The sequence below is a fragment of the Tasmannia lanceolata genome, unplaced genomic scaffold (assembly GCF_043159265.1).
Source record: "Tasmannia lanceolata isolate RefF3 unplaced genomic scaffold, GAP_Taslan_0.1 ptg000012l, whole genome shotgun sequence".
Classification (NCBI taxonomy): Eukaryota; Viridiplantae; Streptophyta; class Magnoliopsida; order Canellales; family Winteraceae; genus Tasmannia; species Tasmannia lanceolata.
The window spans coordinates 32,224,384-32,296,472 of NW_027518689.1; the positions used below are offsets into that span (position 1 = coordinate 32,224,384).

General features: G+C 41.0%; 3 protein-coding genes and 2 pseudogenes across 15 annotated transcripts in view; all 5 read right to left on the minus strand.

Moving 5' to 3' along the window:
• Positions 1-1,870: 1,870 nt before the first annotated feature.
• Positions 1,871-4,291, minus strand: LOC143888734 (cytochrome P450 89A2 pseudogene; annotated as a pseudogene).
• A 335-nt stretch (positions 4,292-4,626) lies between these two features.
• Positions 4,627-24,873, minus strand: LOC143887865 (replication protein A 70 kDa DNA-binding subunit D-like). 11 transcript variants are annotated; one of them, XM_077392095.1, is made up of 13 exons: positions 23,352-23,991; positions 23,018-23,089; positions 7,058-7,244; positions 6,674-6,941; positions 6,491-6,593; positions 6,302-6,429; positions 6,083-6,161; positions 5,866-5,995; positions 5,610-5,767; positions 5,425-5,539; positions 5,148-5,348; positions 4,965-5,025; positions 4,627-4,878 (listed from the first exon to the last, which is right to left on the minus strand). In XM_077392095.1, the coding sequence occupies exons 3-11, from the start codon at positions 7,229-7,231 to the stop codon at positions 5,151-5,153; spliced, it is 1,353 nt and encodes a 450-aa protein (XP_077248210.1). In that variant the 5' UTR covers positions 7,232-7,244; positions 23,018-23,089; positions 23,352-23,991; the 3' UTR covers positions 4,627-4,878; positions 4,965-5,025; positions 5,148-5,150. The 11 variants fall into 11 exon arrangements, with proteins under 11 accessions (XP_077248210.1, XP_077248207.1, XP_077248206.1 ...); XM_077392092.1 differs by lacking the exons at positions 7,058-7,244; positions 23,352-23,991 and adding an exon at positions 24,018-24,873 and having other exon boundaries at positions 5,142-5,348; XM_077392091.1 differs by lacking the exons at positions 7,058-7,244; positions 23,352-23,991 and adding an exon at positions 24,018-24,869.
• Positions 24,874-27,037: 2,164 nt separating this feature from the next.
• Positions 27,038-38,789, minus strand: LOC143887863 (uncharacterized). Of its 2 annotated transcripts, XM_077392090.1 has the most exons (3): positions 38,190-38,789; positions 37,457-38,102; positions 27,038-37,381 (listed from the first exon to the last, which is right to left on the minus strand). In XM_077392090.1, the coding sequence occupies exons 2-3, from the start codon at positions 38,077-38,079 to the stop codon at positions 35,035-35,037; spliced, it is 2,970 nt and encodes a 989-aa protein (XP_077248205.1). In that variant the 5' UTR covers positions 38,080-38,102; positions 38,190-38,789; the 3' UTR covers positions 27,038-35,034. The 2 variants fall into 2 exon arrangements, with proteins under 2 accessions (XP_077248205.1, XP_077248204.1); XM_077392089.1 differs by having other exon boundaries at positions 37,457-38,766.
• Positions 38,790-45,565: 6,776 nt separating this feature from the next.
• LOC143887867 (cytochrome P450 89A2-like) lies at positions 45,566-48,595 on the minus strand (annotated as a pseudogene). Its single transcript, XR_013254406.1, has 2 exons — positions 47,499-48,595; positions 45,566-46,444 (listed from the first exon to the last, which is right to left on the minus strand). The product of XR_013254406.1 is annotated as a cytochrome P450 89A2-like (transcript).
• A 9,633-nt stretch (positions 48,596-58,228) lies between these two features.
• The window catches only part of LOC143887868 (cytochrome P450 89A2-like), a 20,035-nt gene continuing 6,174 nt past the window's right edge, over positions 58,229-72,089 (minus strand). Inside the window, exon 2 of the mRNA XM_077392104.1 lies at positions 58,229-58,914. Within this exon, the coding sequence (XP_077248219.1) occupies positions 58,366-58,914 (549 nt within the window). The 3' untranslated portion in view covers positions 58,229-58,365. The remainder of the gene's footprint in view (positions 58,915-72,089) is intronic.

Genomic DNA, 72,089 nt, shown 5'->3' on the forward strand with positions numbered 1-72,089 from the left:
CCATTGATACTGTTGGAGCTTAAAAATGAAAGGTATTCAATAGCTATAAAAAAAATACAGGTATAAGTTAGAAAATAGTTATAGAGAAATTTACATGCATAAGATAATTGTTAAAGTATAAAAGATTAAATAATGCCATCTCCAACATGGTATAGCAAAAGGTCTTGGGTTCAAAACTCCTTGATATTAAAAATCCATATGTAATGGACAAATCCGACGGCTTAATCTTTTGGCGTAATTGGCTCTTTGGCAATAATTAATCATGCAAATATATTTATACTAGGACCCGCTTGGATGCTGAGAAGCTTTTGATTTGGATTTCTCACATTTGCAGCCCTTTTTGTGTTGTGAGTTGGATCCGGATCAAATCCTTGGATTTCCAAATCAGCGACTGACAGTGAAAAAATCAAATTTCCAAATATGCTATGAAAATAAGTAATTAGGAATCCACAGATCTAGCAGTTTCCTTCACCCTCTTTGCTCCTCAATCTCTCCCGTCCACTAGGAAGTACCTCTTCCCTCTTTGTCTCCCTCAACCTCAGCATGCGGATCTATTCATTTTGCATTCAAAACTAAATTCCAAACCGCCCGTTTGGATACCTCATAATTTGTATTTGGAATTGGAATTTAGTTTTGAATGCAAAAAGAATAGATTTGCCAGCTCATGTTCAGGGAGACTACTTCCTACAGGAGGGGAGAGGTTGAGGAGCAAGGAGGGTAAAGGAAACTGCAAGATCTATGGATTTCCAATTACTTATTTCTACAACATATTTGGAAATCTGATTTTTTTCCACTGTCAGTCGTTGAATTGGAAATCCAAGAATTTGATCCGGATCCAATTCACAATGCAAAAAGTAGGGCTGCAACTCGGGTCGGGTTTTGGAGAACCCAACCCTACCCGAGAAATATCTCGAGTCGGGTCGGGTCGGGTTTTTTTCCGGAAAACCCACTATTCCCAAACCCCGCCCTACCCATGATGAATCTCGGGTCGGTTCGGGTCGGGTCGGGTTTTTTCACGTTGACGCAATTTTTTAAGGAAAATTCTTGTTTGGCAAGGCAACTCAACTCATAGAAGCAGAAATTACACTCACATTACACTTGAATCAAACAATGATGTAATTACACTCACATCACACTTGAATCAAACAATGCTGTAATCAAACAATGTTGTAATTACAATCAAACAATGCTGAATCAAACACTTGAATCAACTCAACTCATAGAAGCAGAAATTACACTCACATACAGTAACAGTGGGTGCGTGGGTTTTCACTTTTAACTTTTAACTAACAATAGAAAAAAATGTACATACTATAACTTATGTAACTCGGGTCGGGTCGGGTCGGGCCCCTTCAAACCCGGCTTGACCCGAGATTCATGCGGATTTTTGAATGCTCAACCCGAAACCCATGAAACCTGAACACAACCCAAGCTATTTTCGGGTCGGGTCAATCCGGGCCGGGTAACACCCGGCTCGAGTTGCAGCCCTAGCAAAAAGAGCTGCAAATGTGAGAAATCCAAGCCAAAATATTCTCCGAATCCAAACTGGCCCTTAAGGTATTTAAAGGTTAAAATAAACTTCACCCAAGCCAAAATATTCTCCGAATCCAAACGGGCTAAGGTATTTAAAGGTTAAAATAAACTTCACTTTTTTAAGGTGTTGAGCAACCTTGGGCCACACAAGTTTTATAGATAGTTACAGACAAAGAGTGGCTATAACTATTCCCAAATTTTATTTCAAACGTCATATTCTTCAACAGTTTTTTACAATTCCCATAAAGAAACATCACATTCTTCAACTAATTATACAAATATGCAGACATAATATTTCCACTCCTTTTCTACGTTCTCCTCGGAACAATGGCCGTTCTCAAATCACGATCGTAAACGCCGGCTTCTCAGTCAAATCAACCTCTACTCCTGCAGCCTTCTTCCACTCGAACTCCCTCACCAAATTCGCCACAAAGTATTCAAGATGAAGCATTGCAAGACCCATCCCTGGGCAAATCCTCCTCTCAGCTCCAAAAGGCATCATTTTTATCTCCCTACTCCCAGTAATATCCACCTCTTCCCCCTCCAAAAACCTCTCGGGCTTAAACTCCATTGGATCCTTCCACACCTCCCCATCCCACCCCATCTCCGCCACTTTGAAATTGACAGTTGCTTTTTTGGGTATAACATACCCATTTATAGCTGTCTCCTCAGACACGGCATGTGGCAGCACGAAGTGCCCTGGCGGGTGCCGCCGGAGCCCCTCCAAGACCACAGCCTTCAAATACTTCATCTTTAACAAATCCTCTTCTTTAATTGTGTCTTCTTCCTTCACAACCCCTTTTATTTCTTCAAACAGCTTGGCTTGTATCTCCTGGTTCTTCACCTGTTGAAATATAAATGATTAAATAACACAAATCGTAGGCCATGTTCGTTTCAGATTGTGACAACCGATGGTGAGGCCCCAAACTGATTATCGGACCAAAAAATCTAAATCCTAAACAACTTAAGCTTTTAAGCATTTGGAGTAACTGGTTGTTTCACATTGTATGTGAGCTATCGGAGCTACTGTCTCAAGCATGTACTGGGTTCAAAACCCAATAAATCCTTGATATTAAAAATCCAAGTGTATGCCCACCCAAAAGGAAATGAGTGTTTACATATAAGGCCATGTCATAGCCAAGAATTTTTTAAGAGAGAGATTAGACATGGTAGGATTAGGAAAAAGCTGACCCTATTTTAGTAGTGTTTTTTGTTTTCTGATTTTTAGCCACTTCACACCCTAACATCTCTCTCACCACTCGGATAAACTTACTCAAAATAGGATAAACTTTTTTCTGATTTTTAGCCTAAATGATTAAATAACAAAACTCTAATAGCTTAAGCTTTTGGAATAACTAGGAAAAGTGCACGTGCGTTGCACGTTTGACCCAAGACCTTAAGTATAATACCATTTTAAAAAAACATGAGAGTACAAGTATATTATTCTTCTGATTTCATTGGACCCACAATGTACCACTTCATTGCCATGTGCTTCTTACCATATTTCTCTCTGTATAGAAATGTTGAGGATGCAATATCATGGTTAAAAAACACAATTGAGTTCAAGCATTACAATCATTATGATAGATAGATACATTCATAAGATGTTGTTACATTACAATCATTATGATAGATAGATACATTCATAAGATGTTGCTAAATTACAATCATTATGTTAGGTAGGAAACAACTTACAAAATTACCTAGGAGGAGATTATGAAGTGAAAATAACAGAAATTTAAGACCAATGTCATTAGGAAAGTTTGGAAAGGGGAAATGGAAATTCAGCTAAGATTAGACAAGCAACATGGTGGATCTTCCCAATAAGTCTATTTCCTTGAAGCTAACTTGGAACCCATGAGAGAGGGAGATCCAAAACTCAAAATAGACAAAATATGAATCACTAAACCTACAGTTCTAGCAGATCAATTGTCTTCAGTCACATAATCAGCAAGGTTGAGTCCACAACTTTACTTTAAGCTAGCAACATACAACAAACAACATCAACTGCTAGAGATAAGGGTTGATGAGAGCAACGGAAAGTGCTGGACAGACACTGGAACAATGCGGAATTGAGTTTCTCATTACATTACAATCATTATGATAGATAGATACATTCATAAGATGTTGCTAAATTACAATCATCATGTTAGGTAGGAAACAACTTACAAAATTACCTAGGAGGAGATTATGAAGTGAAAATAACAGAAATTTAAGGCCAATGTCATTAGGAAAGTTTGGAAAGGGGAAATGGAAATTCAGCTAAGATTAGACAAGCAACATGGTGGATCTTCCCAATAAGTCTATTTCCTTGAAGCTAACTTGGAACCCATGAGAGAGGGAGATCCAAAACTCAAAATAGACAAAATATGGATCACTAAACCTACAGTTCTAGCAGATCAATTGTCTTGAGTCACATAATCAGCAAGGTTGAGTCCACAACTTTACTTTAAGCTAGCAACATACAACAAACAACATCAACTGCTAGAGATAAGGGTTGATGAGAGCAACGGAAAGTGCTGGACAGACACTGGAACAATGCGGAATTGAGTTTCTCGTCCGTTGGACCTGACCTATAGTTAGGGGGCCATACATACCAAAAGGTTAGAAGAAGGAATGCACATATAAGATTATATAACCAACCCACCCAGCTGCACGTCTTGCCCAGTGGAAGGAATTGATTGGCGAAGTTTGAAATGGGTCTTGCATGGGGCACCATTGTCCCTCTCATTTGTTTCACTGCCTTCTCTTCTTCCATCTGCAAAACATAGCTTCAAAATAAACTAAAAAAATAAAGCAAAAGACAGAAGTGTTTTTTTTTGTTCCAACACAATCTAGCAGTTGCAAAGCAACACACGGTGAAACTGAGATATGGGCCTAAGCGGCCTAGCAGAAAGAATAACTAATTGACTACATGCATGTTTGTTGAAAATGCATATATATAACACACATGTTACAAGTAATAAATACCATTTTTGCAATCCATCATCTTGTACCTCTTATACATCATTTTTTTCTCCTTGATCTGCACAAAAATGTAGGTTGTAAAATTGGACAGCCATTGCAGCCACATACAACCATTTTTTGAGGATATTATATTCAAAGCAACCATATTTACATATAAACCATATTCAAAACAACCATATTTACATATAAACCATATTCAAAGCAACAATATTTACATATAGACCGTATTTAAAGCAACCATATTTACATACAAACAGAGTTCAATTTTTAAAATATGCAAATTTAAGTCATCGTTTGTTCTGGAGAAAAAGTTTGATTATATCAAAAAACACTTGTAAGTTCGTCATCCTCCTTTGCCTCCACCTAATTTTGCATATCCTGAAATAAATTAGTTGAAAATAATAAATGATTTGTACAAATAAGAACTTAAAGACAAATAATAAGAATTAGGGACAAAAAGTTACTTTCCGTCAAAAAAGATTCGTAATCTTCATGTGCCATTGAGTTCATTTCAACTTTGATACCCTGGAATCCATCATTTGAAAATGGTAAATCAATTGTAGGAGTGAATATTGCCAAAAAATAATATGAAAGAGTTGAAGTTTTAATGATTTGCAAAAAGAAATGGATGAGCTACAAACTAATACAATCTAGTTATCTGGCAGAAGTGCAGCTATTTCTGCTGGAGGCTTTTTCCACTCTTCATCATCTATTTCTTCAATGTCAACACACGTGTATTGCCGTGAAGATTCATCCTTAACTTGTCTTTCCGAAATCTTTATGGTAAAAGCATATGACGTCCACAAGCATTTCTCTACACGATTAATGAAGTTGATACTGTCTGTTTCCTAAATTAACAAGGAGACAGAGTATTTAAAAATAATATTTTAAAAAAAAATTAATGGCAAGTTATATAAAGTTCACCTTCATTTTTTTCAGCTCATGTGCTTCACAGCCTAATATTTTTTCCACCTGTTTATCAAATACACTTATCCAAAATGTCCCAGTTTTATCTCCAATCTTTATCCTCAGTAAATATCTGTTGAAAGAAATTTTGTGAGCAAAATAATTATATTTTCAAATTATAATAAAGGGTAAACGCTACCTACCGATCAGTAACCTCAAACTTTTTTGCAAAACAATGTTCACATTTTTCTGCATTAATAAATTTTTCCAATTTCTTTTTGCAAACCGTGCATGCTGGATACCATGGATCTTGTCTATTGTTGATTTCAATAATCCAGGCGTGTACTTTGTAGAGTTGGACCTGAAGTAATGAGACAACAGCTTATAGCCTAAAATGCTGATTTTGAATCATAATTTTCATACACGGTAATACTGACATTGTAAAGTATATTGTAATACCTGTTTATCAAGCAGTGTACCATTAATAATTGCATTGATGTTGGTTGGAGTAGAAGCCCTACGTATCGATGGTATCTGACTTTTTTGTTGTTCTTTGTGCATCTCAACTAATAACGGATGAGTGCTTGCCCTGTTAGAGAATATAGAGTTAGTTATAGTCTTTAAAGTTTTTTTCTTCAAATTTAAGCAATATTTAAAAATGAATAAATAATATTACCATTCTTTTAAGACTTTAGCTTCTTGTATTTCTGAATCTATCTGTATGATTGTATCTCCAGTTGTGCAAAGGGATGTTCCTATATTTCAAATGAAGAAGATAAATCTAAAAAATAAAGCTATTTGATATAGTCATAAATATAAGCTTAAATATGGATAAAAATGCAATGAAAAATACAAACACACACAGACACACATATAGGACATACATAATATTTACCTTGAAATTGTTGAACCTTAATAGACGTCATAATTACAACTGGATTTTCATCTACTTTCTCAGCTATAATTTCTCCTTCCTCAGTTGCCAATCCTCCCCATAACGTTAATTGCATAGGCAATGTGCTTCTACAATGATTAGAGAGATTAATATATTTGGTGAGATTAATATAAATAATGACATACATACCCTGAGTCAATGATCTGAAGTTGTCGTCGAGTAGTTGTTGTCCCATCTCTCTTCCGAGTTGTATTTAATGGTGGACCCATGCTGACCACAATTACAATGATGTCTGTAGAAATAAAACATCGAAGCATATGTCAAATAATTTATTTAAATAATATCCTATTAAATATCTATGAATATGCTCACCTATATAATTGTTCGTTCCAAGATATTTCTCAGCCATCTTCAAGGGTACAAACTTATAGTTGACTGTCTCAGTAATTTGTTGTTCACTTTCAGCTTCTCTTACAATGGTGTGCTTGTTGAAAATGATTTCCTTACCAGACCCAGAATTGTAAGGAGCATTTGACATTTTCACCAAAGCATTTGAAATATAATATGTCCGCCCTATATGTAGCTTGTCGGCAAATAAATTTATAGCTTCGGTGAACAATGCAGCTCGGATTTGTGTACGCTTAAAAAAAATACCAGTAGAGAGAACGTAAGTATACAGAAATCAGAAATCATTTGTTTAGTGATAACAACAATATAAAAAATTGTAGAATAATAGCACCTTATTACTTTTTATACCTTCTCATCCATTAAAGTTATATTCATGACAGATCCATATCCTTTTTCAGTGTTAAAGAATCGAATATGTGCTTTATGTAACACAGAGCATTTTAAAGTCCATTTGAAGTCCCCAGGAATCAAGCTTGCTACAGAGTCCTGATCAGCAAGACGATTGCTTTTGTCCTTATCCATATTCAATATCTATCTGTATCACATTAGTAGTTTCTTCCAAATTAATACACTTATAATATAAATAAAATACATGAAATATGTGTGGGGAGAAAATTTACCTTGTAATACGTAATATATCAACCACGAGAAAGAATAACTCTATTGCTTCCAAATACACATCATTTATAAAATATTTCTTTGTAAACAATATTTTTAGTATATGTGGATAGTCTTGATACGTCTTTTGTTGGCTTTACCAACACTTTAGTTGTATGCTTTGATACGCCTCTAGATAACGCGACATACAGCTGGCCATGAGAAAAAACTGGCTCTGGTAAGTATACTCCGACATGGTGAATGGTTTGGCCCTGATCTTTGTTGATCGTCATTGCAAATGCAAGCCGTATAGGAAACTGTTTTCGTTTAAATCGAAAAGGATAAGTTTCATCTTCAGCTGGACATAAAGGTATCCTGGGCAGCAAGACCTTTGTTCCCTTGTGGTTTCCAGAAGAAATTTCAGCAAATATCACATTCGGCTTAAAGCTTAAGCATGCTAACTTCGTACCATTGCAGAGTCCATTCTTTGGATCTAAGTTCCTCAATAACATAATTGGACAATATGTTTTCAATTCCAATTTGTGTGGAGGCAATCCATTTGGAGTAAGTGAGTTGAGAAATTCTTCTGGGTAATAAGTATGTGTATCATTGTAGACACCCCCATTTTGCTCTGCCTTAATCGATAAATAAATTAGGGTTTCGCTGTCAGTCCGTCAGTGTTTTCCATTCCCGTGTCCGCTTGTTTTCTCAATCTTTTCGGTTATTTCTGTCATGTTTTGCGTCGTCCTGATAATTGTTGAGAGTGATTATTCACGAGAATCCGAGCCAGAGAGAATTTGGACCCGTCGGTGGGCCCGCATTGAGCATTTGCTTAAATTTGGATTAACATGATGGGCCCCCCACTAAGAGCAATGATGGTAGCTCTCCACTAAGAAAGACAACATGATGGGCCCTCCACTAAGAGCAATGATGGTAGCTCTCCACTAAGAAATACAACATGATGAGCTCTCCACTAAGAGCAATGATGGTAGCTCTCCACTAAGAGCAATGAGGGGCCCTCCACTAAGAGCAATGATGGTAGCTCTCCACTAAGAAAGACAACATGATGAGCTCTCCACTAAGAGCAATGATGGTAGCTCTCCACTAAGAGCAATGATGGGCTCTCCACTAAGAGCAATGATGGTAGCTCTCCACTAAGAGCAATGATGGGTTCTCCACTAAGAAGGACAACATGATGGGCTCTCCACTAACATCTCTCTCTCTCTCTCTCTCTCTCTCTCTCTTTCTCTCCATATATATATCTTCCTTCCCATCCATATCAAGGGAGAGGAAAAAAAAAAACAGATTCTTCTTCCATTATCTCTTCCAATCACTCCCTCAATCCCTCCCTCTAATATTCTTCTTCCATTATCTCTTCCAATCACTCCCTCAATCCCTCCCTTTAATATTCTTCTTCCATTATCTCTTCCAATCACTCCCTCTATAACCCTCTTTTGTCCCACCTTGGAAACATCTATCAAGACTTCATTCTTACCTCCTACAACAGACCATTCCCTCTCACCCAAGTCTTCTTTTTTTTCTCTTAAATCTTCTAAAGGCCGAACACCCCTTTGGTCTTTGTGGACGAATTTATCTTCCAACTTGGTGGTCGGAATCAAATTGGTACCCGAAATTTTGAAGGAGACTTATTGGATCGAAGCTTGGCCGAATTCCGTCGTCTAAAAGAGGTATTTTCAAGTTGCATGCTATGTTACTTGTCATGTTTTCATTTATGCCAAATATGATTAAATTTATAAGGTTATTAGAACCCATTTAGAGTAGGATTTTGAAATCACGGGCTTGTTAGGAATTTCGGATTTATTTTGAGAAAACAATTTAACTATAATAAAATCTAGACATATGAATAAAAAGCTCGAATTTTCCATAAATTTTCAAAACCCAATTCAACACAGCCGAGTAAAATCCAATTAATCAAACCCTTTTCAATTTGATGTTCAAAACCCACTACTCCTTCAATTGACATTCGCAGCCCCCATTTACAACACTAACACTCCAATTTTGTAGCCCACTCACCCAACTTTGCAGAAAACCCACTTTCACAGCCACAAGTATAAACCCAAAAATCAGGTTTTGCACCCAAACAGTCCAATTTGGCAGCCCATGGAATCAAACTATGCAGCCCAAAGAACCTAAATTCACAAAACAAAAATCTAATTTTGCCACCGCAATACTCCTTTAACTTTTTCACCCAAAATAACCCAATCAACTTTTCCATCCAACAAAGCCCACCTTCCTAATTGATAATCACAAACTCACCTCCTCCGATTGATAACCACAACCCCTTCTCCAATTTTAGCAACAGCCCATTCCAGCCCCTTTAGATAATAACAACCCTTTAATCACAAAAAGACAAAATAATAAGACAGAACTTGGTGATGCCAATATCATTCCCGTCATAGTGCTAGTTGTTAGACTTTAAACAGATTTTTCGACCTCTAAACAACAGAATCGTGGGAAATGGTTAACTACAAAGTCGTAGATATTTTCGTGCCGTTTCCAACGAGTATTCGTGCTAGATCAGACGGCGAGCGGTTAAAAAGTTAAGTCCAAAATGGTTGCGGCACACCTTTAGGCATTTCCAGTTTAATGTTGTTGTCCTTTTGTTTGCAACACAAATTCGAACCTCTAAATCACAGATTTACAAACAATGGAGAACTACAAAGTTGTAGCCCTATAAAAGATCTTTCCACCGCATGTTCGTACGTTGAATTTGGCCAAGCGGTTAAAGAGTTACGACCGTTTTATTGGGCTGCATTTGTTAGATCTTTTAATGGTCAATGGTTTGTCTAATTTGTGCAATTGTCAAAACTTGGTTGTGTTAACGTCATTTTCCAAACCAAAATCGAAAGACATTAATCTAAAGTACATCCAACCTAAAATTACCAAAACTAAAATTCACCCATTTAAAATCCACTGATAAAAATCCGTTAAAAGCCATTAACCAAAAGACCACTAAAAACCACAAGTGAAACTAAAGCTTCCAATTAAACAACTTAAAAGACATTAAACACACTAGAATATCTCCAGATAACTAAAAGCTTAAAGAAAATTCTAAAAATTTCTACAAACCCAAAGAATTCGAGATTCCTAAAGAGCCTGTGGATTCAAAATTCCTTTAGGAACCTGTAAGCCCAATTTAGGAACACTGGTGTTGTGTCGTGTCCTAAGTTTTAGGGAGTCCTAGAGTTAGGAGTCCAGCCTCATCACGGACGCTTGCTATGAATAGCAACCGTACCATAGGTCTAGTTACACTAGTCACACAATCTTTCCCTAGGACAAGCCTAGTAAACTAGGATGTAGGCAAACCTGCATTAGTCTAAGGGATAACTTGCATTCAGATAAGAATCATATAGCATCTTTGATGAAATCCTAAGATAATAAAATCCTCAACTTGAATTAAATAACTTCTCCTAAAACTGTTGAAACAGTCAATCCCGTCTAGATCGGTGTCTTAGTCGAGTTAGGCATAAGTAGCTTAGCTTAAGTGCACCGAACTACGTCGACTCTGATCCCAGTGAGGCTTGGGTACGTAGGCAGCTTGGATGTCTGACGGCATACCACCCGCGAGTCGGCACCACAACAAATTGTGGTGTTTTATATATTAATTTTCTTGTAAATGCTTAATTAAATCACTTAGGATTTTCCATGAAATTAGAATTCGAGGAGAACTTTCACTTAGATTGAATCCAGACAAATTAAGGAATTAAGACACACATTTAGGATCCACAATGAAATTAGATCATAGGATGCATGTCACTTAGTTCGCACGTTAACATAGAGTTGAATGAGCCATTTAAAATAAATTTAAAAGAGTTAGCTTTTGGAATCGAAGACCGATTATCGGGCAGGAATGGTGCATGTGGTGGATAACTCCCCATACCTTCCATTCTCGTAACCAGGTAGCGAGTCTAGATTTCTGGTTGATTATGGGTCCTAGATCCCACATCTAGGTGGCGACTCTGTCATTCTCTTTCGTGTGGAATTCGGATTGCCTTAGTGATCCCAAGTTCACAGGAAAGATGAATTCAAATCAATATTAAAATGCACACGCCAATCGCGTGGGTACGAGAGACCAAGAGAGAGCGCGTGGCGGCTCGCGCCCCGCCCCTCTCGCGGGATCGGGTCCCACAATCATCCACAGCAGTATCATAACTGTAGTATGTAACTGCATCACCTCTACAATTTCCAATAATATTTTTATTCAAATCATCAACATACTCATTCTTTGTGGTCAATATACCTCTTTCTGCAAGGTAATCACTACCCAATATCTGCCTATCCAAATCTGGAAAAATGATGTCAATCAATTTCTTCTTATTATCTACGTTATCTTCGTACTCGATCAACATGTCAACTGGAATTTGGACAAGATTACCAGAAATTGTATCTTCATCACCGTTACCTATTCGTAATAAGTAATCACTGAATTCAGAATCATTTTTGCACGCATATTTTTGGTGAGTAGTAAAATTTCCATTTCCTTCCATAAATAAGATCTCACCAAACTTGAATTAATTGTTTCTTCCCGTGTGGCTCGTGGTACAACCGGAAGAACTTGTCGGAAATCGCCTCCGAAGACAATAACTTTACCACCGAATGGTAACAACGATTCCATAATATCTTGAAGCGCACGATCTAATGCCTCGACTGCATATTTCTTAGACATAGGTGCCTCATCCCATATAATTATGGCAGCTGCTGCCAATAATCTTGCCGTACTACTCTGTTTAGGAATCCCACATACGGTATCGACTTTAACATCAATTGGTATTTTGAATCGTGAATGTGCAGTACGACCACCTGGAATAATAGAAGCTGCAACACCAGATGTAGCTGTGGCAATAGCAATGCGACCTGATGCTCTAATTTTGGCAAGCAATGCTCTATATAAAAATGTTTTGCCTGTTCCACCAGGCCCATCAATAAAAAAAATCCCATGCTTACCATCATTGATACGCTTCATTATTATTTGAAAGGCACATTCTTGCTCAACATTCAACTGTGAAATGCCCTCCACATCTTCAGGAGTTATAATAGATTTTTCTTCAAGGATTTCTTTCAACAATGCAGCATCTGAAATGCATTTTCTTGATGGTTTCGGCAAATCATAATTTTTTAACGACTTTCCCATACTTTTGAGGATGGGATCTAGTTCATTTAATACATAGGAAGCCTTTATGCTGGTACAATTCTCTGGAATGATTCTCAAATCTTCGGCCATATGAGGTAATATTGCATCCCACAATAATCTGACATTGTTTGGTTCACAAAAGACCAAAATTGTAGCAAATAATCTTCGTAGGGATGATGGCATCGCAAAAGTTGATGCCTCTTGCAAACAAGAAAAAATGTCAGTGTCGTCCTCGAGAAGCCCATTTTTTTGTGCTGCCTCCCTAAATGTTGTGCATAAATTCTCGTTTACTATCAACAAGCAAGTAAAAGATGTAGCCCCACGAATGTGATTTAGTAGCAGCCTTAGGTAATAAGTATCACCCTCAGATGGATTTGCAGCCCGTATCCGTCCAATAGCTTTTTGGTTTTTTCTTCTGGTCCAGAAACGACCTGTTTCGTTCCAAACATAATATTCAGGGAACTCACGATAAAGATATTTTCTAGCGTCTACATCTACAATATTCATATTAAAATATTCCGTCAACATAGTACGAGTAACATGCTCCTGTTGTAGAAGTTGCGGCAGCTTCTGATTTTCCCAATAAGTAACAAATTGTTGGTTCGGCAAATGAAGCTGTAAATTTATCACTGACGGATAGATCTTACATAAATCAAACCCATATATTCTCCAAATAGCTTCAGGGGGGGATACCCATCGAGCATTTTGGAAACACTGTATTTCATCAACCGTAGTTTCCACATCAGCTTGCATGACCTGCATTGCAACTCTATCATGTCCCTTGTATATGTATTTATACAAATATTTAACTGCTTTGATACTGGAACAGATTTCAACATTTATGTGGCAGTTATACCGACCAAGCAGATAAGGATTATATGGGACAACCCATCGATTATCCAAGTATCTATTTCGGATATGCACTTGGCGACCATTGCATCTTCTACGATAAGTAGCGTAACCGTCTTTTGCCTGTGTGGTTGTCTCAGAGAATGACCATGGATAGTGAAATTTGCAGTGGCCATCTACCATACACGGCGAAGTTGTTCTCAAATTTCCACACGGGCCATGCATCATGTGTTTGGTAACCCTTTCAAACAATATAGGTTCATTATCTTCATCTGGGAGTTCGGCGCACACAATTGTATTATACTCATCAGGATTTAACATTTTACTTCCTTTTTCCATTACAAGTAATAAATGAGCATGTGGCAATCCTCTCTTTTGGAATTCAATAACATGAACATGAGCTACTATACGACCAAAAATATTTTTCTCGAATAATTGTTTCTTGAGATCTTCGAGTTTTCCTCGAAATATTCTTGCTGTCAGATCAGGTCTATTGTAAGCTTGTTCTATTGGTTTTAATTGCAACACTATCTCTTCCCATTCTGGATTACACGTCATTGTCAAAAAAAGATCAGGTTTACCGTAGCATTGCACCAAAGCCATTGAGTCCAAATACCTGCGTCTCATATCTCGAGGACCTCCAATAAACGATGCTGGTAACACTATTCTCTTCCCTACTTTGCACCCATGCGTCTCCCCGGAGGCAACACTGTCCACAATACCTTGATACAAATCTGCACGAATGGTAGTTTGATGTGTGTAAAAAAATTTAACCGTCCTGTCTCTACTTTTACGTACATATCAACTGCATATTGCTGAAATAATCGGCCACTGTGGATAACATTCCATTTATTACTATCTCTCATCTGGAACATAAAAGCATAATATTCTCGGCAAGTAACATCTTTTGTGTTGTCGCTTCTACTGGTTGATGCTGCGTAATGATTTTCCACACAGGATTAGAATTTATAATTTTCTAAAGAATAATAGTTCGAACCTGAAAAACTATTAAACATATATTTACCATTTTCATGGCATAATAATGTCTCGAATTCTGCAATATTCTCACGAGGGACACTTGATATACTATTGTTGATTTTCAATTGATTGGATCTCCTTATCCCTTTATGCCAGCCTGTTTCTCCACGTGGGAATAGTAATGGGTATTGCAATGGATCATAACACCCGAAGTAGGATTGAATTTTATAAGAATGACCAGACTGTGACTGAACAATAATATCCCTTGTCCGTAGGCCTTCATTGTGAGTTCCTTCGACCCATATCGCGGCGACTTGTGATGCAGTAGGAGCATTATACACCCGTTGATCTATACCACAATCTTTCCTTATGATGATGCTGCAGTCTTCTAAAAACTCATGATGTCTTAGACTCCTTAGAAATTGGGAATAAGGGTTCATTTCTAAAATTGATATAAGTTTATCAACAATTTCCAGAGAAAGATCAGGTATATGACGCAAACGATTATTACTTTCGTGTTCTGTATCATAAAAATATAACTGTAGAAATTTTGCACAGCCGTCAGTTGGCACCAATGAAGGAATGTAGTGGTGTAATTGCCCATGAATCTTGAAAGTATATGCACCTTTTTTCAAATTTGTAGTATTATTATCCACTTGTACACCCATTGAAGTGAAGGAAAAAATACTATTATAACCGCGAATAAGCTTTTGAAAATCTTTACAGTCTCTTCCTTCTCCAGTATACAATTGATAGAGCTCGTCCGGTATCTCATTAACATGTAAGATGACCTTTCCATTCTGACAACACAATGTTGGGGGCTCACCTCGGAATCGCTTAGCTTTACAATAAGCACAATAGATATCTTGTTGTAGCGTGTGTAGGGTGACGAATTCTGAAATCGTTTAGGTATAAATTAGTCGTACTTTTATTTCATCATATTGTTATGTCATATATGAAGTATGAGCAAGAACAAGGGTTGTACATAGTTTATATATGTAGATGCGAACCTGTCAGTACATTTTGGTTTCCCTCATCTAGGCTTTTCTTTCTTCTATATGCATCTCTCTTTTTTGCTCGCAACTCTTCCTTTTTTTCATGTGACAAGTTTGCATATCTCTCACGTTGTTTATTGCAACGATATAACCTCTCAGTAGATGTTTCTTCATGAGAAGATAGCTTCTTTCCAAAATCTTTTGTCATATTGTTTTCTGTAATTATAACTTAGCAACAAATTTAACATAATAAAATACTTTGATAAAACAAAAAAGGTGGATACATTTAAAATATAAGTCTCCATAGCGCTTTTTTTTAATTATAAAGTATCAAACAAACATTGTCTTTAAGTGAGGTGTTATTATCTCAGTCAGTAAATTAAATACACGGAGATAGCTGCTATAAATAAACAAATTTGCATGAGTAAGCAATGTGTAACAGGCAATCAGAGCATGATGAATATACTTCAGAAAAAAGAAGAAGAATATGACAGTTAAGTAAATGACAGAAACACCTAATTCAAGCCAAAATCGCCATTGTCAAACCATCCAAACTATATTATGCAGAAGGAAGAATTCGGTGTTGTAGAGTACTCCTCTAATTCCATCAAGACTACCTTTGCTTGCGTAAATCTCCAAACATATTTGACAACATAGAAGACACCATGTTTTTATTTGAAAAATAAGGGACTATAAGGGCTTACACTATATATAATCTCTTGATAGAAATCTAAATCTATGAGATTGTTTTCTTTTGTCTGAATTATTTTTCTTTTGATTCGTATGTTCTGATTTCCAAGATTTTTCTTTGTTTGCCAAGTAGAATTCTTCAACCATTGTAAAATTTTCATTGCAAGGCCCATGTGTCTCAAGGACCAGACAATCTTTGATACTCTTGAACAGAAAAACTTTGTGTGGTTTCACAATATGCCTCTTGGTTTGCCCATGTTTATAGAGCTTAGAGGGTGACTCATGACTTCAGAGAGATGTTTGGGTTGTCTAAGGTCAAACCAAGAGAATCTGTTCTTCTTCAGCTGTTGGACGAGATGGGTTAGCTACCCTGGTTTTTCATTACTTTAGATTCTCAATTCCCTGGTTTTTATTTTTCTTTAGGCGATTCTGTCCATTTCTGTTCAAGTTTTGCTTCAGAAGTTAGTCCTATTTTCTCCCAAGGTCTGTTCAATTCAAGTGGTAACACACAGTTCAGTGCACATTTGTTCTGCCTTGTTCAGCTCAGAGCACATATGTGTGTTTCAGTTCAGTTCGAACCCTCGTGAACTGGATGGGCTCTTCCAAACCTCCCGATCCTCAAAGACAATCCATCAAACCTCTTGATGCAATGCTTGCCATGAGAGAATTATAGGAGACCTCTTCACGTCAAAAGAAAATCCCTACTCCTAAATCTACTTCAGAAAATCAGAAGCAAAAACGTAAAAAAAAAAAACAGGAGTAGTCCCTCTTTGCTTAACCCCTTTCCTGAAATTTCTAAACCATCACCCCCCATGCCAACTTTCGACCTTTTCCTAGAACCTTGTTTGGGTGAGAGGTTGAAGACGACCCCTCCTAGGGGAGTTCTCGAGACTCCAGCTGCCCTTGTCAAGAGCATTAATTGTGATAACTTGTAATTCTCTATAATGCATGTAGATTCTATTCTCTCTTTATCATAACTCTAAAGAGTGTATTTGCTCTATGCCTTTATCCATGATATTCCTAGAAGAGGCATCTTGTTTCTTACAAGCAAGAAATAGGACTATTTTTTAGTTTTTCCTTCTCCTTCCAGGTTTGATCCGTTTTAAAAAAAATGGCCTACATCAAGTATACATAATTGGGCTCCAAGGGAGAGCTTGACGGAGGGAAAATTCTCTCAAGCTCTTTCAGAAATGCCATTGCTGTATCTGTTCTGCAGCTCATCAATTTGTTTGGAGGAACAATTTGCAACATCAACAACAATTTGCAATATCTGTTCTGCAGCTCATCTTGAAAGTTTTCACCTGCAAGGCCTAATATAAACACCAAAGGCTTTTGTCCTTGAACATTGGGCATGTTTAGAAACACAAAGGGAGAGGAGATCATCCTTTTGTTGCTGCTTCTTCGTATCATGTCTTTCAGATGAACTTATTTTCTTACCAAATATCATCTCGTCCAAATCATTCACGATGCCTGTCATCTTTGTTGCGCTCCCGAGGCATCATGTTCACTCCTCCGATAAAATCACATCTCACTTCAAAATGCATTGAATGTAACATTAATTACAATCGATAACTCCCCTCTGTTCCATGTACCACCTTCCTTGAAATCAGTTTTACCTCTGCTCGGTTATAATGTTTGAGAGTCCTTAAGATATAGCTCATCCAGATATTGGTTCGCCAGATCAATGGTTCAATAGCTATTCATCATTGCCAAGTGTATGGTGGAGAGTGAAACATGAGGTGGAATTGACAAGTATCAGAAGTACTTTCCAATTATCTAATTTCATGCAGTTTTGGCCTTTGTTAGGTGGAAATAAACAAACAAGGAGACACCCCAAAAGCACACATGGAATGATCCTAAAACGGGTAACACCTTCTCCAATGCATTCATTTCTAAAGCGTGTGCTCATGTATAACTTTTTGCTTGGCAAAGCTCGAGAACAAAAAAAAAATCTATGTTCTAACCATTGGAGCATAGAACTTGAATACTTTCTTGTGCCCAGAATTCATCTAGGAAACCAGGACGGCACCTTAAATTTTATTAATAAGAAAAAGGGCAGTGATAAATTGACTCCCGTATATCTTAAATCGACCCCGTATAGAGCAGTGCTTAGAGAGAGAGAGAGAGATAGGGTCGACTTAAGATACTAAGAGGTCGATTTATCACAGCCCTAAGAAAAATTAGTTATAAAATAGTACCTTGCCTAACCCAACAAGAATCAAGAAGAGGTGTGAAAGCAGTCTCTGTGTTTTGTGTGTACAGAGATTGTTAGCGACCGGTGCCTCCATACAAAAATGTCTTCCATGTCGGTAGTCGCTCAGATTTCTCCTCCGATCTCACCCAAATTATCACCGATTCCGACTCGGACGATCCGATTCTCGCGAGTTCCAACTCAGACTCGGTCTTAAAATATCTCTCCTCATTTTTTTCTTTGTTACTGAGGGTTTTCTAGAGGCTTATGTTTGGGTTCTGCATTAAAGACTCTTCGCCCTGTTTGGATTGTAAGAAAAACATTTCTTGCAAAAAGGACAATTTAGAGGAGAATAATATGATTATGGTTAATTTACAGGGATATCATCATAAATTGAAGGTAAAAATTGAATAAGGTTGGTTCATTTTATCTTTTTTTTCGTGTTAAAAAAAGTAGGAACTTTTAGCAATCTATATGTGAACCACAAGGAACAGGGACTCCATAACAGAACCTACTATAGCTGCATTGTGACTGTGTTCAATTCAAATTCCTTGAGATTTTTTGTAGAGAACACATGATCGAGTCTAACTAATGGATTCAAGACACCATATATAATGTACAAGCAGAGAGGTTCATCTCGGATTTAATATTAGTAAAAATGCATTGTGTTTCTGAGTATTATAGGTTCCATCTGTTATGCTACTTCACATAATCCTTATGTATTAGAAGAACAATTCAAAATGGGTAAGCACATATCATGATTTGTAATGGTGCAAAGCTACATCATAATCAAGGAACTGTTAACGGCCTACATGAATAAAGGAAGTACTGAAAGGATATGCACCAAACCAAAATTCAAATTCAATCTCTTTATCGAGCCAAAAACAAAATTGAAAGTCAAGTACCTCGTAGAGGCACATTGAACAAGTAGTTTTGATGGATTTTCAAAAAAAGGAATCAGAGATCTCTCTAAAGCTTTCTGTAACTACAACGAAAATAAAAGGAAATAAATTTATTCAGTGGATTAACAATATTTATTATTTTTATTAAGAAAGTATGTTCAAAAAATTAAAAAGTTGAACAATTGTGAGAGCCAACATGAAATACATACTAAAAGCAAGTGTAACTACATTTGCATGCCCTAAAATTGGTCATTTCTTCAATGATTCAATATTTGTCGATAGTTCTTCCCGCTCGACTGATAAAACAGATGTTCTATGTTAGAAATAAATGGTTTGTGATTAAGTAAAATTTTCATGTTGGTTTCAATTTTGGCATGCTTGGGAGTCAATCAATGATTTTTCTTTTCTTTTCTTTAGATTGAAAGAGTTAAAGCATTGGTAGACTTTTCTGTTCCCTTGCTGTTTACATTGGTTCTGCTCCCCGTTTGGCTACAATTAGGAGGGTTTTCTACATGCTTATGTGTGGGTTTTGGGAAGAATTTTCTGTTCAGGATTTACTCTGCCTTTTATCAATTCTCTCCATCTTGGTCCTCCGTATACACATTATTGACAACAGGTTACAGTAAAAATTTAAAAATGCCCTCTATCCTGCCATGTGTAATTTTTATCAACCTTAGATTCCCTAATTCTTGGGTAAATGTCACCGCTTCCGTCCGATTACTTAAGCTATTTTAGTGTTTTTATCTTCCAAGCTACCCTTACATAAACGTCCAAAAAGTAACCACCTTAAACAAAATAAGAGGGAGTACATCGTGGACTTGTAAAAGTGGAAGAAATTCAAAAAGACAAAAAGATTGTTCCTTCCATTAAAAAAAACGGGGGACTATCTAGAACATCTATTGAGCATCTACAATATCGAAGTTGTCATCCACAACCTCGCCTGGAACCAATGGTAGGCGTGTTGGAGGCCTCAACACACTTGTCACCTCATCTTCTGAATCAAGGGTTTCTTCTTTTTTAACATCCTGTAAGTTCCCATCCTCTAAGATGACAGTGTCGAGCCCACTTATGACCTCCCTATAGTATTCTAAGGAAAGAGAGATGGGCTCCTCTTCTTCTACTTCCTCCATTGGCTCCTCTTCTTCTACTTCCTCCATTGGCTCCTCTTCTTCTACTTCCTCCATTGGCTCGTCTTCTTGGACCTCCTCCGGCTCGTCTTCTTCGACCTCCTCTGGCTCTTCTTCTTCGACCTCCTTTGGCTCCTCTTCTTCCTCATCTTCTGGCTCTTCTTCTTCCACCTCCTCTGGATTCTCTTCATCTGACTGTCCTAACAACCATGTTCTATACTGCACGGCAGTCATCCGAGCACTTCCTGTACATGTTTTTCTAGCTGTCTGCTTAATGCGCACCATTGAAACTGCAATGTGGGTGACACTGATGTTAATTAAATTTCTATTTGAACAATATTTCTAAACAATATTTCTGAACCATTGTCTTAGGAAAAAGTAGGTACGACGAGTCTCAGATGAAAGGCGTATGTTTAAAAACCCAAACCATTTATAGAATTAGTAATTGCGATCCATGTAGACTTTTTCTTCCTTTCGTTTATTTGCTCTTCAAGAATGTGACAACGGATTAGGTGCCTTCCCATAGAGTACCACATCTGGAAGGAAGTTTAATCTTTCCTTTATTCTTTCTTTACATTTGATCAATTTACTCAAACCAATGACTCCCACTTGCATATTGATCTTTGGACTGATATGTGGTTTCAAGTCAGCCCACTACAAAGAGAGTTCATTTAATGTCTCCCAAGGCATTTCATTCTTTCATGGAGGGCTGAGAGTGGTTCCTATTGTTGGTATTTTTCTAAATGGAGAAGTTAGTCCAATAAGATAGGCTCTATCAAATTTTGGTAAGCATAGCTCCTCACCATATCTTTTTTGTAAGAGAATACTCAATTCATATGTACATTTTCAATGAGTGCTGGAGATGGTGTATAGATACTTAATAACAAGAAGATGAAAAAGCAGATTAGGAAGATAAAAGCTGAAAATTCAGCTTACAAAACCTAGCAGACCTTGAGGCTAACTCCATCTCTGAGTCTTCTCTATACTCAGATCTAAAAGATGCAAGGAGTTTTGGAGCAGGATTGGTAGCTTTCCAGTAAGAAAATAGACACCCAAGGAGGTTGACAGCAAAGTTGAGCATGCTTCCAAACTCAAGAAAAGGGTGACTAAGGAGCATAATTTGAGCTTGAATCATCTTAGATCTGCGGCCAAAGCTATCCTTGAGTGGTCTTCTTGAAGAGATCTATCACATCTGTGAAGAACTTGCCATGATCAGTACCTATTCTAATAGCAAAACCTACAAGGGTGTGAATCCATTACTTGTTGCCATGACATGGGGGTTCCTTCTTTAGACTGTATTTACTATTGAATTTTCAACAGATTTTCAAGAATTCAAGGAAGGAGCTTGAGATTCACCCAACGAGTCTTCAACATCTCAAGCTATTGCTTTGCTCAGGGAGCTACAGAAATTTGTGGGATTTCATCAGAATTGTGAAAAAAACCTCCTATTCCTCCCTGTAACTGACTATCTAAATTTTCATTCAATAGCACTCTATATCTCTGTTAGATCTGGCAAGAAAATATAGAGATAGGATTGAATTTTGCAGGACAAGATTCAGGAATGCACCGGTCACGGTCCATCCAAGTTACCTGTAGTCGTGAATGTTGTTTTTACTACCTGATCTGATATTTGGAAACAACTTGTGCAACCTGGAAACATCTGTCTTTGAATTCAAAAGGGATTCGTTAGTTCATAGTTCTGAATGTTGATCTCCCAGTTTCTGCATTAAAAACTCTTCGCCCTGTTTGGATTGTAAGAAAAACATTTCTTGCAAAAAGGTTTTTCTTGAATTTATTTTCTTTCCACAATTTAGAGGAGAATAATATGATTATGGTTAATTTACAGGGATATCATCATAAATTGAAGGTAAAAATTGAATAAGGTTGGTTCATTTTATCTTTTTTTTCGTGTTAAAAAAAGTAGGAACTTTTAGCAATCTATATGTGGACCACAAGGAACAGGGACTCCATAACAGAACCTACTATAGCTGCATTGTGACTGTGTTCAATTCAAATTCCTTGAGATTTTTTGTAGAGAACACATGATCGAGTCTAACTAATGGATTCAAGACACCATATATAATGTACAAACAGAGAGGTTCATCTCGGATTTAATATTAGTAAAAATGCATTGTGTTTCTGAGTATTATAGGTTCCATCTGTTATGCTACTTCACATAATCCTTATGTATTAGAAGAACAATTCAAAATGGGTAAGCACATATCATGATTTGTAAGGTGCAAAGCTACATAATAATCAAGGAACTGTTAACGGCCTACATGAATAAAGGAAGTACTGAAAGGATATGCACCAAACCAAAATTCAAATTCAAGCTCTTTATCGAGCCAAAAACAAAATTGAAAGTCAAGTACCTCGTAGAGGCACATTGAACAAGTAGTTTTGATGGATTTTCAAAAAAAGGAATCAGAGATCTCTCTAAAGCTTTCTGTAACTACAACGAAAATAAAACGAAATAAATTTATTCAGTGGATTAACAATATTTATTATTTTTATTAAGAAAGTATGTTCAAAAAATTAAAAAGTTGAACAATTGTGAGAGCCAACATGAAATACATACTAAAAGCAAGTGTAACTACATTTGCATGCCCTAAAATTGGTCATTTCTTCAATGATTCAATATATGTCGATAGTTCTTCCCTCTCGACTGATAAAACAGATGTTCTATGTTAGAAATAAATGGTTTGTGATTAAGTAAAATTAGTTCAGGTTGGTTTCAATTTTGGCATGCTTGGGAGTCAATCAATGATTTTTCTTTTCTTTTTCTTTAGATTGAAAGAGTTAAAGCATTGGTAGACATTTCTGTTACCTTGAAGAGAAGGTATCGAAAGACAAACCAACCAGTGTATCCAAGCCCAACTAACTCCAGAATCTTTGGAAGCTGGTAAGAACCAACCATTAAAAACAAGTTTACCAAAACAATCCAACCCAATGGGCATTTCTTCCAGAAATTACAACAACCTAACGGCCAATAAAAATCCCAAATTACCGAAATTTAAAACCTTGGTTTCTGCTTTCAAAATAAGCAAATAAAAAAAATAAAACCAGACTTTACCTAAATCTGCAGAAGAAATGAAGGAAATGAGAAGTGCAGGTAGAAGAGAATGGTTTTGGACAATTTAATATAAATAGAAATTACATACCAGGATTTCTTGCTTGACCAGGGTTTCTTGCTTGAAAGGAGATTCACTCAGAAGGGAAACGTCCTGCATGAAGCCCCATATGCAGAGAAGCCCACGCGGCATTTTTTTTGCCCAAAAGGAGGATCGATTGAAGCAAGTGTACATTTGGAAGAAGCAAGTGTCGAGAGAGATAGGGTATTTTAGGAAAAAATGGAGGAGAGGTAGATGAAGACTGTGCAGAGAAGCCCACGCGGCATTTTTTTTGCCCAAAAGGAGGGGAGGAGAGGTAGATGAAGATTCCTGGTCGTTTCTTCTTCTTCGATTATGGCGGATATACCTATGAATCAAATGACTTAGATGCCCTTGTAAAATTGGCAGAATTCCTGTGTGCAGTATAGTTTATAAAAGGAGATTAAGGGGTATAACATTAAGGGATACAAGTGGAAATATGAAGGGCATATGAAGGGCAAACAATCAACAAATTTGCCTCACGTGAGTTTTTTGGACATATATGGAGGGGCAAATAAGGAGGCTGATATGCCGATAATGGGCTGAAAATTTGGGACCTATTTGGAAGTTCAACAAAAAGAAACGGCAGGATGCATAGGGAATTTTCACTAAAGTTGGTTGACGAATTTTCCTTCGTTTACGCTTTTAGAATAGTAAGGATTAGTGGTTTCAAATTACCAGATTGGCCATAATCCACTGCAACGCTGTTGAAGTTGTATCAGTCCCCCCATTTAGAAACTCCGAAAAGAGGGTTACAATCTCTTCTTCCGTAAGTTTCCTTCCCCCATCTTCCGGTAGCTCCAAATCCAAAAGAGAATTAACATACGAGAAGCAGAAAAAGTCACCCTCACTGTCATCGTCCAGCTTTTGTTTCTTTTGATTTTCTCTACGCGCTCTTATCAGAGGAACAAGTTGTTCTTCCTGATTCCGACGAATTTCCACTAGCTCATTCCACCTCTTCCGGAATAAGAATTTCCCGAAGTTAGGAAACAACACCAACACATTGAATCTAGAAAAACCCAACAACAAACTCTGGTGTGCCTTTTCGATTTTTATAACCAAATCCTCATCAAGTTTCTGGCCAAAACACATCAATAAGAGCAAACAGAACATCACGTATTGGAAACCCTCAAGAGCAGAAATCGTTCCATCACCTGATTCGGTTCTGAACTTTTGTATTAACAGTCGACATAAGGGGGACAAATAAAAGGCATAATATCAGAGGGGTCAAGTGTTTGTTGAAAATGACCGAAGGGGGTCAAAATTTGGTTTTGAAAATTTTGGGTGACGAGAATGCCCCTCTGGCAGAAACCGAGTGAAATGACATAGAGAAATAAAAAAAGCTTTTAAGTTTTCCCTCTTCTCTCTTCCCTCTTCTCTCCTCTCGTCGGCGATCTCGACCATCTGTTTTTCGTCCTCTCCTCCGGCGATCTCTACGGCAATCACTCCGGCGATCTCGACGACGATCTCGACCAAGGGGAAGCACGTATCAAACCTCGCATTTGAAGGAAACCCTACCTGGTACGTCGTTTTCTTCCCTTACTTTATTCAATCTCATTTTTATTTACTTTTTAAAAGGAAAATGAGGTTGAGAGAGATGCAAACGGGGGGGGGGGGGGGGGAATCATGCAATATGTTTTTAATTTTTTTCAGTTCATATACATGTCAGTTACTGCATTTCCTCCTACAGAGTAAAATAGTTGTAAATGCTTGTAAATGTTGTTTATTGCTGCTAGGGTTTTATGTTTGACATTAATTTGTGAAATGGAGAAACGTTCTACTGTTTATTTATTCTAGAGTTTTATTATGTACATTAATTTGTGAAATGGAGAGATGGGATTTCATTTCATATATGTGTATCCACCTACAGAGTAAAATAGAGTTGCATGCTACAGTATTTGTTGATGCTAGGGTTTAATTTTTTACGTTAATTTGTGGAATGGAGAAATGCGATTTCGTTTCATGTACATATGTTAATGCTAGGCTTTTAATTTTACAATTTGTGGAGTGGAGAAATGGGATTTCAAAAACACCTTCTTGATAACCATGTAGAGCTCCCCTATATTGGCCTTGAAAACCCTCTTTTAGTACAAGTAACCCCACCTAGGTAGCTGGAAACCCTTTTCTGTGAACTGGGGGACCATGTTGGGCAGTTGATGGCCCCTCTATGGCGACTTATTCTAGGATTTGATGGACCCTCCAAGGGTACTTCTCCTACCCCATTTGAGGGCCCATAAGCCCTTCTCTAATATCATGCATAGCTCCCCTCTGTTGCCCTTGAGAAGCCTCCCTTAGGTACTAATAACCCCTTTTTGTGGCTGAAAACCCATGCCTTTGAACTTCAGGACCTTCTTCTGGATTTGATGGACCCTCCGAGGGTACTTCTCCTACCCCATTTGAGGGCCCATAATCCCTTCTCTAATACCATGCATAGCTCCCCTCTGTTGCCCTTCAGAAGCCTCCCTTAGGTACTAATAACCCCTTTTTGTAGCTGAAAACCCATGCCTTTGAACTTGAGGACCTTCTTCTGGATTTGATGGACCCTCCGAGGGTACTTCTCCTACCCCATTAGAGGGTCCATAATCCATTTTCTAATACTATGCATAGCTCCCCTCTATTGCCCTTGAGAAGCCTCCCTTTGGTACTAATAACCCTTTGTTTGTAGCTGAAAACCCATGCCTTTGAACTTCAGGACCTTCTTTTGGATTTGATGGACCCTCCAAGGGTACTTCTCCTACCCCATTTGAGGGCCCATAATCCCTTCTCTAATACCATGCATAGCTCCACTCTGTTGCCCTTGAGAAACCTCCCTTAGGTACTAATAACCCCTTTTTTGTAGCTGAAAACCCATGCCTTTGAACTTCAGGACCTTCTTCTGGATTTGATGGACTCTCTGAGGGTACTTCTCCTACCCCATTTGAGGGCCCATAATCCCTTCTCTAATACCATGCATAGCTCCCCTCTGTTGCCCTTGAGAAGCCTCCCTTAGGTACTAATAACCCCTTTTTGTAGCTGAAAACCCATGCCTTTGAACTTCAGGACCTTCTTCTGGATTTGATGGACCCTCCGAGGGTACTTCTCCTACCCCATTTGAGGGCCCATAATCCCTTCTCTAATACCATGCATAGCTCCCCTCTGTTGCCCTTCAGAAGCCTCCCTTAGGTACTAATAACCCCTTTTTGTAGCTGAAAACCCATGCCTTTGAACTTCAGGACCTTCTTCTGGATTTGATGGACCCTCCGAGGGTACTTCTCCTACCCCATTTGAGGGCCCATAATCCCTTCTCTAATACCATCCATAGCTCACCTCTGTTGCCCTTGAGAAGCCCCCCTTACGTACTAATAACCCCTTTTTGTAGCTGAAAACCCATGCCTTTGAACTTCAGGACCTTCTTCTGGATTTGATGGATGCTCCGAGGGTACTTCTCCTACCCCATTTGAGGGCCCATAATCCCTTCTCTAATACCATGCATAGCTCCCCTCTGTTGCCCTTCAGAAGCCTCCCTTAGGTACTAATAACCCCTTTTTGTAGCTGAAAACCCATGCCTTTGAACTTCAGGACCTTCTTCTGGATTTGATGGACCCTCTGAGGGTACTTCTTCTACCCCATTTGAGGGCCCATAATCCCTTCTCTAATACCATGCATAGCTCCCCACTGTTGCCCTTGAGAAGCCTCCCTTAGGTACTAATAACCCCTTTTTTGTAGCTGAAAACCCATGCCTTTGAACTTCAGGACCTTCTACTGGATTTGATGGACCCTCCGAGGGTACTTCTCCTACCCCATTTGAGGGCCCATAATCCCTTCTCTAATACCATGTGGAGACCCATGTTCATTGTTGAAGCAGTCATGGTTCACTTGTTTTATCTTCGATTTCATTTATTAAATTATTGGTCCAATGGTGGTCATTGAATTCCAATAGCTAGTGCTTATCTGCTTTGTTTCTCAAAAGGTCTGATGCTATGAGTTTTTTTTTAAATGCATGTGAGCTAATACTCGCCTGATGCCCATGTGGATGAGAATTTTAACAGACCTCCTAATCTGTTTTGGGGGTTTGTCCTTGTTGTTGTGCTTTCAGAAAATTCATATAGAACACTGATCGTTGCACTTATTGGTTAGCTCTTTTGTTTCTTGTTTCCTTTGCTTCATATCTAAGAAGCCAGACCTTAGAGGTTACAGACATGATACATATTTTCAAGTAAGTATGAGAATTGTAATAATTGTTGGTTTGCTTGCTACCTTTTCTTCATAATAGTACTGATTGGGAATATGAGTTTATGCTATGGGTTGGATTTTATTGATTTTCTTGGTAATTTATTTTAGAGATGATGAGGACGAGAATTTTAATGATTGTCAATATAACTGAGTTTTTCAGTTATGAATTGATCTCGGTGATTTTGATTTGGTTGTTCATTGTTATACAGTTGTTATCCGGTCAGGAGCCATTCAAAGCCTTGAAAGATGGTGATGCGAAAAAGTGATAGAGTGAAAGTAACAAAGCCTCCAACAAGGACAGAAAGGAGTTTAGAAGGGGAGGAGACGAAAACTGCAGCTGTGAAGAAGACAGGAACAGATGTAAGTGTGTATGTTGTTAATTGTATCAATCATAGTAAGTTAATTCATTTACCACATATATTTTGCCGATGTAATTTGTTTTGCAGGCTCCATACGTCCCAGCACGATGTTCTCCAGCTTCTTTCAAATCGGCAATGGACAGGATAAAGTTCAAGCCAGTCCATTTTCATGCCATAGAAAAGACTCATTTCCGACATCTGTTTGGCATGAAGGACATTATCATGCACAAGCCTCTCATAAGAGCTATCCACGATAACTGGACTCCCGGCACTAACACGTTCACGTTAGGGAGTATAAATGTCCCCTTCCTTCCAAGAGATGTGGCATTGGCATTAGGACTGCCACTTAGTGGAGAGCGAATGGACGTGGTGAGGGTTCTGTCATTCGACAGGACAAAATCGCAACCTAAAGTGCCTGGCTGGCCATTTCCAGAGGCCAACGTCAAGGCATCGGTTATTGAGAATGAAATTACAGCATTAGTTAGAGAACGCAATAAAGTTTCGATAGAGAAGACAGTGAAATATGTTCTCCTGCATCTTTTTGCCTCTGTCCTTTTCACAAAAAGCGCTCATCGAGCTGACGAGCTCTTCTGGCCCTACATCGACGACATAGGAAACATTGGCAACTATAACTGGGCGATGGCAGTGTATGACTGGCTCGTAGATTACCTAGACAGAGTCAGCAAGGGTGGCAGGTACCTTGGTGGCTGCTCGTTGGTAATTCAGGTAATTTGGACTCATGACATTTAATATTCTAACCGTGCTGTTTATAGTTTGATTAACATGGTGTTTCGTATGTATGCAGGTATGGTTATACGAGCATACCACATTTTGGATTCCCACCAATCCAACTGCTCGTCCACGTGTCCTTAAATGGGACTGGAAAGCAAACGAATCAAAGACATATCGATTAGTGGAGCAGAAGCAGATAAAGAAATCGGAGTTGAGATATGAAAATTTTGTTAACGTATATATCAATACTAGTATCTTGATAACTGACTATGTTTTCCAAAAATTCAGGTGGTGGTGACATTGAAAGTATCTCTGTTAGAGAAGTCACAGTACCTACAGGATGAGGTAATGCAGTCGAGCAGGACTATGTTGCCTACGTTATTTTATTTTACTTTTTGATTTTTTAAATTTGATCATTGACTGTCATGTTTGAACATTAGGATGTTGAGGAGACAATGGAAGCCGATAAGGAACAGTTGGAATCCGAGGGGATAGTTTTGGGAGTAGAAAATGAAATGGAGAAAGGAAGTAGTGAAGATGAGTCGAAGCATATAAAAATTTTGGCGAGAGAGAGAGATGTAGTTGATAGACAGTGGCAGATGATTAGAGCAGCATGGGAAGAAATAAGAAAAAGAGAGGAAGATGTCAAAAAGAAAGAGGAGGATTTGAAAAAAGGATGGGAGCGTATGCGGAGAACAAATGAAGGGACTGGGGGAAGAATGGAGGGGGTTGAGGTGGAGGGGGTTGAGGAGGAGAGGAAGGGCGAAAATGCATCTCAAGGTGCACGATTATCTTCGCAGCTGTGCGAGGATTGGACGGATTTAGCTGACCTTGGATGTGACATGGATGCAGCCGCCACCCTAATAGATGTATCGGCTCAGAACCCCAAGTCGCATGAAGAAATATTCGGCACCACAGACGGGGTGATCCTTAACCCTTTACAACGATTGTTCGAAATGGAGGTGACCAAGGAAGAGGCACCATCTACTGAAGTTGAGATGAAAGTGAGTGGTCTAAGGGATGAGATGGTGGATTCCGAATTAGGGAGCATTGTGAGGGGTGTGAAGATGGATGGAAGGAGTAGGAAACCTGGGAGAGCCAGAAAAAGCCCCTACTATTCAGGGAAGACCCGAAAGAGGAGGCAGAAGGAAGGGAAGAAACAAGGGGAGGACCCCAACATACCTAAACCACCGCCCAAGAAGAAAGGGGATGACGGGAAGATGCGTAAGGGAAGGAGAACAGCTCTGATAGAGAGACTTCTAAAGCATGAAAAAAGGCAAGTAGATGTGAATTATATTATACCATTATTTAAGTTGATCAGAATTGAAAATTATTAACTAACAATTTAATACAATTTTGCAGTGATATCCTCATGGAAACGGATGATGTACACCTAATAGCTGAAGACCTACAACAGCTTTGGAATGTCAGACAATACCTGACTGGCACTGTAAGTGTCATTTTTTATCATTAATTTCTACATTACTTTAGGTAATAATGTACATCTGACATTTATTTCTCTTCCTTGAAGATTGTCGATATATATGGGAAGCATGTGCAGTCCTCCAACGACGATGGGTTAGCAGATCCTACAATGGGGGGAATTGTCTTCGTTCCATCGGTGGTACATGTAAGTGTAATTTCTATCATCCCACATTGAGGTTTACATAAGATTTTATCTGTAGTATCCCATTGAATTCCTTTTTTATATAGGGAACTCTCACTGCAGTGGGGACCTAAGTCACTGAGGAGCTGAAGGTAGAAAAGTGGAAGACAGCGAAGGACGCTGTGCACAGTAGACTTATAAACCACCACCTCGAAGCAGTAAAAATGGTACTATTACCATTATGTGAAGACAACCATTGGGTTCTCCTCATTGTCGATATGGTCAACAAAATCTTCCACGAATGCAATTCCTGTAAAGGAATGGAGTTCCAGGAAAGAGCAGGATTGACCTTAAGTGGGTTAGCATCTTTAATGTTTTCCTACTTATAAATCTATACGTATAACACTTATGTTTCCTAAACCTGTCAATGTTAACCAGTTGCAGGTTGCGTTGTTGAAGGAGTACTTAAAGGAAAGGGGCTGTGATATAGACCACTTTCAATATGCGCAGATGAAAAATTTCCCACAACAGGCCAATGGGTCAGTATATTAGTATATTTAAATGTTTATTTTTCTAGGCTATGATTTTGATTCGCTCAATACAACCGTTGTTATGCAGGTTCGACTGTGGTTTGTTCGTGCTTAAAGCGATCGACCATCTGTATGCAAATGATCCATTTACTTTCAGCAAGTCTGACATTCCCGCTTATCGGCTGCAGCTGTGCGAAAGATTCTTGCGCGGAGAGTTTGGGGACTGTGGCGATTTCCTTAAGGGGGATATATGACTGAAAAATGAAGAACATCTCTTCAAATTCTGATGGATGTTGTAAACATGGTGGACATTGATGGTCTTTCCAGTGAAGTTTTCTGTCTATTTGTAAGCAAAATGGGGTAAAATGGGCTAAATTTATTTATAATTGTTGGGCGCATATGTGTAGGACAGAAAGCAGGGTGTAGAGACACAGAGGGAGGGTTTGTTTGTATCTCAGCATACTGACAACTATGTATTTGTAATTAAAAATCAAGTTCTGTCAACTGATGGTCGTTGTGGCATTGGGTTCATTGCGAAATATGGTAAAGGACTTTGAAATTTATCAAATATTTCTTCATAAAGTTTTGGGAGAATTTATATTTGTATTGGATAGAAATATGATTTATTTGTATTGAATTGTGGTTATTTTCTGTAGTTTTAATTTATTTTCATCGTCATAGTTGGCAGTGGGAGCCCTATTTTTTCTGATTTTCCGGGTATTTATATTTTTATTGTAGGTGAAAATGTTAGGACATTGTCTGATAGAGCCCCAAATTGCACGTTGTTCGTACTTTTGAGGAAGAAAATATCCCTGCGAGATTGGTGGGAAAATAAGTTATCCCTCATGAAAAATTATTTCCGGTTTTGTTTGGTTGGTTTAACTGTTGGGAAGAAAATAAATCTTCCGCAAACTTGTTCATAAATTTAACACCATTTATGACAACAGCCACCCCCTTCTCTCCAAATGGATTGTCCACCCCACAGCATAGGAAGATCCATAACGTCCATTTCATGGGCCACAATTTAAATCGGTTCTATGGCAACAGACAATTCATGCATTTAGATCATGTTTTGTACTTCGTATGTGCTCCTGTGAAAAAAAAAATTTGACATTCTCGGAGCTCCGACAATTTGTCTCGGATCTCCGAGAATATTGGCAAGATGGAACCTGGACATATTGTCGGAGTTTCGACCAAAATTTTCGGAAGTCCGAGATTTCACCCACCAAACGTCGGAGCTCCGACCAAAAATCTCGGATCTCCGAGATTCGGTCCAGTAGGAATAATTTCCATCCATCCCATCTCGGAACTCCGACAATATGTCTCGGATCTCCGAGAATATTGGCAGAAGGAACCTGGAAAATTTGTCGGAGTTCCTACACAATTTTTCGAAACTCCGAGATTTCACCCAGCTAACGTCGGAGTTCCGAGAAAAAATCTCCGAACTCCGAGATTCGGTCCAATAGGAATAAATGTATTCCGTCTCTTCTCGGAACTCCGAATCAATATCCCGGAACTCCGAGATTCAAACCGTAAGGAAGTCGGAATTCCGAGCCCATTTCTCGGAACTCCGACAGTGAGTCCAGTGGAATTGAACGAAATTCCTCTATTCTCGGAACTCCGACAATATGTGTCGGAGCTCCGAGATCCGGCCAGCAACGTTATAACCGTCCAGGTTCGTTTTTTTAACTATTCTTCTCCTCTTTCCCTCTTTCCCTCTTCCTTCCACTTCCCTTCAAACCCTAACTCTATTTTTCGTTTTCTCTGTCATTTTCTCCCTACATCATCCTCCAAAAGCCTCATCTCCCTTCCAAATCCCTCTCTTCTTCCTAAAACCCTACCATTTCACCCATTTTTCATTTTTTCTTTCTTTCCTTCTCTAAGTCTCCTGTTTTCCTCCATTTTCGGGGTATTCCTCATTTGTTTTACATATTCCTTTTCTCTCCACCCACATTTCCCCTCACCATGCCTCCTAGGGCCAAAAATCTCAACATCGGAGGCTCCTCCCAAGTTCAAGACTCCGAATACGTTCCTGAAGTACTTCCCATGGAAGAAGGGCCTTCACGGAAGAAGGCGAAGGCGAAGGCTGTGGCTGCCGAGGTTGTGCCCAAGTCCTATTTCACCGGGGATAAGGCCAACAAACTCTGGGACGACGTCGGCACTAGGCGCGTCCTGACCGGTAGGTACATTGATCCCCCTGTCCTTGAAAATTTTGATTTAAAGGCCAAATTTGATGCTCTTCATTGGACACCCATCCTTCACATTAACGAACCCGTTTACCCTCGATTGGTGCGTCTCTTCTATGCCAATCTCACCATTTCCCCTTCCTTCTTCAAAATCGAATCTAAGGTGAAGAAAACTGTCATCAAACTCACCTATCAGACTTTTGCCACAGTATTTGGGATTAGCCATGAGGGCCTCTTACACTATTTTTGGCCGGACGATGGGACGCATGAACTTGATGATATTGATCATGACACTGTCTATGGTCGGATAACACGGCGCTACCACCCTAATATGCCTGTACAATCTGCCGACCTCATTCTGGTTGCGCGCGTGCTCCATAACTTCATGTACCACATCTTCATACCTCGTGGTGGGATGCGTGAAGCCCTAAGACCCTTAGAGGCATATATTATCTACAGCATCCTAGAGGGCCACCAGCTTTGTCTGCCATATATCATGTTTCGCTTCATGTTTCAGACCCCTGAACGCTACCGATCTTCCTTGCCATATGGCATGATTCTCACCCGTGTCTTCCGGCACTTCGGCATCACCTTGGATGGAGAGATGACCATGACTCCTACTGCCCCGTTTGATGTTCCGACCTTTAACCGCATGGCTCTTAATGAAGCAGCGATTGACATCGATGTTCACGATGGAGGAGGCTACGAAGCCGAGGACCAGCCTGCACCGGCACCTCAGCCTTCAGAAGATACATCTCAGTTCTGCACTCGCCAGGATTTGGCTCACATGCAGGAGGCCATTGAGCGATCCATGGCCTCTCAGTTTCAGCAGTTGTCTACCCATGTCGACTCTGCGATTTCGACTCGCTTCCACACCATGACTTCCCACTTTGATGACCAGTGGGCCGCCTATTATCGCTACATCTCCAGTGGTCAGTGGGGCCAGGCGCCGGGCAGTTCTTCTCATCACCCACCGCCTCCTTCGGAGCAGTAGATGGCTCTAGTTCTCTGATGATGGATCCTGTCTTGTTCAGATTTCTTTTTATATTAGCCTTATCTATATGTTTCTATAGTGTTTGGATTATCAGTTGGTTGTATGGATCATATTTAGGTAGTTGCTTGGATAGCCAGTTGGATCTTTTTGGGATGTATTCCGTTTTATATAATTCTGTCACTGTTATGATGTGTCGTGGATGCTATGTCCTTTGAGTGGTTGTATGCACTTTCATTGGCTCACACCTACTCTCTTTCCTTTTGTTCCACCTTTTTTGGTGATGACAAAAGGGGGAGAATATTTGAGCTCCCAAGTCATAATAATATGCATATATTAAGGGGGAGTAAAGCTCTATGCTCCATTTTTTTGGGACATCAATGCCCTTCAAACGAACAAAAAGGTCAATAAATATAGGTTGCAAAATGACAAACTTTTTTTGGCCCTTTCTTAGCAGCAGGGAAAAGCTTTTTGCAAACTTTTTTGCAAAATGACAAACTTTTTGCAAAATGAACAAAAAGGTCAATAATATGCATATATATATATATATACAACCAATTTAATTTTCCAGTTCTTAAATTTTCTTACCAGTAGGGAAAAGCTTATTTTAACAATGCTTGCAAGGTACAACTCATTCGAGCTTCAGAAAACTGGGCAGCCTTCAACTATGACAACCCATTCCACCTTAAGAAAACAGGGTTTCCCTCAAAAAATTACAGTATACCAGTAATTACAGTATACCATTAATTACAGTATGACAAAGAATACAGTATTCCACCTTCAAAAAATTGGGTTTCCCTCATAAAACTGGGCAGCCTTCAACTATGCACACCACTAATTACAGTATACCATTAATTACAGTATAACAAAAAATAGAGTATTCCACCTTCAGAAAATTGGGTTTTCCTCAGAAAACTTGCCACCCTTCAACTATGCAGACCACTAATTACAGTATACCAAAAAAGGGTTTCCCTCAAAAAATTATTATATACAGCAACTAATTACTGTGCACACTTTCAATTAATCCACTTCTCCTCCTTCATCCAACTGGAGCCTCCAATGCATTCTCCGCTGAATAATTACGTGAAAAAAGGAGCTGCACAAGGTACACCCGACCTACAACACCACCACCACACCAAATAAGTATGGAATCGGGGATGTTCTATACTACTTATTGACCTCAATATATTACGTATCATGTACCTATTGAAAACGAGGGCAGAGGGTCCAATGGCAGATTCATCAGGGAGTTGTCTCTCCATGGGAGGTTCTCTGCAAGTCCTTTTGTTGTGGCCTAGTTTTCCACAGATCGTACATTTGCGATGCACTCTACTCTGCAATTCGCGGTCAGATCTTCTCGTTCGCGGCCGTCCAGGTGGCCTTTTCGCTATTGGAGGTAATACAGTCTGCAGAGGTTCTGGAGGCAGTTCCCATTGAGTGTGATCTACTGTAGGGTGAAGCACCTCACAGTACGTTTCCCGATACATCTCTATACGAAACCATTTATGGCAATAATCGTACTCATCAAAATCTGTGATGGCAATGGCTGCCATGGCATGTCCGCACGGAAGCCCAAGCGTTTGGAACTCACGACATGTACAGGTTTGTTGCAGCAAGATTACGACATCATGATGATCACGGGACCTTACTTCAAATTCGTGCACACCTACTCGATAAGCAGTATATCCGCGATCCTGTTCCCTGGCCAGTCCGAAATATTTTTCTGCATAATGCGTGCACTTTGTTTCCCATTGAAGGCCCATCGCTTGACGTTTCTGTATGTATTCGGAGCTCTTAAAACGAGTCAGCTCCACCGCAGCTGCAATCGGCAATTTTCTGGCATCCTTTAGCACTGCATTGTAACACTCCGATCTATTGGTGGTCAACACATCATATCTTTCCCCCTTGAAGTAGAAACTAGCCCAGTTTTCCTTCGGAATAGCGGCTATCCAGTTGTGTGCATTTTCATTCCTCGCCTTAATTTTTTCCATTGTATCTATGAAAACACTCTCTCTCAAAGCCCTAGCAGCTCTCCAGAACAATTTCTTAAGTAAAGGGTCTTTGAAGTCGGTGTACAGATTGGCGGCGAGGTGACGCATGCAGTAGCTATGGTTTGCAATAGGCATTACTTTAGGCACTGCTTGCATCAACCCCTTTTGTCGATCGGAGCACAGGGTCAATGCGCCTATCCCCTCAGGCAATACGTGCCGCTTCACCAAATAGAGGAACCAGCACCAGCTATCTTCGTTCTCAGTCTCGACAACACCAAAAGCTAATGGAACTAATCCGTTGTTCCCGTCTACCCCAACTGCTATCAGTAAGATTCCAAGATACTTTCCACGTAGATGCGTCCCATCGACCAAAACTATCGATCTGAGTGTTCGTTGGAAAGAACGTATGCTGGGACCAAATGCCCAGAATAAGCGAGCAAATTTATCATCTCCCCCTAGACGTAGATCTCTCGCTCGAAAAACACGCATGTAGGTGCCCGGGTTTGTTCTCATCATCTCAACTATCAGTGCAGGGAGCAAGCGGTACGAGTCCTCCACATTTCCACACTTTATTTCAAGGATGATGTTCATCGCAAGGTGTGCTCTACGGTAGGTCATGGTTATACCCCAGTGCGACTTGATGTACTGTCTTATGATCTTTGTCCCCACATCTTCTGGACGGTCAAATAGGGGTAAGCATGTCTCGGCAACCCATGGGGATGTAGCTAGATGATTATCATTCCCCTTTAAGTGAGATGTACACGTATGGTCGCTCACAAACTTCTTCACTAACACATAAGTCATACGGCTAATGCCTGATATACGCCACTTGCAACCTGGTTCCTTGCATACAACGGCATACTTCTTGGGAGTTGACCGTGACTTCTTGAACATGAATCGCTGCCGAATTGCATACTCCTTAACGGCCTCCTTGAACTGCTTCATATTTGGATACATAGCCCCAACAGTTAACTCATCGAACTGAAGATTATCTGCATCTACCTCATCAGCCCCAGCATACATGTCGTCTACTTCCAGTGGCCGACTTGTGCCAGCAGGTAGAAATGGCCCACCATTGGCGGTAGGGGGAGCCACTTCTGTTGGCCTAAGATTTTCACCAGAATCTTCGTTCTGATTTTCATTTCCATTATAATTTTCAGGATCATGGGCGGCCTCATCACCCTCCTCATCCTGAACCTCAGCCTCAGCCTCAGCCTCGTCATCATCCTCATCATCATCCTCTGCAGGATCATCATCATTGTCATCTGCAGTTCTAAATTCTTCGAAATCACAACCGAAGACATGAAAATCATCCTCCAAAACGTTAATATGCTCCAACGGCACATCTGCATCATTCCCGGGGACAATGATATCTTCGGAGGTAGGGTTCTCATACATATCGTCCGAGAAGTTTTCATTTAGGTCAACTCGTACCCTACACAGTTCAACAATATAAAATTAGGATAGTAGATTGAGTACTTCAATATAAATAAAATTGTACAAGACATACCTTGAATTAAATTGTGCTGAGTCACCTCCTATGCTTGTATTACCCAATTCTGTTTCATATTCTCTTTCTAAGTCTACTTCAAAACGAGAGTCGGGAGTGACAGTTACTCGTTCCAATGGATATCTTAGGTGTGGAATCGGTGGAACGGAAGTAGAAGGTATGCATGCATTATGAGAGGGATTTTGAGAGGGAATCGGTGGTACAGAAGTCAAACGTATGGGCAGGTTATGAGAGGGATTTCGAGGTGAAAAGGAAGTAGAAGGTATGACATTGTTTGTGGGCAGAATTAAAGAATAAGATGAATTTAGGCCATTGTCAATTTTTGTTATGTATAGCATCACAGAGTTGAAATTATCTTTCTCAACCACCTTAACCAACGATTGGAAGATTTCATCGCTATCGACGTCGATTAGAGTGCTTATATATGGATCAACAACATATCGACATTTGATGGATAGTGACACCCGTCCTCCAATACTCCCAATTCGACTGTGGATTAGAGCCTCCAATTCTTTAAGATTCATTCGGGGACTTACCAATAACAATTTCTTACTCCCACCAACATATTCCCAATTAACTTCATCCTTCAGTATGCCATCATAGTGTAACAATAGAGAAAGCATTGTGCGTGCCAACTTACGAAGACCTGCAAAGGGCAGACAAGATATGATAAGAACCAGTATGTAAAGGGGGCTTCTCAAGGCGAATAAGTAGAGGCCGACATAAGCAAAACCTTCGGAGGCACACGTTGAAAGAAGAAAATATGACCTTCCTGATTGAAAACTTGTCTGCAAAAGAAGTATATGATATGGTTAAGACTTAAACATGAGAAGAAGATGATAACATATTTTTTCTCAGTACATTTAATACCAGACTGAAGCATGGAAATAATTTAACATAAGTGAACATTGCATTTCAAGTATACAGGTCACAATACGAAATCTAGTTTAAAGACGAAATCTACGAGAAATTAGTTTAACATGTTACATCCGGCAAGGATATAATATTTTCTTAATTAAATTACAGCAGAAGGGATTATGGGTCGGGGTAGAAGAAGTACCCTCGGAGGGTCCATCAAATCCAGAAGAAGGTCCTGAAGTTCAAAGGCATGGATATTCAGCTACAAAAAAGGGGTTATTAGTACCTAAGGGAGGCTTCTTCAGGGCAACAGAGGGGAGCTATGCATGGTATTAGAGAAGGGATTATGGGCCCTCAAATGGGGTAGGAGAAGTACCCTCGAAGGGTCCATCAAATCCAGAAGAAGGTCCTGAAGTTCAAAGGCATGGGTTTTCAGCTACAAAAAGGGGTTATTAGTACCTAAAGGAGGCTTCTGAAGGGCAACAGAGGGGAGCTATGCATGGTATTAGAGAAGGGATTATGGGCCCTCAAATGGGGTAGGAGAAGTACCCTCGGAGGGTCCATCAAATCCAGAAGAAGGTCCTCAAGTTCAAAGGCATGGGTTTTCAGCTACAAAAAGGAGTTATTAGTACCTAAGGGAGGCTTCTGAAGGGCAACAGAGGGGAGCTATGCATGGTATTAGAAAAGGGATTATGGGCCCTCAAATGGGGTAGAAGAAGTACCCTCGGAGGGTCCATCAAATCCAGAAGAAGGTCCTGAAGTTGAAAGGCATGGGTTTTCAGCTACAAAAAAGGGGTTATTAGTACCTAAGGGAGGCTTCTCAAGGGCAATAGAGGAGAGCTATGCATGGTATTAGAAAAGGGATTATGGGCCCTCAAATGGGGTAGAAGAAGTACCCTCGGAGGGTCCATCAAATCCAGAAGAAGGTCCTCAAGTTCAAAGGCATGGGTTTTCAGCTACAAAAAGGGGTTATTAGTACCTAAGGGAGGCTTCTGAAGGGCAACAGAGGGGAGCTATGCATGGTATTAGAGAAGGGATTATGGGCCCTCAAATGGGGTAGGAGAAGTACCCTCGGAGGGTCCATCAAATCCAGAAGAAGGTCCTCAAGTTCAAAGGCATGGGTTTTCAGCTACAAAAAGGGGTTATTAGTACCTAAGGGAGGTTTCTCAAGGGCAACAGAGGGGAGCTATGCATGGTATTAGAGAAGGGATTATGGGCCCTCAAATGGGGTAGGAGAAGTACCCTCGGAGGGTCCATCAAATCCAGAAGAAGGTCCTCAAGTTCAAAGGCATGGGTTTTCAGCTACAAAAAGGGGTTATTAGTACCTAAGGGAGGCTTCTGAAGGGCAACAGAGGGGAGCTATGCATGGTATTAGAGAAGGGATTATGGGCCCTCAAATGGGGTAGGAGAAGTACCCTCGGAGGGTCCATCAAATCCAGAAGAAGGTCCTGAAGTTCAAAGGCATGGGTTTTCAGCTACAAAAAATGAGTTATTAGTACCTAAGGGAGGCTTCTCAAGGGCAACAGAGGGGAGCTATGCATGGTATTAGAGAAGGGATTATGGGCCCTCAAATGGGGTAGGAGAAGTACCCTTGGAGGGTCCATCAAATCCAGAAGAAGGTCCTGAAGTTCAAAGGCATGGGTTTTCAGCTACAAACAAGGGGTTATTAGTACCAAAGGGAGGCTTCTCAAGGGCAATAGAGGGGAGCTATGCATAGTATTAGAAAAGGGATTATGGGCCCTCAAATGGGGTAGGAGAAGTACCCTTGGAGGGTCCATCAAATGCAGAAGAAGATCCTGAAGTTCAAAGGCATGGGTTTTTAGCTAGAAAAAATGGGTTATTAGTACGTAAGGGGGGCTTCTCAAGGGCAACAGAGGGGACCTATGGATGGTATTAGAGAATGGATTATGGGCCCTCAAATGGGGTAGAAGAAGTACCTTTGGAGGGTCCATCAAATCCAGAAGATGGTCATGAAGTTCAAAGTCATGGGTTTTCAGCTACAAAAAAGGGGTTACTAGTACCTAAGGGGGGCTTCTCAAGGCCAATAAAGGGGACCTATGGATGGTATTAGAGAAGGGATTATGGGCCCTCAAATGGGGTAGGAGAAGTACCCTTGGAGGGTCAATCAAATCCAGAAGAAGGTCCTAAAGTTCAAAGGCATGGGTTTTCAGCTACAAACAAAGAGTTATTAGTACCAAAGGGAGGCTTCTCAAGGGCAATAGAGGGGAGCTATGCATAGTATTAGAAAAGGGATTATGGGCCCTCAAATGGGGTAGGAGAAGTACCCTTGGAGGGTCCATCAAATGCAGAAGAAGATCCTGAAGTTCAAAGGCATGGGTTTTCAGCTAGAAAAAAGGGGTTATTAGTACGTAAGGGGGGCTTCTCAAGGACAATAGAGGGGAGCTATGCATGGTATTAGATAAGGGATTATGGGCCCTCAAATGGGGTAGGAGAAGTACCCTTGGAGGGTCCATCAAATCCAGAAGAAGGTCCTGAAGTTCAAAGGCATGTGTTTTCAGCTACAAAAAATGGGTTATTAGTACGTAAGGGGGGCTTCTCAAGGGCAACAGAGGGGACCTATGGATGGTATTAGAGAAGGGATTATGGGCCCTCAAATGGGGTAGAAGAAGTACCATTGGAGGGTCCATCAAATCTAGAAGATGGTCCTGAAGATCAAAGTCATGGGTTTTCAGCTACAAAAAAAGGGTTACTAGTACCTAAAGGGGGCTTCTCAAGGCCAATAGAGGAGACCTATGGATGGTATTAGAGAAGGGATTATGGGCCATCAAATGGGGTAGGAGAAGTACCCTTGGAGGGTGCAGCAAATCCAAAGATGGTGCTCAACTTCAAAGGCATGGGTTTTCAGCTACAAAGAAGGGGTTATTAGTACCTAAGGGGGGCTTCTCAAGGGCAACAGAGGGGAGCTATGCATGGTATTAGAGAAGGGATTATAGGCCCTCAAAAATTCAATCCCTACACTCTTCAAACTCATGTCTGTCTTCTTTTCGCAAGCACTTTCACATTTAACATCAAAGCTAAATGGGATAGCATGAGTTTTGAATTACTAATAATAGCAATATCTTATGGAGCACAACCACCCTTTGCGCATTATCATATCACACTGCCACATTTCTCTTAAATAAAATCTTTGCAAATTATTTCTTTTAGATAGTAAAGAAAATAATATGAAAGATAACAAGGGGGTGAAGGCAACGGAGAAAGATATGTGATTGTATAAGAATGCCATCTAGAAACATGTACCCCAACTGTAAGAACGTTGTGTTTGCCACAAATGGTTTCTTTTTTCTCTAAATATACACTCAACTCCTATTGTTAAAGCATCAATTTCTTTAATGTTAATATTTATTTGTTAGTTTCAAGAATTTGTTGCTCAAAATAAATGGATGTTAAGAAAGCTTTTATTCATGGAAAGTTCAAAAGCATAAATGTAGTTCAAAAGCTTTTAGTATGAGAGGTGAGACTACAAACTACATCTACATCTCTACTATGACAGGTGAGAATACAAATTTGTCAACTGACTACAAACTACATCTCTACTTCGTACTCACACCGAAGACAAATCATGAAAAATAAACTGAGACCAGGTAGGGTTTACTGTTTTCCAGGTTTCATACGTGCTTCACCTTCGTCGAGATCGCCGGAGAGATTGCCTACGGCTCTGTTTGGTTGTCAAAAATCAGGCATCTCATTAGAATTTCGTGGGAATTTTAGATGCCGGCACGTTGTTTGGTTGTGTTTTTCAAACCCGATGGTCAAAACACCCACAACAATGTCGGGATACGGTCGGCCCACGTGGCTCTCCAATGAGAACCGAATGGCAAACCCCCAAAACCGAGTTTCTATATTAGAATTTCAACAGGAATGGCCTTCTCAAACGACGGATGAGGCTCCACGCACTGCTTCGTCGCATATCTTCCGCTAAATTCTTGTAACCAAATGGCATTTAGGAATTTAGTTCCAACAAAATCCTAGTAAGCATCCCTACAACCAAATGTTACTTCAAAACCCCACCCCCATAAGGTCCTTTCATTGCCATTCTGCACAAATCCCCTTTCACTTCCCGCCGAGATTCACGAACCAAACAGACCCGTAGAGATCGCCGGAGAAGAGGACGGAAAAAAAAAAACACAGACGGGAGGAGAGAAGAGGGAAGAGAAAGAGAGGGAAACTGAAATGCTTTTTTATTCTTGAAAGTCATATCACCTATTTCTGCCACAAGGGCATTCTCGTCATTGAAAATTTTGACCCCCTTCTGTCATTTTCAGCATACACTTGACCCCTCTGATATTATTTCTTTTATTTGCCCCCCCTCTGTCAAATTTTCTAAAAATCCAAGTGTATGCCCACCCAAAAGGAAATGAGTGTTTACATATAAGGCCATGTCATAGCCAAGAATTTTTTAAGAGAGAGATTAGACATGGTAGGATTAGGAAAAAGCTGACCCTATTTTAGTAGTGTTTTTTGTTTTCTGATTTTTAGCCACTTCACACCCTAACATCTCTCTCACCACTCGGATAAACTTACTCAAAATAGGATAAACTTTTTTCTGATTTTTAGCCTAAATGATTAAATAACAAAACTCTAATAGCTTAAGCTTTTGGAATAATTAGTGGTTTCAAATTACCAGATTGGCCATAATCCACTGCAACGCTGTTGAAGTTGTATCAGTCCCCCCATTTAGAAACTCCGAAAAGAGGGTTACAATCTCTTCTTCCGTAAGTTTCCTTCCCCCATCTTCCGGTAGCTCCAAATCCAAAAGAGAATCAACATACGAGAAGCAGAAAAAGTCACCCTCACTGTCATCGTCCAGCTTTTGTTTCTTTTGATTTTCTCTACGCGCTCTTATCAGAGGAACAAGTTGTTCTTCCTGATTCCGACGAATTTCCACTAGCTCATTCCACCTCTTCCGGAATAAGAATTTCCCGAACTTAGGAAACAACACCAACACATTGAATCTAGAAAAACCCAACAACAAACTCTGGTGTGCCTTTTCGATTTTTATAACCAAATCCTCATCAAGTTTCTGGCCAAAACACATCAATAAGAGCAAACAGAACATCACGTATTGGAAACCCTCAAGAGCAGAAATCGTTCCATCACCTGATTCGGATTCTGATTCGGTTCTGAACTTTTGTATTAACAGTCCGAGAACCCATTCCCTGCCAGTAGAATAAGATTTAACGCGATTAGGGTTGAGAATTTCGGAGATAAGGTTCCGGCGGAGGAGGCGCCAGAGAGGGCCGTAGTGGGAGGAACTGATGTCGTGTTGATTAGTAGAGATGAGGCGGCCGACGGAACTAGCCGGAGGGCGGTCGGAGAAAGTTGAGCCGTGTTGGACTAGGATTTGGTGGGCCAGGGAACGGTCCGAGATGAAAATGGAGGGACGAGATCCGATGTGGAGGGTTATGATGGGACCGTATTTTTGACGGAGTTGACGGAGAACTGGTTCTATGTTGAAGAGAGTTGTGCGGAGCCATAGAAAGTTGCCTAAGAAGGGGAGTGTGGGTGGGCCAGGTGGGAGTTTTTTTGTTTTTTGGGGTTAGGGTTGGGATGAGGAATTTGAGGAGGATTGAGAAAGAGAGGGAGAGGATGATGAGGAACCAAATCTCCATGTTTACTATGCTTGTTTGGGAGAGGAACCAAAGTTGTAACAGAGATGAAGGAGTGGATCATGTGTTTCTCTTTTTTTATCCAACTGCGTGCAGCTTTATAGGCGTTTTATTGATATAGAGACGCCACCGAATTGAATTCGTGAATGGGACCCTAAGAATGATCAGCACAACCATATTTTGATATTTGCACATCTAATCATGGTGGGGCCAAGGATAAGGCTTTAGATTTCTTTTTTGGCCCATTGTTAGGGAAAAACTTATGTTCTCTTTTGGCTTGCAATGAAATCAAATTAATTCATGAAACATCACGAATCGTTTGGCAGTAGGATGAAAATTCATTTCCACAAGGTCAATTGGAGAGTGCCAATACTAATTTTCATCCTCTACATGGCCAAAATACACTAATTTTCTTTGTTCTAGATCGGAAAGTCCAAGCCTTTCCGCTTTTTCTTCTTTCCTTTTCTTTTTCATATTATATTATTTATAAATGGTCAGTTTACATTCTCCACACAAGCTCTCGTAGGGGTGTTCATTATTAGGTTATAACCGAATAACCGAACCGAACTGAATTGGTTCGGTAGGTTCAATTCGGTTTTTTTCATTTTCGGTTCGGTTTCGGTTTCGGTTATCTCAAAAAAAATTCGATTAACCGAAATAACCAAAATTTTGATAAAAACCATTATTTTTTAAAAAAAATGTGCTATATGGGCACTCCATAGGATGATCAAAACCGTCGATTTGATTGATCACAACTTAATTAGGGTGTGCTCAAAAAATCATTTTGATTGGATGATCCTAGCCCTTCGATCGAAACCTAGATTTTGTTTTTTTCCCTCTTTTTCTCACACTATTCGGTTAACCGAAATAATCAAATTTTTTATCGGTTCGGTTTTGGTTACCAAAATTTGATAACCGAAATTATTTCGGTTCGGTTATAACCAAATAACCACCCCTAGGCTCCCACAAGATCGTCGTTGGAAGAGGTGTCAGTCTCAGCCATCTGCATTTCGGTCTAGGCTTGAGACTGAGACTTCATATGCCTCTCCACCGCCGCCTCGCACCCCTGCAAGCTCAGCATCAAAGGCAGCATGGCCTTCCGCCATGGAAAAGGCCTTATCGTGCTTCTCATCTCTTTCTCGGAGCACCTCTTCGATCTTATCATACTTCTCACCTCTCTCCAGGAGCAGATTCAGCTCCCCCTGTACTCCAAAATGGGCTTCCACTAGGATGTACCTCTTCCCTCTTTGTCTCCCTCAGTTGGCGGATCTGTTCATTTTGCATTCAAAACAAAATTCCAAACGGGCCCGTTTGGATACCTCATATTTTGTATTTGGATTTGGAATTTAGTTTTGAATGCAAAAAGAATAGATCTGCCGGCTCATGTTGAGGGAGACAAAGAGGGAAGGGGGTACTTCCTACAGGAGGGGAGAGGATGAGGAGCAACGAGGGTGAAGGAAGCTGCCAGATCTGTGGATTTCCAATTACTTATTTCTACAACATATTTGGAAATCTGATTTTTTTTCACTGTCAGTCTCTGAATTGGAAATCCAAGAATTTGAACTGGATCCAATTCACAATGCAAAAAGGGCTACAAATGTGAGAAATCCAAACCAAAATATTCTCCGAATCCAAATGGAAATTAAAAGAAACTTCACTTTTATAAGGTGATAAGCAAACCTTGGGTCCCACAAGTTTTATAGATAGTTACAGACAAGGAGTGGCTATAGCAATTCCTAAATTTTATTTCAAACATCATATTCTTTAGGGGTGGCCAACCGGTTCGGTTCTCGGTTCCCGGTTCCATGAACCGTAAGAACCGAACCGAACCGTAGTACATAGTAGGACCGAACCGAACCTAATATTCTTCAACTGTTTATTCAATCCCCATAAAGAAACATCACATTCTTCAACTAATTATACAGAGATGAAGAAATAATATTTCCACTCCTTTTCTACTTTCTCCTCGGAACAATAGCCGCTCTCAGGGGATTCTTCATCACGATCGTAAACCCCGGCTTCTCAGTCAAATCAACCTCTACTCCTTCAGCCTTCTTCCACTCGAACTCCCTCACCATATTCGCCACAAAGTATTCAAGATGAAGCATAGCAAGACCCATCCCTGGACAAATCCTCCTCCCAGCACCAAAAGGCATCATTTTTATCTCCCTACTCCCAGTAACATCCACCTCTTCCCCTTCCAAAAACCTCTCGGGCTTAAACTCCATTGGATCCTTCCACACCTCCCCATCCCACGCCATCTCCGCCACTGTGAAATTAACAGTTGCTTTTTTGGGTATAACATACCCATTTATAGATGTCTCCTCAGACACTGCATGTGGCAGCACGAGGTGCACTGCGGGTGCCGCCGGAGCCCCTCCAAAACCACAGCCTTCAAATACTTCATCTTTAACAAATCCTCTTCTTTAATGGTGTCTTCTTCCTTCACAAGCCCTTTTATTTCTTCAAACAGTTTGGCTTGTATGTCCTGGTTCTTCACCTGTTGAAATATAAATGATTAAATAACACAACCTCGTAGGCCCTGTTAGTTTCAGAATGTGACAAACCAAATGGAGAGGTCCCAAACCGATTGTTGGACCAAAAAATCTGAAGGCTTAACAGCTTAAGATTTAAGCATTTGGAGTAATTGGTTGTTTCACATTGTATGTGAGCTATCGGAGCTACTATCTCAGAGCAGGTACTGGGTTCAAAACCCAATAACTCCTTGATATTAATCCAACAAGTGTATGGCCAACCCAAAAGGAAAGGAGTGTTTAAATATAAGGCCATGTCATAGACTCATAGCCAGGAATTTTTAAGAGAGAGACTAGACATGGGCAGGATTAGGAAAAAGCAGAACTAGGGGTGTAAACGAGCCTCGGCTCGGCTCGTTAAGCTTGAAATGAAAAAAAAAAAAGCAATGATTAAAAAAAAAGTAAAATAGCGAATTTATAAAGTTTGAAATGAGAAATTACCAAGAAAAGGTAATAAGTTATGACAATTAAGAAAAAAATACCAAAAAATTTTCAAAGTTATGACAATTATGGGAAAAAATTAATTTCGGATTTTTCTCAACCGTTTGATATATACGATGTTTACATGACATACCAGAGCCGAGCCGAGCTGGCCTAACTCGGGCTCGGCTCGTTAAGCTTAATGAGCCGGCTCGGCTCGGCTCGTTAAGGATTTGAGCAGAGCTCGAGCGAGCTTCCGAGCCCGAGCCAAAATTGACACCCAGCAGAACCTATTTGAGTAGTGTTTTTTGTTTCCTGATTTTAGCCACTTCACCAGCCTTACTCCTCTCTCACTGAGACACTGGTTTATACTTTATAATGAAAAAAAAAAAATCTTGTTAGCGTGGGCACGTTTGGCTACTATGATTTATTTTTAGGGGTAGGCTAAAAATAGGAAACAAAATCAGGAAACTAGTGTGGCTAAAAATCAGTAAAAATACTCCAAATAGGATAAACTTTTTCCTGATTTTTAGCCAAAATGATTAAATAACAAAACTCTAATAGCTTTAGCTTTTGGAATAATTAGTGGTTTCAAATTACCAGATTGGCCATAATCCACTGCAACGCTGTTGAAGTTGTATCAGTCGCCCCATTTAGAAACTCCGAACAGAGGGTTACAATCTCTTCTTCCTTAAGCTTCCTTCCCCCATCTTCCGGGAGCTCCAGATCCAGAAGAGAATCAACATACGAGAAGCAGAAAAAGTCACCCTCACTGTCATCGTCCAGCTTTTGTTTCTTTTGATTTTCTCTACGCGCTCTTATCAGAGGAACAAGTAGTTCTTCTTGATTCCGACGAATTTCCAGTAGCTCATTCCACCTCTTCCGGAATAAGAATTTCCCCAACTTGGGAAATAACACCAACACATTGAACCTAGACAAACCCAACAGCAATCTCTGTTGCGCGGCTTCGATTTTTCTAACCAAATCCTCATCAAGTTTCTGGCCAAAACACATCAATAACAGCAAACAGAACATCGCGTATTGGAAACCCTCAAGAACAGAGATCGTTCCATCACCTGATTCGGATTCCGATTCGGATCTGAAGTTTTGGATTAACAGTCCGAGAACCCATTCCCGGCCAGTGGAATAAGATCTAACGCGATTAGGGCTGAGAATTTCGGAGATAAGGTTCCGGCGGAGGAGGCGCCAGAGAGGACCGTAGTGGGAGGAACTGATGTTGTGTTGATTGGTGGAGAGGAGGCGGCTGACGGCATTTGCCGTTGGGCGGTCGGAGAAAGTTGAGCCGTGTTGGATTAGGGTTTGGTGGGCCAGGGAACGGTCGGAGATGAAGATGAAGGGACTAGATCCGATGTGGAGGGTTATTATGGGACCGTATTTTTTACGGAGTTGACGGAGAACTGGTTCGATGTCGAAGAGAGTTGTTCGGAGCCATAGAAGGTTGCCTAAGAAGGGGAATGTTGGTGGGCCAGGTGGGAGTTTTTTGTTTTTGGGGGTTAGGGTTGGGATGAGGAATTTGAGGAGGATTGAGAAGGAGAGGGAGAGGAAGATGAGGAACCAAATCTCCATGTTTACTAGGCTTGTTTGGGAGAGGAACAAATAGTTGTAACAGAGAGGGAGTGGATCATGTGTTTCTCTTGTTTTTATCCAACTACGTGAAGCTTTATAGGCGTTTCATCATAAGAGAGACGCCACCGAATTGAAGTCGTGAATGGGAACCTAAGATTGATCTGGTACAACCATATTTTGATATTTGCACATCTAATCATGGTGGGGCCAAGGATAATGTTTTAGATTTTGTTTTTGGGCCCACCATGATTGTTAGGGAAATACTTATGTTCTCTTTTAGCTTGCCAAGAAATCAAATAGATTCATTCAGGGATTTGCTAGCGTCCAACGCAGAATGCATTCCACGGATGGTTTGTTGCAGCTGACAGCCGCCTCAGAGGCTCACTTTTCAGCAAATTTTGTCTTCATTCACGAGGCTGCTGCTGTCAGCTGCAACAGACCACCCGTGAAATGCCTTCTACGATGGAAGCTAGCAACTGCCATTCATGAAACATCATGAATCGTTTGGCAATAGGATGATTCATTTCCACGAATTTTTATATGGTGCTCGACCGTCAAGTCAAATCGGTACCACCCTTTGATATTTGATCCAACAGCTGCCCACTTTCTAAGAAGCTGTTGTTGGATCAAATATCAAGGGTGGTGCTTTTGAGTTACCACCTTCACGGGACTTGGCATCACATAATTTCTCCATTTCCACATGTAGAGGATGAAATACACTATTTCTCTTCGTTGTAGATCGTACATTCTAGGACTTCCCTCTTTTTCTTTCTCTTTTTCTTTTTCTTTTTCTTTTTCTTTTTCTTTTTCTTTTTCATATTATATTATTTATAAATGGTCAATTTTCATTCTCCTCAGAGGCCCTCGCAACATCGTCATTGGAAGAGGCGTGAATCTCGGTCTTGAGAAATTGGTATACCATTTTGAAAGGTCTTTTCTAACCATTTGGAAGGGAGCTTAGAAGTGGAAAGCGACTCTTCCAACACCATACTGTGGCCAATGAAAATAATTCCAGTCCTTGAAAATATGGCTATCTATTAAAATAGATATTTGTATGCATGGTGCTTGTTCTCTTTCTCTCATTCCTGGAAATTCAAATAATTTCGTTGAGGGCTCTATTTGGATGCCAATTGCATGGATCCTCAAGCAATCCTTAAGCAAAAAAATGCACGTTTTGGATTACTTGGTGTATTTGTTTGCCAAAGTAACACCCAAATCCTTAGAGATTACCAAACAATAAAAAGGTGTAATAATTGCATGTTTGTCTCATTACATCTTCGGTCGGGATAGCTGATCACGGTCTTTTTCAGCCTCTGTGGGCAGAAATTTATTCTAAATTTTATGTAAATCCGTTTTTAGGGTACTTACTGTGTATTGGGGGACCTCTTGTCCCCATGGATGTTGTTAGAGTATTTTCAAAATAAAAGTGAGTTTGAAAGGGGTTTGAAAACAAAAGTGTATTTTATTTGTAAAGTGGATAGTTTTGAGAAGAAATGAAAAGTGCTTTGTAGGAATAATCACTCCAGGAATAATCTGGACTATAGAATCGCGAATGGGAGCGATCTAACAGTTAGATTTCGTTCCAATCTTAAAAGATTGCATTCAAAGGGCGTTTTTCAAAGGCAAAAGATAGCAATATGAAAATGTGTCTTGAAGGGGTGTTTTCGAAAGGCTCTGTTCACTTCTTTTCCCTGGTGTTGGCCTTTTTTTTCCCTGACAAGACCTTGACAAGATAGAATTTCTGTGTTCACTTCTTTTCCAGGGAAAACTATTATCAGATGTGGAATTTCTTATTAAAGGCTAAAAATGACGTGGAAATTGACTTTTTCCCTGTTACTTAAGATTTGCTTTCCGATTAAATATATCGGAAAGAGGCTTTCCATGGAAAACGAAGCCTTTTCCTCTTCATTCCTTTCCCTTCTGCCATGTCACCTGGAAAGGAAAGGAAAATAAAATCATTTCCTTTCCTTTCCGGGGAAAAGAAGTGAACAGAGCCAAAGAGAAAAGACACCAAATTGAAAAGGTGCCTTGAAGAGGTGCTTTCCAATGGGAAAGGACACCTAATACTCTATAAATAGAGTAGAAACCATCCATTTAAAGAAAAGTATGAATTTCCACATGGGAAATTCAAATATGTGAGATTCCAAAGCAAGATCCACTCTTGAAAACTTTTGAAAATTATTCTTTACATTTTTCTTCAAAGTTCCTTCTAGTGTATTGTTATTCTAGAAAAAACAGACACTAGTATTTCAAATACTTGTCAAATCCAAAAGGTGATTCGGGGTTTGTCTTTGTTTAGTGCAAAACGTCGACAAACATTTAGTGAATGATTCACCAGGCTTCATTGTATCTTGGAGGCAAATTCGTGATCCCCTTTGCACACTATTCGTGGGGGAGAATATCGTCTTAAGGAAAGCGAAATCTCAGCGTGCCTTGAAGCATCTTTTTCTTCTACATCTCCACCAAGATTCATCCACAATATATTAATTTCCAATAGATGTATCTCATGATTTTCGAATTAATGGAATGTCATCTTTCAAAAACAAAAAATTTGAATGTCTGGTGACGTGGCGCCACTTCTTTTTCCATATGAAATATCTCAAAAAGACGAGATTTAATAGGTAATCCTCCTCTCTTTTTCTCTCTTCATCTATCCCTCTCCTGGTTAACTTGCATCCAAAGCTCATGATTTTCCCAAGATTTACATGACATCCAAAATCCTGCCCCCTTCCATAGACTTTATTTTTCTAAAGAATGCTTATGCATCCAAACATAGCATTATTGAATCCAAAACTTCTGGAGCTTACTTGCATATGAGGCAATCTCTACACCTTCTTGAGCTTACTTGTATACGAAGCAATCTCTGCCCTTGAAGTAACTTGTAATCTTCTCTTAATTAGTCAAGTTTATTTTTAGAAGTATACTTAGAAAATGCTCTTGAGGTATGGGATGGATAGAGCGAAGACGGTAACTACCCCTCTTGGTGCACATTTTAAACTTTCTTCTAAATTGCCTCCTAATACAGATGAAGAAATGAGGTACATGTCTCAGGTTCCATATGTGAATGTTGTTGGAAGCATGATGTATGCTATGGTCTTCACTGGACCGGATATTGCACATTTAATGGGTGTTGTCAATAGATATATGGCAGACCCAGGAAAGGAACACTAGTAGGTAGTCAAATGGATGAAGGGTACATTGTCCCTTGGGAATTTGTTTGAAAAGAGCAGTGTTGGAAAAGAAAATGTCAAGGGCTATGTGGATTCCGATTATGCTGGAGATTTGGACAAGAGAAGGTCCACTATAGATTATGCTTTTACGCTTGTTGTGGGACCTGTCAGTTGAAGGTCCACTTTACAATCGACTATAGCTTTGTCTACTACAGAGGCAGAGTATATGGCAGCAACAGAAGTAGTGAAAGAAGCTATATATGGCTGAGAGGACTAGTAAGTGACTTGAGCTCAAGCAAGAAAACACGCGTGTATTGCAACCACCAGAGTGAATTGGACTTGGCAATAAAATCAAGTTTTTCACGCGAGGATTAAACACATAGACATGAAGTTTCATTTTATTCGAGAGGTTATACACGGAGATGAAATTTCCTTGGAAAAGGTCTACATGAGAAAAAATGTCGCAGATATGTTGACTAAGCCTGTGCCGACTGAGAAGTTCAAGCATTGCTTGGACTTGATTAACATTCGACAAGTTGTATCGAACTAGCACCCTCCGAGATGGGGCGGAGAAGACTTTGTTATGAAAAAATATCTAGGTAGTGGACGGATCAAATTCAAGCTAAAGGGGAGAATGTTGAGATTGCCTTGAATTTTCTAAAGGCAGCTAACGTTATTTTAATAGGACTCTTTGTTTTGGTGGCTATTGGAAAACTACTAGTATCCTATATACATGGAACTCTCGTATTTAGCTATTGGATAGTAGCTCTCAAGAATTGAAAACTGTATGGGATTCTTGGGGTGTTTGGAATACATATCCTGAACGGAAAAGGAGGCTTGGCTTGGTTGTGCGACAACTCCAGTACGACTTCAACCATAAAATAACGAAAAGCGTTATGTGAAGAGGTTTTTGATGACTTGGTGAAATAGAGTAAACGTGAAAACAAGAGAGAGAAAAACGTTTTCAGCAGAGTGAATAGTTCTTCTTGGGCACTTTTTGGTAAAGGGAAAGTGAAGAAGAAGGGTTTTTGTTCTCTCTTGGGTGAGGTTGAAGAAGCACGCCATTTACAGAGCCAAGGCGCTCGGATCCTAGACGGCGTAGAAATTGTATCTTTTGTAATCCGGAGAAAACTATGGGCTTTTGTAATCCGGTGAGTGCTTCTTGTAACCCTTTTATTTTCCACATAGTGAAATCTTTTGAAGTCTTCTCTCGTGGATGTAGGCTTGGCCGAACCACGTAAAACCTGGGTGTTCTTATGTGCTTTATTTGTGGTTTGGTTTATACTTTTATTTTTTGTTATTGTAAATCGAACTTCAAAAACATTGAGTAGCATTATCAACCAATACCGAAAACACGCTTCCGTGTTCAGATTATTAACTAGTCACCGCGGTGGGCTGTTTTGCGCCCCAATTCTGCAACAGGGTGTCCGTGGAGGTTGGTTTTAGGGGAGGAATCCTTGGAGATGATATCGAGCTTGGGAACCTTTTGCCTATAGCTATCACCGGGGGTTTCTATTGTTATGATCAATGTGTAAGTGGTCGTCGACCCTATATTTCTCTGTTTAGACTCCAGCCTACAAGAGGAAGGCCATCATTAAGATGCTGGGGTACAGGGGCGGATGGCTGAGTCCAAACTGTTCATTTGTTGGGTCATAACATAAATAGGATGCATCACGAAATCATCTCCATAGGATGATCCTAACCCTCCGATCAAAAATGGAATCACCCGTTCAATCAGATGGCTAGGATCATCCTATGGAGATGATTTACTCGGTGCGGTACATGAGATGTAAATAGTGGCGCCCCACCCATCAAAACAGTAGGTGTAAATAGTGGGGGTAAAATTGTTGTCTCTACCTTATGTGTGGGTTACGGGGAGATGGTGGGCCCATCTATCAAAATTGGAAGTGCAAAATGGTGGACCCTAACATGCTACAATGACCATTAACATGCAAAATGGCGGAGAAGACTTTGTTATGAAAAAAATGTCTAGGTAGTGGACGGATCAAATTCAAGCTAAAGGGGAGAATGTTGAGATTGCCTTGAATTTTCTAAAGGCAGCTAACGTTATTTTAATAGGACTCTTTGTTTTGGTGGCTATTGGAAAACTACTAGTATCCTATATACGTGGAACTCTCGTATTTAGCTATTGGATAGTAGCTCTCAAGAATTGAAAACTGTATGGGATTCTTGGGGTGTTTGGAATACATATCCTGAACGGAAAAGGAGGCTTGGCTTGGTTGTGCGACAACTCCAGTACGACTTCAACCATAAAATAACGAAAAGCGTTATGTGAAGAGGTTTTTGACGACTTGGTGAAATAGAGTAAACGTGAAAACAAGAGAGAGAAAAACGTTTTCAGCAGAGTGAATAGTTCTTCTTGGGCACTTTTTGGTAAAGGGAAAGTGAAGAAGAAGGGTTTTTGTTCTCTCTTGGGTGAGGTTGAAGAAGCACGCCATTTACAGAGCCAAGGCGCTCGGATCCTAGACGGCGTAGAAATTGTATCTTTTGTAATCCGGAGAAAACTATGGGCTTTTGTAATCCGGTGAGTGCTTCTTGTAACCCTTTTATTTTCCACATAGTGAAATCTTTTGAAGTCTTCTCTCGTGGATGTAGGCTTGGCCGAACCACGTAAAACCTGGGTGTTCTTATGTGCTTTATTTGTGGTTTGGTTTATACTTTTATTTTTTGTTATTGTAAATCGAACTTCAAAAACATTGAGTAGCATTATCAACCAATACCGAAAACACGCTTCCGTGTTCATATTATTAACTAGTCACCGCGGTGGGCTGTTTTGCGCCCCAATTCTGCAACAGGGTGTCCGTGGAGGTTGGTTTTAGGGGAGGAATCCTTGGAGATGATATCGAGCTTGGGAACCTTTTGCCTATAGCTATCACCGGGGGTTTCTATTGTTATGATCAATGTGTAAGTGGTCGTCGACCCTATATTTCTCTGTTTAGACTCCAGCCTACAAGAGGAAGGCCATCATTAAGATGCTGGGGTACAGGGGCGGATGGCTGAGTCCAAACTGTTCATTTGTTGGGTCATAACATAAATAGGATGCATCACGAAATCATCTCCATAGGATGATCCTAACCCTCCGATCTAAAATGGAATCACCCGTTCAATCAGATGGCTAGGATCATCCTATGGAGATGATTTACTCGGTGCGGTACATGAGATGTAAATAGTGGCGCCCCACCCATCAAAACAGTAGGTGTAAATAGTGGGGGTAAAATTGTTGTCTCTACCTTATGTGTGGGTTACGGGGAGATGGTGGGCCCATCTATCAAAATTGGAAGTGCAAAATGGTGGACCCTAACATGCTACAATGACCATCCCCCCCCCCCCCCCCCCCCCCCCCTAATGCATATTCCTGGCTCTGCCCCTGCTGAAGATGATGTCTGCCCAGTTGCCTAAAAAGGAATAATGTTGTAGAACCCAAACAACTATTGTGAATCTGACCTTTCAAACAATCTGCATGATAGATGAGCCTCTACCTCCAAAAATATAGCAATTCCTCTGTGACCAAGATCTTCGTTAAGGAGATTATCTCTCCTTATTTATTCGGTGTGCTGAAGCTCTATCCTTTCAATTTCAAAAGCAACTCCGATTGGGGATATTCAATTCAACCCCCTCCTAACACTAGGTTGAGCTTGGTTATCATTTTTTTTTTCGTATAGCAACGAATTGTATAAATGATGAGGAAAAAAGATAGGGAAAAATTAGCAATAAGAGACTCCTCAAGAGGGGAGAAATTCGAAGGTTTCCAGAGCTGCGCTAGAAACTGCCACCCTGGCAAGTCTTTCGGCCTCACTATTGCCGACCTTCTAACATGGCGGAAAGAAATGGAGGATCCCTCCAACCTATGCAAGATTTTGTCCTTCCAATGAGCAATCCGCCAAGGAATCGGGGAACTCCCCTTCGTAGGTTGAGCTTGGTTATCATCCACCTACTCTTCGTAGATGATCTAATGCCATTTGATAAATCTTCTTTAAAGAACGTTTGTACAATTACTGACATTCTCGATTGATTCAATCATTGCCATCATAGGATCATTTTTTGTGGGATAAATATCAACCAATTCCCTCCAAAGTAAAATTCCTCACTCTCTCCCCTTTCTCAACTCTCACTACCAAATGGGTCCTTCAATTTCATTGGAGAGCGATTTGATGTTCATCAGTTAGGGACCTTCGGTTTATGATGTTATCCCTCTAAATTACTCAGACATAATTCCTCAATGAAAAACAATTTCCATAGAAATAATTTTCCATCTGAGATATTTTCTTGCAATCCAACCTGGATAGGAATTTCTTAGAAAAGTTAGAAACAGAAAATATTCTAAAATTTCTTACGTTATTTATCTATGAAGAAAAGATAACTGAAACCAACCCTATTTAATTTATTTCAGAGGGATTTTCAATTTATTTAATTCCTAAAATGATTTTTTTTAAGGTTTTTTTACGAGAATATTGGAAGAGATAATATTGTGCTTATTTCCTGCTTTTTTTTCAAAAATATTAGAAGGGAAATCAAAAAACGCTAAAACTGATTAAATGGGTTGGGGGTAACTTTGCTATTTTAAAATTTTAAACGGAGAAAATTGAAGTTTGTGAGTTTTAGGGACCTTTTAGCAAATATTTTATAAAAGTAAGATTGTTCAGTTAATATGCTTTTTTTAGGGACTAATAAGCAATTATTTTGTCATGTAGGGACTAATCGGCAAAATTCCCTTTAAAGAAACTTTACATTTATAAATTTTTAAATAACCTTGGACTCTTATTACCTCTGGCATGAAATTTTAAAGCTCATTGAACTATCCCCTACGTTCATTCACTAATATTTGTAATTTGAAAACTTCGGCCCAACCCTAAGGAATACAGCCGAGATTTGTGTGGCTCTAATGAAGCTAAATGCCAAAAACTACTAGAAATCATTGATAAGACTCCGCAGCGTTTACCTTAGCCTATGCTTATGTGATAAAGGCGAAATGTTGAATGACACGGGGTCAGGGCCACTATTCATGCTTGGTATAGCCTACGACATAGCCTATTTTCCACACAATTATGAAGCTGTTGACCACTTTTCGAATTATATATATATATAAATTCCCTTATACCTTAGTTTTTATTATCTATAGAGAAATTTAAATTTATAAAGTTCTGAATCCCACTTCTTGCTAGATAAATAATCTAATTCAAAGAGAGAGATTTACATTTATAAGGTTTTAAATAACCTAGGGGTTTTTGTGTATTACAGCCCAACCTTCCTCTTTTATTTGATTGCCATTGATTGTGTTAGAGTTTAAAATGTAAGGTACTTGATAGCTATAAAAAAACCTACACATAATACGAGGAAGGTGATTGTGCGCTCGAGTGCCCAAAACACATGGGTCCCACATTTGGATGGGTGATCCAATGCATTCATTTGCAGGGCCCCATCATAAATAGCGTGTGTACCATAAATCAAGTCCATAGGATCATCCTAACCCATTCAAAAGTGGAAGGCAAAATGGACACACAGTGTTTGTCCACAAATCTGCCCATTTTGCCCTCCACTCTTAGATGGGTTAATGGACCTGATTTTTTGTACACACCCTATCTATGATGAGGCCATGCAAATGAATGGTTTGGATCACTACAAAATACGTGGGGCCTATGTATTTGGGCACTCAAGCGCAAATAAGCTTATATGCGCTCGAGCGTACAATCATTTTCCTCATATAACTAATATAAGTTAGAAAATAGCTATAAAGAAATTTGCATGTGTAAGATAAGAGATTTGAAGTATAAAACATTAAATCGTGCCATCTGCAAACGCTTAAGCTTTTGGAGTAATTGGTGGTTTGACATGATATCTGAGCAAAGGTCTTGGGTTCAAAACTTCTTGATATTAACAATCCAAGTCGATCTCCCACGGCTTAAGCTTTTGGAGCAATTAGTCGTTTGACGATAATTGGCGCAGCCCAGTTTATGAGGGCTAGATGTACACAACTTTACCCCTGCTTTGCAGATAGGATGTTCTCATGGCTCGAACCCGTGACCACCAAGTCACAATGGTTGTTTGACAATAATTAATAATGCAAATATATTTATATTAATAAGGTATTTAGAAAGAGGAAAGTGTTGGTGAGCTTAAGCACCCAATCACATTGGGCCTACTTTGTTAGGATGATCCAAAGCATTCATTTGAAAGGCCCTTACATAGATGGGGTGTGTACCAAAAATCAGCTCCATAGGATCATCCTAACCCATCCATTTGTGGAGGTCAAAATGGACAGATATTATTTGTCCACAAATCTGCCCATTTTTATCCTCCACAAATGGAGGGGTTAGGATGATCCTACGGAGCTGATTTTTGGTACACACCCTATTTATGATAGGGCCTTGCAAATGAATGGTTTGGATCACCACAGAAAATGTGGGACCCATGTGATTGAGGCGCTTAAGCTCACCATAAGTTTGGTGAGCTTAAGCTCACCAGCACTTTCCTCATTTAAAAATTAAAAGAAACTTCATATTTATAAGGTTGTAACTTGTAAGGAACCTTGGGGTCATGTTAACAGACAAGGAGTGGCTATAACAGTTCCCATATTTTATTTAAAACATCATATCTTCAACCCTTTTTTAACAAACATAAAGAAACATCACATTCTTCAACTAATTTTACTAATTTTACAAAGATGAAGAAATGATATTTCCACTCCTTTTCTAGTTTCTCCTCGGAACAATGGCCGCTCTCAAGGGATTCTTCATCACAATCGTAAAGGCCGGTTTCTCAGTCAAATCAACCTCTTCTCCTTCGTTTGCCTTCTTCCACTCAAACTTCCTCACCAAATTCGCGATAAAGTATTCAAGATGAAGCATGGCAAGACCCATCCCGGGGCAAATCCTCCTCCCAGCCCCAAAAGGCATCATTTTTATCTCCCTACTCCCTGTAATATCCACCTCTTCTCCTTCCAAAAACCTCTCGGGCTTAAACTCCATCGGATCCTTCCACACCTCCCCATCCCACCCCATCTCTGCCACCGTGAAATTAACAGTAGCTTTCTTCGGTATAACATACCCATTTATAGATATCTCTTCTGAGACTGCGTGCGGCAACACGAAGTGCCCTGGCGGGTGCCGCCGGAGGCCCTCCATGACCACCGCCTTCAAATACTTCATCATTAACAAATCCTCTTCTTTAATTGTGTCTCCTTCCTTCACAACCCCTTTTATTTCTTCAAACAGTTTGGCTTGTATCTCCTGATTCTTCACCTGTTGAAATATAAATAATTAAATACCACAAACCCTTAACAGCTTAAGCTTTAAGCTTTTGGAGTAATTGGTTCAGTGTTCGTCTATCCGAGTTAGGGATGGCCTATTGTTTCCATGTAAAAAAACATCTCCCTCTTTATCAAATAAACTGGGAAAAAAATTATTGTAGATACTAGCTGATGCATAGGGTTCAAAACCCAGTAACTCTTTGATATTAAAAATACACGTGTATGGGGCAGCATTGAGATAGAGTGAGAGAGTGAGAAGTAGCGCTTTACCGCCCTTTCCCCCTCTCTCAACATTCACCACTTGAGCCCTCATTTCACATTGAATTTTTTTATTTTTATTTTTTCATCATAAACCAGTGTCTCCAAGTGGAGAGGGAGGGGTAGGCTAAAAATCAGATACCAGTGTAGCTGCAAATCACAAATCATGAAGCAAGAAAACTGAAATCAAAACAGGATCGACTTTTCCCTCTTTTGGTTAAAGAAAACTATACTCAAAACCCTTCTCCTGATTTTTTTGCCATTTCCCACCTCATCTTAATCGTGCCCCTAAATGATTAAATAACACAACTCTAATTAAGCTTTTGGAGTAATGGGTTGTTTCACACTACCAGATTGGCCATAATCCACTCTAATGCAGTCGACGTTGTATCAGTCCCCGCATTTAGAAACTCCGAACAGAGGGTTACGATCTCTTCCTCCTTGAGCTTTCTTCCTTCATCGTCCGAGAGCTCCAGCTCCATTGAACCAGTTGACGGAGAACTGGTTCGATGTCAAAGAGAGTTGTTCGGAGCCATAGAAGGTTGCCTAAGAAGGGGAATGTTGGTGGGCCAGGTGGGAGTATTTTTTTTTGGGGGTTAGGGTTGGGATGAGGAATTTGAGGAGGGTTGAGAAGGAGAGGGAGAGGAAGATGAGGAACCAAATCTCCATGTTTACTAGTGTCACGGGCCAAATATTTGAGCAACGGAATAACCCGTGCGGCGCCCCAACATGCACGAATGCTAGGGCCAGCCTTCAATCGTGCAAGCCTTTAAAGGCCCTACACGCCAACACCCCTTGATGCTTCGAATGTGCACACAAACTCTAAGCTGTTCAACAGGCTACTTGGATCAGATCTTGACATGCGCTTCTAGATACCCACACTCATGATCAGCCTGCATCACGAGTACATCGAACATAAGGCCTTGGGGCCTAATGCAAAGTCCATCGAGTACGAGGCATGACGATGCCACGCACCAATCCGCCAAGCACTAGGGCTTGGTCATCCAAGGAGCAAGATGCCCCATGGACTGATCCGCAAGGTGTACACCTCGCGAGGGCAACCGAAGTCGCCCCGGCACGAACCCATGGAAGACCTAGAGAATGGCCTACCCACGAGACGTACCGCGGTGCAGAGGGACAAACAGTATAGGTAGCCCCCTGCACCGGTCCGCCGCGCAATGCATGTGGGAACCCAACCCAACACGCACTGTCTTTGGCCCCCATCCTCAACCAAAGAAACTGGAGCATCCCTATGGATAGCTCGCAGTCCGCACCCAAAGCTCCCTCAGGACACGCCTACGAGTTGAAGTATGATTTCCTACTGTGTGCAACAGATGCACAAGCAAGTCCTCTTGCAACCCATGAGCAAGCCACCAAGGCTCCTGCCCACACCTGCTGGGCCTAACGGGGGAGGAGTCAGCAAGTCACGGAGTCAACTCCTCCTATAGAGTTTGGCCAACCAACCAGCTTAGCGGCGAGTGACGACCAAAGGTGCTATAAACAACGCATTTCCAAGACACAACGAGACGAGACGAGATGGATTTTAATACCGGTTGTGTCCTGAACTGTTTCCCCGTGACACTCCCCCACCTGATAACGTCGACGCCCTCGTCGACACTGAACGGTCTATGAAGCTCAGTTCCACAATAACAATGACTTCTCAATCTTGAAAACAGCTGCCACTGGTACTTCGACAATCAGCGTATTCTGACTTCTACTGCATACCACACTGCCTCAAGTTCTGCCAATCACTGCACTAAAGCTCTGCTGGAGTTATCTTCAACAACGATTGTTTTCCCGGACTCCATCAAACTAGGCGAAGGTTTTCTGGCGGTGCCTACAAACGTTGTGGATGACGTGCCATCACTTTCGGCACGGAAGGTTATGGCTCACCTACAACCGGATGACGTGCCACCACTTTCGGCACGGAAGGTTTTGGCTCACCTACAACCGGGTAGCGTGCCATCACTTTCAGTACGGAAGGTTTTGGCTCACCTACAACCGGATGACGTGCCACCACTTTCGGCACGGAAGGTTTTGGCTCACCTACAACCGGGTAGCGTGCCATCACTTTCAGTACGGAAGGTTTTGGCTCACCTACAACCGGATAACGTGCCACCACTTTCGGCATGGAAGATTTTGGCTCACCTACAACCGGGTAACGTGCCATCACTTTTGGCACGGAAGGTTTTGGCTCACCTACAACCGGATAACGTGCCATCACTTTCGGCACGGAAGGTTTTGGCTCACCTACAACCGGATGACGTGCCATCACTTTCGGCACGGACGGTTTTGGCTCACCTACAACCAGATGACGTGCCACCACTTTCGGCACAGAAGGTTTTGGCTCACCTACAACCGGGTAGCGTGCCACCACTTTCGACACGGAAGTTTTGGCTCACCTACAACCGGGTAGCGTGCCATCACTTTCAGCACGGAAGGTTTTGGCTCACCTACAACCGGATAACGTGCCATCACTTTCGGCACGGAAGGTTTTGGCTCACCTACAACCGGATGACGTGCCACCACTTTCGGCACGGAAGGTTTTGGCTCACCTACAACCGGTGATGATGGTTCTGAGCACTCCACCAAACTCCATAAGGGCAGAGCGACCAAACTTGAATCCTTCCTTCAAGCAACTCTCAAGTTCCTCCTTAGCTACACTCGAGCTTCCTCTGGAGTGGTCTTCCGAAATGGCCAACTTGCACCGCTTCGTCTCTCCCTGAATGTGCCACCACTTCCGGCACAGCACCTGCCTCACTTTCGGCCAAGTGCAGCACTTGCCACCCGCAAAGTGCAAGCCAACCACGGAGTCCACAAGCACTCCCAAGCAAAGAGACCACCACATCGGTCTCGCCTCCTCCTGAGGCCAAGAATCCCCTGTTGGGATCAATCAACGCAACGCTTAGTCTTGCCTGCTTCTGTTCAACACTATAGAACTTGATTTGAACAATCAACCCTTATGCCACAAATGGTCTCCTTGGGCACTTGCGGCTAGTACTCACACTGCTAACCACCCAAATATTCCATTATTCAGATTGAGCTGTCCTTTCAATTTCGACAAACAAAGAGATTCTAAAGCAGCAAGAAACACACAAACATACCATGTCATCCCATACCAACGCAGTCTGCCCATATGCCATCTGAGCTCACCACATTGTCCCATATCAGCACAGCAAACCCATTATCAAATCTAAGCGGCCTTGGCGTTCGTTCCAAGGTCTTTCTGAGAAGAGCATCACGCATGCTCGATTGTAATTGTGAACTGCCATAAAAGTACTTCAGTCATTGACCAGCTCTTCATCCTGAGCATGTCTGCTAATTCGTCAAACTGGTTATGCCATCACACTGAGCAAGCAAATTCACTTCGATGAGCGCTTTGGTGCCGACACGTTCAACACCTCATCTGATAGGGGAAGGCTTATGCCAACAGCCAACCCTTTTTTCATAGCAAGCCCTTAAGGCCATATGCTAACACATCAATGTTAGCCAACACTGCAACGGAGCATTCACAACTCCCCAACTGCCACTTCCGATCTCACACATCGGTGGGTCACTGAAAGATGCGAACCTGTTCGCTGACGGTTGCAGCTCTAACACTGTATCAAGCTTCGAGCAAATCCATTGAGCAATGCTTGAACAAACACTGATGGTACTAATCTTTGCAGGCCATCGCGCCTCTGTTGCGCGACTCAAGTAGAATAAGGGAGAGTCCACCGAAAGGAACATACCTACACAATTTTAGCTCTTCTTCGGCTGACTAATGGACTTTCAAAGTGTTAGATTCAGAGACATCCGCAACTTAGCACTTCCAACTTGGTGTGCTAACATTCAAGCTCTTTCCAACACTGCCACAATAGAAAGCATTTCCCGTTCCTTTGTGCAAAGCAACATGCACTAGAGATGCGCTAATCATAGCCGCAAACACTGCCACTTGCTGCAACTATGCCAACACAGACACCAACTGTATCATAGCTCCTTGAAAAACTCTTGATTCACAACCTGCTCTGATCTGGCACTAGATACCATCTGGCACCAATTCTCAAAGCACACTCTGAATACGTAGCTTGGACATTCTGCTATGATACCAACTGTCACGGGCTAAATATTTGAGCAACGGAATAACCCGTGCGGCGCCCCAACATGCACGAATGCTAGGGCCAGCCTTCAATCGTGCAAGCCTTTAAAGGCCCTACACGCCAACATCCCTTGATGCTTCGAATGTGCACACAAACTCTAAGCTGTTCAACAGGCTACTTGGCTCAGATCTTGACATGCGCTTCTAGATACCCACACTCATGATCAGCCTGCATCACGAGTACATCGAACATAAGGCCTTGGGGCCTAATGCAAAGTCCATCGAGTACGAGGCATGACGATGCCACGCACCAATCCGCCAAGCACTAGGGCTTGGTCATCCAAGGAGCAAGATGCCCCATTGACTGATCCGCAAGGTGTACACCTCGCGAGGGCAACCGAAGTCGCCCCGGCACGATCCCATGGAAGACCTAGAGAATGGCCTACCCACGAGACGTACCGCGGTGCAGAGGGACAAACAGTATAGGTAGCCCCCTGCACCGGTCCGCCGAGCAATGCATGTGGGAACCCAACCCAAGACGCACTGTCTTTGGCCCCCATCCTCAACCAAAGAAACTGGAGCATCCCTATGGATAGCTCGCAGTCCGCACACAAAGCTCCCTCAGGGCACGCCTACGAGTTGAAGTATGATTTCCTACTGTGTGCAACAGATGCACAAGCAAGTCCTCTTGCAACCCATGAGCAAGCCACCAAGGCTCCTGCCCACACCTGCTGGGCCTAACGGGGGAGGAGTCAGCAAGTCACGGAGTCAACTCCTCCTATAGAGTTTGGCCAACCAACCAGCTTAGCGGCGAGTGACGACCAAAGGTGCTATAAACAACGCATTTCCAAGACACAACGAGACGAGACGAGATGGATTTTAATACCGGTTGTGTCCTGAACTGTTTCCCCGTGACACTCCCCCACCTGATAACGTCGACGCCCTCGTCGACACTGAACGGTCTATGAAGCTCAGTTCCACAATAACAATGACTTCTCAATCTTGAAAACAGCTGCCACTGGTACTTCGACAATCAGCGTATTCTGACTTCTACTGCATACCACACTGCCTCAAGTTCTGCCAATCACTGCACTAAAGCTCTGCTGGAGTTATCTTCAACAACGATTGTTTTCCCGGACTCCATCAAACTAGGCGAAGGTTTTCTGGCGGTGCCTACAAACGTTGTGGATGACGTGCCATCACTTTCGGCACGGAAGGTTATGGCTCACCTACAACCGGATGACGTGCCACCACTTTCGGCACGGAAGGTTTTGGCTCACCTACAACCGGGTAGCGTGCCATCACTTTCAGTACGGAAGGTTTTGGCTCACCTACAACCGGATGACGTGCCACCACTTTCGGCACGGAAGGTTTTGGCTCACCTACAACCGGGTAGCGTGCCATCACTTTCAGTACGGAAGGTTTTGGCTCACCTACAACCGGATAACGTGCCACCACTTTCGGCATGGAAGATTTTGGCTCACCTACAACCGGGTAACGTGCCATCACTTTTGGCACGGAAGGTTTTGGCTCACCTACAACCGGATAACGTGCCATCACTTTCGGCACGGAAGGTTTTGGCTCACCTACAACCGGATGACGTGCCATCACTTTCGGCACGGACGGTTTTGGCTCACCTACAACCAGATGACGTGCCACCACTTTCGGCACAGAAGGTTTTGGCTCACCTACAACCGGGTAGCGTGCCACCACTTTCGACACGGAAGTTTTGGCTCACCTACAACCGGGTAGCGTGCCATCACTTTCAGCACGGAAGGTTTTGGCTCACCTACAACCGGATAACGTGCCATCACTTTCGGCACGGAAGGTTTTGGCTCACCTACAACCGGATGACGTGCCACCACTTTCGGCACGGAAGGTTTTGGCTCACCTACAACCGGTGATGATGGTTCTGAGCACTCCACCAAACTCCATAAGGGCAGAGCGACCAAACTTGAATCCTTCCTTCAAGCAACTCTCAAGTTCCTCCTTAGCTACACTCGAGCTTCCTCTGGAGTGGTCTTCCGAAATGGCCAACTTGCACCGCTTCGTCTCTCCCTGAATGTGCCACCACTTCCGGCACAGCACCTGCCTCACTTTCGGCCAAGTGCAGCACTTGCCACCCGCAAAGTGCAAGCCAACCACGGAGTCCACAAGCACTCCCAAGCAAAGAGACCACCACATCGGTCTCGCCTCCTCCTGAGGCCAAGAATCCCCTGTTGGGATCAATCAACGCAACGCTTAGTCTTGCCTGCTTCTGTTCAACACTATAGAACTTGATTTGAACAATCAACCCTTATGCCACAAATGGTCTCCTTGGGCACTTGCGGCTAGTACTCACACTGCTAACCACCCAAATATTCCATTATTCAGATTGAGCTGTCCTTTCAATTTCGACAAACAAAGAGATTCTAAAGCAGCAAGAAACACACAAACATACCATGTCATCCCATACCAACGCAGTCTGCCCATATGCCATCTGAGCTCACCACATTGTCCCATATCAGCACAGCAAACCCATTATCAAATCTAAGCGGCCTTGGCGTTCGTTCCAAGGTCTTTCTGAGAAGAGCATCACGCATGCTCGATTGTAATTGTGAACTGCCATAAAAGTACTTCAGTCATTGACCAGCTCTTCATCCTGAGCATGTCTGCTAATTCGTCAAACTGGTTATGCCATCACACTGAGCAAGCAAATTCACTTCGATGAGCGCTTTGGTGCCGACACGTTCAACACCTCATCTGATAGGGGAAGGCTTATGCCAACAGCCAACCCTTTTTTCATAGCAAGCCCTTAAGGCCATATGCTAACACATCAATGTTAGCCAACACTGCAACGGAGCATTCACAACTCCCCAACTGCCACTTCCGATCTCACACATCGGTGGGTCACTGAAAGATGCGAACCTGTTCGCTGACGGTTGCAGCTCTAACACTGTATCAAGCTTCGAGCAAATCCATTGAGCAATGCTTGAACAAACACTGATGGTACTAATCTTTGCAGGCCATCGCGCCTCTGTTGCGCGACTCAAGTAGAATAAGGGAGAGTCCACCGAAAGGAACATACCTACACAATTTTAGCTCTTCTTCGGCTGACTAATGGACTTTCAAAGTGTTAGATTCAGAGACATCCGCAACTTAGCACTTCCAACTTGGTGTGCTAACATTCAAGCTCTTTCCAACACTGCCACAATAGAAAGCATTTCCCGTTCCTTTGTGCAAAGCAACATGCACTAGAGATGCGCTAATCATAGCCGCAAACACTGCCACTTGCTGCAACTATGCCAACACAGACACCAACTGTATCATAGCTCCTTGAAAAACTCTTGATTCACAACCTGCTCTGATCTGGCACTAGATACCATCTGGCACCAATTCTCAAAGCACACTCTGAATACGTAGCTTGGACATTCTGCTATGATACCAACTGTCACGGGCTAAATATTTGAGCAACGGAATAACCCGTGCGGCGCCCCAACATGCACGAATGCTAGGGCCAGCCTTCAATCGTGCAAGCCTTTAAAGGCCCTACACGCCAACATCCCTTGATGCTTCGAATGTGCACACAAACTCTAAGCTGTTCAACAGGCTACTTGGCTCAGATCTTGACATGCGCTTCTAGATACCCACACTCATGATCAGCCTGCATCACGAGTACATCGAACATAAGGCCTTGGGGCCTAATGCAAAGTCCATCGAGTACGAGGCATGACGATGCCACGCACCAATCCGCCAAGCACTAGGGCTTGGTCATCCAAGGAGCAAGATGCCCCATTGACTGATCCGCAAGGTGTACACCTCGCGAGGGCAACCGAAGTCGCCCCGGCACGATCCCATGGAAGACCTAGAGAATGGCCTACCCACGAGACGTACCGCGGTGCAGAGGGACAAACAGTATAGGTAGCCCCCTGCACCGGTCCGCCGAGCAATGCATGTGGGAACCCAACCCAAGACGCACTGTCTTTGGCCCCCATCCTCAACCAAAGAAACTGGAGCATCCCTATGAATAGCTCGCAGTCCGCACACAAAGCTCCCTCAGGGCACGCCTACGAGTTGAAGTATGATTTCCTACTGTGTGCAACAGATGCACAAGCAAGTCCTCTTGCAACCCATGAGCAAGCCACCAAGGCTCCTGCCCACACCTGCTGGGCCTAACGGGGGAGGATTCAGCAAGTCACGGGGTCAACTCCTCCTATAAAGTTTGGCCAACCAACCAGCTTAGCGGCGAGTGGCGACCAAAGGTGCTATAAACAACGCATTTCCAAGACGCAACGAGACGAGACGAGATGGATTTTAATACCGGTTGTGTCCTGAACTGTTTCCCGTGACACTAGGCTTGTTTGGGAGAGGAACAAATAGTTGTAACAGAGAGGGAGTGAATCATGTGTTTCTCTTGTTTTTATCCAACTACGTGTAGCTTTATAGGCGTTTCATCATAAGAGAGACGCCACCGAATTGAAGTCGTGAATGGGACCCTAAGATTGATCTGCCCCTTATCGGTACAACCATAGTTTGATATTTGCACATCTAATCATGGTGGGGCCAAGGATAATGTTTTAGATTTTGTTTTTGGGCCCACCATGATTGTTAGGGAAATACTTATGTTCTCTTTTAGCTTGCCAAGAAATCAAATAGATTCATTCAGGGATTTGCTAGCGTCCAACGCAGAATGCATTCCACGGATGGTTTGTTGCGGCTGACAGCCGCCTCAGAGGCTCACTTTTCAGCAGATTTTGTCTTCATTCACGAGGCTGCTGCTGTCAGCTGCAGCAGACCACCCGTGAAATGCCTTCTACGATGGACGCTAGCAACTGCCATTCATGAAACATCATGAATCGTTTGGCAATAGGATGATTCATTTCCACGAATTTTTATATGGTGCCCGACCGTCAAGTCAAATCGGTACCACCCTTTGATATTTGATCCAACAGCTGCCCACTTTCTAAGAAGCTGTTGTTGGATCAAATATCAAGGGTGGTGCTTTTGAGGTACCACCTTCACGGGACTTGGCATCACATAATTTCTCCATTTCCACATGTAGAGGATGAAATACACTATTTCTCTTCGTTGTAGATCGTACAGTCTCGGACTTCCCTCTTTTTCTTTTTCTTTTTCTTTTTCATATTATATTATTTATAAATGGTCAATTTTCATTCTCCTCACAGGCCCTCGCAACATCGTCATTGGAAGAGGCGTGAATCTCGGTCTTGAGAAATTGGTATACCATTTTGAAAGGTCTTTTTTAACCATATGGAAGGGAGCTTAGAAGTGGAAAGCGACTCTTCCAACACCATACAGTGGCCAATGAAAATAATTCCGGTCCTTGAAAATATGGCTATCTATTAAAATAGATATTTGTATGCATGGTGCTTGTTCTCTTTCTCTTATTCCTGGAAATTCAAATAAATTCGTTGAGGGCTCTATTTGGATGCCAATTGCATCGATCCTCAAGCAATCCTTAAGCAAAAAAGTGCACGTTTTGGATTACTTGGTGTATTTGTTTGCCAAAGTAACACCCAAATCCTTAGAGATTATCAAACAATAAAAAGGTCTAATAATTGCATGTCTGTCTCCTTACATCTTCAGTCGGGGTAGCTGATCACGGTCTTTTTCAGCCTCCGTGGCAGAAATTTATTCTAAATTTTATGTAAATCCGTTTTTAGGGTACTTACTGTGTATTGGGAGACCTCTTGTCCCCATGGATGTTGTTAGAGTATTTTCAAAATAAAAGTGATTTTGAAAGGGGTTTGAAAACAAAAGTGTATTTTATTTGTAAAGTGGATAGTTTTGAGAAGAAATGAAAAGTGCTTTGTAGGAATAATCACTCCAGGAATAATCTGGACTATAGAATCGCGAATGGGAGCGATCTCAGTTAGATTTCGTTCCAATCTTAAAAGATTGCATTCAAAGGGTGTTTTTCAAAGGCAAAAGAGAGCAATATGAAAATGTGTCTTGAAGGGGTGTTTTCCAAAGGCCCTGTTCACTTCTTTTCCCTGGTTTTGTTTTCCCTGGAAAACAGCCTTTTTTTTCCCTGACAAAACCTTGAAAAGATAGAATTTCTGTGTTCACTTCTTTTCCAGGGAAAACTATTATCAGATGTGGAATTTCTTATTTAAAGGCTAAAAATGACGTGGAAATTGACTTTTTCCCTGTTACTTAAGATTTGCTTTCCGATTAAATATATCGGAAAGAGGCTTTCCATGGAAAACGAAGCCTTTTCCTCTTCATTCCTTTCCCTTCTGCCATGTCACCTGGAAAGGAAAGGAAAATGAAATCATTTCCTTTCCTTTCCGAGGAAAAGAAGTGAACAGAGCCAAAGAGAAAAGACACCAAATTGAAAAGGTGCCTTGAAGAGGTGCTTTCCAATGGGAAAGGACACCTAATACTCTATAAATAGAGTAGAAACCATCCATTTAAAGAAAAGTATGAATTTCCACATGGGAAATTCAAATATGTGAGATTCCAAAGCAAGATTCACACTCTTGAAAACTTTTGAAAATTATTCTTTACATTTTTCTTCAAAGTTCCTTCTAGTGTATTGTTATTCTAGAAAACACAGACACTATTATTTCAAATACTTGTCAAATCCAAAAGGTGAATCGGGGTTTGTCTCTGTTTAGTGCAAAACGTCGACAAACATTTAGTGAATGATTCACCAGGCTTCATTGTATCTTGGAGGCAAATTCGTGATCCCCTTTGCACACTATTCGTGGGGGAGAATATCGTCTTAAGGAAAGCGAAATCTCAGCGTGCCTTGAAGCATCTTTTTCTTCTACATCTCCACCAAGATTCATCCACAATATATTAATTTCCAATAGATGTATCTCATGATTTTCGAATTAATGGGATGTCATCTTTCGAAAACAAAAAATTTGAATGTCTGGTGAAGTGGCGCCACTTCTTTTTCCATATGAAATATCTCAAAAAGACAAGATTTAATAGGTAATCCTCCTCTCTTTTTCTCTTTTCATCTATCCCACTCCTGGTTAACTTGCATCCAAAGCTCATGATTTTCCCAAGATTTACATGACATCCAAAATCCCGCCCCCTTCCATAGACTTTATTTTTCTAAAGAATGCTTATGCATCCAAACATAGCATTATTGAATCCAAAACTTCTGGAGCTTACTTGCATATGAGGCAATCTCTACACCTTCTTGAGCTTACTTGTATACGAAGTAATCTCTGCCCTTGAAGTAACTTGTAATCTTCTCTTAATTAGTCAAGTTTATTTTTAGAAGTATACTTAGAAAATGCTCTTGAGGTATGGGATGGATAGAGCGAAGACAGTAACTACCCCTCTTGGTGCACATTTTAAACTTTCTTCTAAATTGCCTCCTAATACAGATGAAGAAATGAGGTACATGTCTCAGGTTCCATATGTGAATGTTGTTGGAAGCATGATGTATGCTATGGTCTTCACTGGACCGGATATTGCACGTTTAATGGGTGTTGTCAGTAGATATATGGCAGACCCAGGAAAGGAACACTAGTAGGTAGTCAAATGGATGAAGGGTACATTGTCCCTTGGGAATTTGTTTGAAAAGAGCAGTGTTGGAAAAGAAAATGTCATGGGCTATGTGTATTCCGATTATGCTGGAGATTTGGACAAGAGAAGGTCCACTATAGATTATGCTTTTACGCTTGTTGTGGGACCTGTCAGTTGAAGGTCCACTTTACAATCGACTATAGCTTTGTCTATTACAGAGGCAGAGTATATGGGAGCAACAGAAGTAGTGAAAGAAGCTATATGGCTGAGAGGACTGGTAAGTGACTTGGGGTCAAGCAAGAAAACACGCGTGTATTGCAACCACCAGAGTGAATTGGACTTGGCAATGAGTCAAGTTTTTCACGCGAGGATTAAACACATAGACATGAAGTTTCATTTTATTCGAGAGGTTATACACGGAGATAAAATTTCCTTGGAAAAGGTCGACACGAGAAACAATGTCGCAGATATGTTGACTAAGCCTGTGCCGACTGAGAAGTTCAAGCATTGCTTGGACTTGATTAACATTCGACAAGTTGTATCGAACTAGCACCCTCCGAGATGGGGTGGAGAAGACTTTGTTATGAAAAAAATATCTAGGTAGTGGACGGATCAAATTCAAGCTAAAGGGGAGAATGTTGAGATTGCCTTGAATTTTCTAAAGGCAGCTAACGTTATTTTAATAGGACTCTTTGTTTTGGTGGCTATTGGAAAACTACTAGTATCCTATATACATGGAACTCTCGTATTTAGCTATTGGATAGTAGCTCTCAAGAATTGAAAACTGTATGGGATTCTTGGGGTGTTTGGAATACATATCCTGAACGGAAAAGGAGGCTTGGCTTGGTTGTGCGACAACTCCAGTACGACTTCAACCATAAAATAACGAAAAGCGTTATGTGAAGAGGTTTTTGACGACTTGGTGAAATAGAGTAAACGTGAAAACAAGAGAGAGAAAAACGTTTTCAGCAGAGTGAATAGTTCCTCTTGGGCACTTTTTGGTAAAGGGAAAGTGAAGAAGAAGGGTTTTTGTTCTCTCTTGGGTGAGGTTGAAGAAGCACGCCATTTACAGAGCCAAGGCGCTCGGATCCTAGACGGCGTAGAAATTGTATCTTTTGTAATTCGGAGAAAACTTTGGGCTTTTGTAATCCGGTGAGTGCTTCTTGTAACCCTTTTATTTTCCACATAGTGAAATCTTTTGAAGTCTTCTCCCGTAGACGTAGGCTTGACCGAACCACGTAAAACCTGGGTGTTCTTGTTTGCTTTATTTGTGGTTTGGTTTATACTTTTATTTTTTGTTATTGTAAATCGAACTTCAAAAACATTGAGTAGCATTATCAACC

Excerpts from the sequence above, each read along its gene's own strand:
- LOC143887865 (XM_077392092.1), bottom strand. The coding sequence starts at position 24,452 with ATGTTCTGTTTGCTCTTATTGATGTGTTTTGGCCAGAAACTTGATGAG. Across the intron at positions 6,430-6,490 it reads CTTCAGATCATTGACTCAGG|AAGCACATTGCCTATGCAAT; the intron begins GTATGTATGTCA and ends TAATCATTGTAG. Across the intron at positions 6,162-6,301 it reads TAAGGTTCAACAATTTCAAG|GAACATCCCTTTGCACAACT; the intron begins GTAAATATTATG and ends TTTGAAATATAG.
- LOC143887863 (XM_077392090.1), bottom strand. The coding sequence starts at position 38,079 with ATGCTTTCTCTATTGTTACACTATGATGGCATACTGAAGGATGAAGTT. Across the intron at positions 37,382-37,456 it reads TCAGCACAATTTAATTCAAG|GGTACGAGTTGACCTAAATG; the intron begins GTATGTCTTGTA and ends TGAACTGTGTAG.